General features: G+C 38.4%; 2 protein-coding genes across 2 annotated transcripts in view; one reads left to right on the top strand and one right to left on the bottom strand.

The window, feature by feature from the left end:
• Positions 1–14,979, top strand: part of slc25a26 (solute carrier family 25 member 26) — a 66,136-nt gene extending 51,157 nt beyond the window's left edge. The window contains exons 8-10 of the mRNA XM_065241546.1: positions 3,854–3,918; positions 7,246–7,319; positions 14,523–14,979. Coding sequence (XP_065097618.1) covers positions 3,854–3,918; positions 7,246–7,319; positions 14,523–14,634 — 251 coding nt within the window. The 3' untranslated portion in view covers positions 14,635–14,979. The remainder of the gene's footprint in view (positions 1–3,853; positions 3,919–7,245; positions 7,320–14,522) is intronic.
• Positions 14,980–20,606: 5,627 nt separating this feature from the next.
• lrig1 (leucine-rich repeats and immunoglobulin-like domains 1) lies at positions 20,607–57,977 on the bottom strand. The gene is made up of 18 exons (XM_065241538.2): positions 56,866–57,977; positions 44,825–44,896; positions 43,114–43,188; positions 38,540–38,677; positions 38,159–38,302; positions 36,619–36,762; positions 36,170–36,313; positions 33,805–33,948; positions 31,074–31,154; positions 28,969–29,040; positions 28,519–28,590; positions 28,224–28,387; positions 27,800–28,120; positions 25,850–26,131; positions 24,789–25,220; positions 24,572–24,703; positions 24,005–24,265; positions 20,607–23,540 (listed from the first exon to the last, which is right to left on the bottom strand). The coding sequence occupies exons 1-18, from the start codon at positions 57,063–57,065 to the stop codon at positions 23,350–23,352; spliced, it is 3,069 nt and encodes a 1,022-aa protein (XP_065097610.1). The 5' UTR covers positions 57,066–57,977; the 3' UTR covers positions 20,607–23,349.
• Positions 57,978–72,089: the final 14,112 nt, after the last annotated feature.

Genomic DNA, 72,089 nt, shown 5'->3' with positions numbered 1-72,089 from the left:
AAGCGTACCACAGGTCATGTGACAAGAACCTACGCGCCTAGCGTTTTAGGCGCAACATGAAATCGGCCCATAAGTTCACACAACCTGCATGTACAGTAATTCACTTACATTGGAAGTTTTTGGATGAAATTATTAAAATGATATAAAAAATAGCCACAAGACTTCATCAAAGCTGCAATCCTTAACATTCCCTCTATGTCCCCATCTCTGTTTGAACCATAAAATTACATAGCTATCTTTAAAGGCTGAAATATGGTCCATTTTAAAGCGAACGTGAGGGTTCGCGTACAGTGCACGTGATGCAAAGGGTATGGGCACCGTCGGATTTAAAATATATCCACGTACATTGTACGCATAGGTTGCACATGCCCGTACAGACGATTGTAGACTGTAGCCCAAGAAATGCATTGCATTTTGTCGCAATGCACATGCGGCGAACGTCTGCGTACACGTACGAGTCAGAAAACTATGCTTTGCAAGGCTATTCATTCGACTGTGCGGGTACGTTTGCATAAACACAAAAAAATGTAATAATAAAATATATTCAAAAACATCTGAAAGCTCTACTTAAAATCGTTATTATAAGCCTACAGTTGTAAGCGGACTAAGATTTTGAACACTGGTTGTTTATGTTCTTGCTCAAAAATTTTTTTTTTTTTTTACGAAGAAAAAACTTACAAATTACATCTTTAAAGGAATATTCCATTTTCTTAAAAGAAAAATCCAGATAATTTACTCACCACCATGTGATCCAAAACGTTGATGTCTTTCTTTGTTCAGTCGAGAAGAAATTATGTTTTTTGAGGAAAACATTGCAGGATTTTTCTCATTTTAATGGACTTTAATAGAGCCCAACATTTAATACTTAACTCAACACGTAACAGTTTTTTTTCAACGGAGTTTCAAAGGACTCTAATAGGGATGGGCATAATTAATCGACGATCGATAATTGATTGTTAAGAATTTCGTCGATAACGTTAATTTGTTATCAATTAATTGAATGCATTTTTTTTATCTAACTCCTGTTTCACAAATACTCCGTATGCAGTGCGTTTGCGTACGTGTGCGGCGAATCCGTCAAGCACCCTGCAATGCTTTATTTATCTCCACATATATCATAAATAAAAATAAGCAGAGTAACTTTGCAAGTCTACCCTTCCACATTATATATTTCCTACTATGTATGTATATGATTTCCAAATAATAAACGAGAGTATTCAACGACAAAAAAGCGTCTCATATGGAAATAAATCCTCACAATATTATTATTTCTCAAAACTTTATGACAAAAGTAAGCAACTGTATTCATACAGTTATTCAAAGAAGCACACATTATTCCGCATATATTTAAATATTATACAAAAGTATTCATATAACGGCACGTCTCATATGGCAAATAAATATCCTCACATTAACATAACAGCATAATGAAATGAATAAACAGACAATGAAACAGGATTGAAATATAAATTGTATTATTATTACCGGAAAAAAGCAATATTGCTAAAATAACCTCTGAGGTAAATGCGTCAAAAACGCTGTTACCCGCACAATAAGTCTAAATGAGCAATAAAAGTGAAACAAACATTATTAGGCCATGTCTCAAAACTTTATATGACAAAATATATTTAAAAGAAATGTATACTTACAGTTATTCAAAGATGCACACATTATTCCATATTACTCCCGTTTATGAGCACGTTTGTCTCTGGCCTCGCTCTGTTATGTAATAGATTGACAGGTGCGCATCTCCGTCTTTCAAACATATATAATTTTGTAATTACTACCTTAGGCAAATTAGCCATGATTTTATCATTGTGAAAATGTTTTTTTTTTGCAGATTAAAAACGATTTGTATTTCCGCAATTTTACTACAAATACCATGGTTATGGTATATTGTGGAGTTGGAGACCATAGTAAATTTGTGTCTACTGTTGTTTTACAACAAATAAAAACTAAAAGATATGTTAGTATAATTAAACAATGGTGAATGGAGCTCACAAAACGCACGCTGTTTCACACATACTCTGTATGCGGAATAAGCCAAGTTAGCGCTGAGGTACCTGTGCATCCCGGTCAGTCTCCTCTGAGCAGCTGTTTTCGGCGGCGGCTGGACTGACGGTCACCATGGGTTGCGGTCGCGTCTGACCCCAAAACATGCTTTTATTTCTCAAAAAAAAAATCAGTAGACTGGTGCAGAAGTTTTATGCCAGTTACTTAAGTTAGTTATTTTTCACGAGGCTTTAATGCCTAATTTGTTATAGCCTAATGTTAAGAAGGCTAATATCTTGCACTTTCTTCTGGCTTGAATAATTTTGAGTTACATTTTGACAAAACCTTTCAGATCTAAGTATTATGTTTTTTGTTTAATTTAATGTTAAACATGAATCTGTTTTATTTATTTATTTTGGAAATAATGAGGTCTCTGTTTAAGAACGCTGGCTCGCAGCTGCAGGTTCCGCTGCTTTAGAGCACCGCACATGTACGCACATAATATGTATGCACATATATATTATATGTTTGAAACATAGTTTAACTGTCTGCCACAAGTTGATCTTGTAATAAAGGTCTCATCGAGGAAAAGCACGCTGTATATTTGTATTCATTGCATTTTTTAAGTATAAAAGTTAAATAACAAATTTTATTATAAAAATATTAATGATTAATCGATAGTCGATCGTTAATTCTCCCGACGATCGACAAAGAAAACTTAATCGAATGCCCATCCCTAGACTCTAAATGATCCCAAACGAGGCATTATCTAGCGAAACGATTGTCATTTTTGATAAGAAAAATAAAAAATATCCACTTTTAAACCACAACTTCTCGTCTAGATCAGGTCGTGATGCGTGATGTGACCCCACATCCGCAAATTAGCGTTTTATATATGTAACGCGTGACCTCCCTACGTCACTACGCATTTACGTTAGGTTGCGCTGGATCAGACCTAGACGAAAAGTTGTGGTTTAAAAGAGCATATTTTTTATTTTTCTTGTCAAAAATGACAATCGTTTCGCTAGATAAGACCCTTATGCCTCGTTTGGGATCGTTTATAGACCTTTGAAACTCCGTTGAAAAAAACTGTTAAGTGTTGATTTAAGTATTAAATGTTGGGCTCTATTAAAGTCCATTAAAATGAGAAAAATCCTGGAATGTTTTCCTCAAAAAACATAATTTCTTCTCGACTGAACAAAGAAAGACATCAACATTTTGGATGACATGGTGGTGAGTTATTATCTGGATTTTTCTTTTAAGAAAATGGAATATTCCTTTAAATATGTCTTTATTTGATCTAGTGTAGTAGAAGATCTTAGTAACCCTGCCAGTGCAAAATTGTTAACTCTTGTCGTGATCATGTAAAGCTGGAAAACCCAGTAGCTTTTGCATAATTTTCTTAACAATACCATGCCGCAGATGTTGTCGACAGACCTTCAACCCAGAACATTCCTCCAAGGACACATCATTTGTGTTTGGAGGTTTAATTGGCTGTTAGTCCAGTGAAATTGGGCATTTTGGGGGAGTGAGCAGTTTATTCAATCTTAGCATGTTTACCACTTGGTGTTTTAAACTTTAGACTTGTTTGTCCGATCTTTTCTACTGAAGCGAGAGAGAAATTCTCATTATCCTCATTTACTCGTGCCATTGAAAGTGTATAATTTGTTTTAGTGTTTACGAGCGGTTGACATTGCCAGGCTAGTTGGAAAAATTGTCTTTTTTTCACAGTTAGGTTCATGGGGTTTATTAGTGATGCTGCACATATTTATACTCGCTCTGAATTGTAATACTGTGCAGTAGGCAGAGCTTGTTTGTATTTGTGCCTTAATCCAAATGCATAATATGTTTTTCTCTCCAGGTGGAGTAGCAGCATTCGTCACGACTCCGCTGGATGTGGCCAAGACTTGGATAATGTTGGCTAAGGTAAGATGCTGAGACTGTTGTTTAATTCCTCTGTCTACTGATGCCTCCCAGATGGAGAGCAAGGTGAACAAACAAACGGCCCTAATGTAGACAAAACCAGCAGAGGAGAGAGAGAGAGAAAGAGAACACAGAGAAAGAAAATCCTCAAGCAGACACACGACTTGGGTCAGCCAGGGACATTACAGACACATCTCTGTGTCCAGTCAAGATTCAAAAAAGCAGTCCTGTGTATGCGCGTGTTAGATGTCAAAAGACATTTGTATATTTTAAAGTAATTTCCAGTTGTCTGTGGATGAGAATGAACTGCACGATAGAGAGCCAGGTTACAATCTGTAAAGTAATTTAAGCCTTTACATCCTTAAAGGGATAGTTCACCCAAAAATTTTTTGGTATCAAACATAATTCAATTTTAGGGTGAACAATCCCTTCAATAGGGGAAATCTTAAAATGGCAAAAAACATGCATTGTGAAGAAAATAATCGCCCTGGTTTATATTAAAAACAAAACATGATCCTACTGAAAAGGTCCAAGTTTGTTTTGTTTTAAAGGGGGTCTGAGTTGATGCGTAGCGTTCACATATGGGCCGAAATTCGTGCGAGCTGCTCCGGGACCCCTGAAACTACAGTAACCAAGTATCCCGTTTCTTGACATGCAGCAGGTTTTTAGCAAGAAACACAAGCACATCAATATGCTGTAATGTTTTGCGCAACATACGGCCTGGGCAGTAACACGTTTTAATAATGCAGACCTTGTGATGTTTATTATTTTGTAAATGCAGACATGCTTTGACTCAAAGGAAAGTTTTGGCTGAGCAAATAACAGCTACCTTACATACAACAGTAGTTACTGTACTACAGTATGTACAGCCAACCTGATCTCATAAGAGTTTGTAGGTGTTTAATGGCTAATTTGTTTAATTTTGTATGATGTGATTTAGAAAATATAAAATTAATAGAAGAATGGTAATAATAAAGCCCTATCCCTAAACCCAGCAGATCGTACAAAATGTACAAAGGAGTCGTATGAATTTATACGAATTAGCCATCTGGTAAAAAAAGACGATTTTGTCATGGGATTGTTGTAGTACAGTTCTTATTTTAAAGAGTCGGTGAAAAATAAATAATAATGCACATAAAACTGGAGTGATGTACTGCAAACAGTTAACAGTTTAACCAGACCATTTATTAAAATTAAGGGGGTGTACACACCAAAGGCGAAGCATGTATTTGCATTGTGCTCCTCGCTCAATATTACTCTCTGGATTAAACTTTTTTATTTGTTCAACCTGCGCGAACACGCGCTACTCATTCAAACACGTCTTTACGCAAGTAAAAACAAATTCAGAAAACTTGAGTGAAAAATTTGCCTGGGATAGTTCAGCCAAAAATGCTATTACAGGGCTCAAAATTAACTTTTTTATTTGGTAGCACTGGTGCTCCCAACTTTAAAGAGTTAGGAGCACCAGCAAAAATGTAGGCGCACTCATCCAAAAATTATGAAGCACCACAACTACAATGTATAAGTTAATAGATTTATTTTATTAAAAATTAAACACCACAACTGGGCTTTACACATCCTATTGCCAGGATTTGAAAGATCCGACCTCTTCTTAAAAATGATAAATTTATTTCATAATCTAATCTAATATTTTTTTTACAAAGATGACGGTGTTGACATGTTATGGTTGTCACAGTAGCAGTGTCCAAAGATATGAAGAAGTTTAAGAGAAAATAGCAAACATACAGGAGCTTGAGTGATCTTGAAGGATGCAGTAGAGCTGAAGGTTTGAAAATGGGGTCCTCAGGAATGCAGTTGACCCTGTAGTTGTCTGATTTTATTGCTTTTTATAAATATCTGACGGTGGTGACGAATATGTGGGACACATTTTGAGCAATCAGAAAATAATAGTGAATATTGTTCAAAACTCACTGTTTGTAGTTTTTAATACATATTACAATGAACTCTTTCATGTGGTAAATATATTATTCAATTCAATTATTACTTTTGGCTTTTTTAATCAAGTTGAAATGATTATCTCTTAACTGAGGACAGGTTTTGTAGGCAATGGGCCAGCATATAATCATTAAATTAATAAAAAATAAAAATAAGCCTATAAAAGAACCTTACATATGTGCAAATGACCCCCTGATTATAACATTGATTCTTTTTCTTCATGAAAATGTTATTAATTTCCAACAGAATCAGCACTTTTCTTAGTGGGACATGTTTTTGCCAAAGTTTCAAGAATCAGTGACATGTAAGCTGGTCATAACAGATGCTATTCACATGCGAAAGTTTTAAAAAGTTTTACTTACTTTGTGGAGTAAGACAAATTTAGCTGAAAGGTGTGAATGGTCATTTAAAACAGAAAATGCTACAGACGTGTAGAATAAGGCCTTTTAAAGACATACATTGACTTAGTGAGAAAGTAAGAAGCTATGCGTGTGTTGAAATGAGTGAAGGATGTTTTTCTGCACCTGTCTCCTCTCAATATTGGCTGAGAGAGTGATGTGTTTTGGCATTGGAGGTGTCACGCTTTAGATTCGAACTTGTGTTTGCCCAAAAATTTGACCAATTAAAGAAATAGAGACCTTGTTTTTAGGCAGATCTGCCGTGTGTATGTTTATGTATTTTGGCAAACAGGCACTCCAGGCTGTTATCCAAACCCTGTGGGGAACTGCAATGTACTGCTCGGCGTACAGTCAACCGGTCAGCTCCGAAACTGTAAAATACGATAAACGAATCCAGTCTAAATTTAGAGTCATGAAAATGTCTTGTGTCTTTAACTCGGAGAAATTATCTTTTAGGGAGCTAGACAGGATTCTGACACGTTCTGGAAAAAATTTGCGGCGCCTGTGCAAAACAAAAAAAGGTTTTCCTGGATGGTTGCCTGAGCGTTGCTATAAGGTTGCTTAGGGTTTCTGTACGGTATGTGCATGTTCTGGGCTCTTTGTCCATAGCACAACGCTGCAGGATAAGGTTCTCGCTGACGTTAAAATCCCTAACCGCAACATTATGTGCACTCATTTCTAAGCAGCGCTAATGTAGTCACAGCTTTCAGATGGTTGTTTATAGTCGTGTATGTGGTTTACTAATAGGCAGTTATTACATTAACTCCACTTGACAGTTGCCTCATTTAAAGACGTTGTTGCTGGTTTATAGAGGAGAAATTGTAAATATGAATTGTGGAGAAATCGCAGCCGTTGAACAGGTGGAGACAGGCTGGGCTGGGGTAGAATCACAAGAAAGACAAAACACGCAGTTTGTTTGACAGGAAACATAAAGACAGATCATCCATCATTACTGTGTTTTGTCTCTCTTTGTCAGGCCGGGACGAGCATAGCCAATGGAAACATCCCTCTGGTTTTGTATGAAGTGTGGAAAAGCAGAGGAATACCTGGGTAAGTGTAAATTACCTTGTATTGGTTCTGACACTGCTATGGTAAAACAATGCATTCTTCCTTTAAAGCGAATAAGCTTTTGTCCTCTATCTTTTCATTCCTGAGATTCGTTTTTTTAAGTTTAAAAGTGACCATACATGAACATCTGTTTCTTTATAACCACTGCTGCTTTCCTACTAAATTGCTTTATTGCTAGAAATGCAACCCAAAGGTAATTCAGGTTCAAAATAATTTTGTCTGAAGTTGCAAACATCTTAAAATGCAAAAGGATGTGTGATGTCGTTTTGTTAGACTTTTCTAATGTTTCCCAAACATTCACTCTGTCTTTCATTCGTCAGATAAACTAATTGTTCCCACCTCATAACTCTTTCACAGCCAGCGGTCTTAAAAAAAAATTTGCCAGCCAGCGCCAGCTTTTTTCCTGATTTTCACCAAAGTTTAATGCCTTCCAGAAAATTTTCTTCTTTAAATATATTACAAACATACAATATACCAAATGAAAGGACAAACCCTCTCCTTTCAAACAAAAAAAAAAAAAAACGTTTCATCCTATCTTCAATGGTTCTTTTGTAATCAGCTTTTGAATATGGGTAGGTTTCTGCAAAAACACCACATTTTGAGCAAAAAGCAGAGATAATTCCATTTTTGTGACGGACTTTTCATAGAGATCCCATTCAGAGCGATCTTTAAAACAGACACGGACATGCAGCCGCTTGCCATAGGGCAATACTTCCGGGTTTAAAAAGTTAACCTGGTGGATAATAGCGGTATTACGGAAAGACAGAAAATCTCGTCATTGGCAGGGAAGCGTTTTCTCTTGATTGACGAGATATCTCGTCAATGGCGGCGAAATAGTTAATTGTGTAATTGGTTAATCCAGTGTTACATTTACATTTATGCATTTGGCAGATGCTTTTACCCAAAGCGACTTGCAGTGCATTACAACTTGCAATGCGTTCACACCAGATGTGGAAGAGGCGGCAAAAACATGCAAGTCGCGCGTAGTTGGACACTTGAACATTTTGAGTTTATGCGCTTTATTCGCGTGTGAAAGCCTTGCGTGACATTCTAGTCATTCGAGACATCACGCAGAAATATGTGTCATGGGCGGGGCTTATAAAGCTCAAATTGAATAAACTTACCAAACTGTTCAACCTCCTCACTCTTCAAAACAAGATCCTTTTAATTCCTGTGAAAGTACGAAGATGTCTCGTGTAGTGATGATGATTGTTCTCCATTGTTTTTTTTTTTGTTTTTCTGCCTCCGCTCACTTACTGTAATCACGTCACTGCTAGAGCAAGCTCCTGATTTGTTAATGCTGATTTGAAAATCCACAAAAGTTCAGATTTTTCAACTCACGGGGATCACGCGGCAACGCTCATTTTGCGTGGAACGTGCCAACCGCATAGTGTGCGCTGCGCATTCGCGCCGCAGGATCGCGATTGCCGCCTCTTCCACGTCTGGTGTGAATGCACCATTACAATGTATGCATTTTTATCAGTACGTGTATGTCTGATCCCTGGGTTCGAACCTATAACTGTATGCGCTGCTAATGCAATGCTGTACCACTAAGCTTTACATGGGCACAAGGCAATGTTGCCACACTCTTAAAAATCAAAAGGTTTTTTGTCAGGCTGTATGGTTTTATAAAGAACCTTTAACATCCACAGAAGATTTCTGTTGCAAAAATGGATCTTTGTGATTTTACAAAATATAAAAATGTAAAAAAGAAATTGCTCTTTAAAGAACCTTTGACTTAAACGTTATTCGGGGAACCAAAAAACGACTCTCCCTGCATTACTGCAAAGAACCCTTTTAGCACCTTTATTTTTTTTTTAAAGGGCATATTTTATGCAAATCCACTACCCTAACCCTAACCTAACTCCACTAACTCACACAAATGTTTGTTTAATCCCATTTAAACCAAAGCAGTCTCAATAAAAATGCTGTTTTGATTCTCTTGTTAATGTGATGTCACACTGATAAAGCCCCGCCCACGGCCACAGACTGACTTGTTAATTTTACCAAAAAACGCTGTTTATTAGCACATTGTAGCTCTAATGCGGCTAAATATACTATTATCCCAAACTGTATTCAAAGAAATCAGATCTATTTTTACCGAAAGCGCTCACTGTCTGATAGTAAAAGAGTGAGGACATCGTGGAGAAAAATATATTTACAAGGAAACGGATATATTGATATACACACAAATTAAATTTTTATGAAATAATGAAAAAATTCCCATATTGAACTAAGTGGAATTCTCCGTAAAAAAAGGAACCATAAAGGAAAACAAAGGGGCTTGGGCGTGCTTGCATAAGGGCAAGTGAAACTGCTGCATGCCTTGTACAAATTGCCCCGGCTTTAAAGCTGTAATTACTGTAATGGCTCCAATTGCAGACAAGAGAAGCCTGAAATTGCTTCCATGTGTGGTAGGGCTGTGTGGAGGACTTCTAACCACACCAACCAAAACAACGACAATCAACACAGCTATGTGCTCGTGAGCTAACCCTATACCAAACTTGAAAGAATCCCAGCCTGTGGCTCCATACGGCTTCCGTGTCTGCAAACAAGTCGCCTTTGCTAAGCATGACACGGTACGGTAAACAAAATGTTGGATGCAAGAACAATATTATTTATATTTATGCATTTGGCCGATGCTTTTATCCAAAGTCAAAGTATACATTTTAGTATTTGTGCTCACAGGTACAGAAGCAACTTTATTATGATGTCCTTATGCAGAATTTTAGTATTTTAGGTGAATCAAACAGTATCAAAACTGTTATTTCCTTTATAATATCCAATGCTACTTGACCTGTTTATGTTCAGTCCGTCACTGTAAGGAAAATCGGAAATGCACTTTAACAGGTGTCTGGGATGTGTGCATTATTTATCAAGCCATTATTAGGGGTGTTATAAGACCCAGCTGCTTATCATTTGACCAGGGTGATGATGTCATGGACAGGGCGATGATGTCATGATGAGTCAGTATCGGCTCTTATGTTTTATTTTCTGGTGTAGCCTACATTAAATTAAGTGGTTTTGCATGCAAGATAATAATTAAAAGGGATGAAATGATCATGTATGCCTAATTTATTAATCACAAGAATATCATGGAGGCTTACGGCCTTTGCAAACACTCACAACACCCAAATGGAAAATCACATGTTAATGTAGTTTTCCATCCACTGTAATGATGTGAAATTTGAACACTTAAGCATTATTCAAGTCAGGACAATTTAACAAATGATCAAAAATGAAAGCTGCACACATTTCTGGTTTCCATTGCAAAAGGTCAAAACTGACTCAAAGCATGCTTGCAAAGTTTCACATTTCCTACTTAGTACACCGTCTGTAACGCCAACCCCAGACGAACTGTCAGAAAGCATCTTTGACAATTTGTTCCAACTTGAGCGCATTAACACGCATACATGACATGGCATCTCTTTGTAAAACACAGAAGCATGCTGAAACGTCAAATACTGCACATGGCTGGAATACTCCAGAGATCCCTGGCATGCTTGCCACCTTGTACAGCTTGGCAGTTGACAAAACTGATGTATTAGTCGTCACACCACTTGTGACCTCATATCTAATTTTACATCCTCCCGACCACCGTTATGCCCACAGGTGTGAGACGCTACAGTCACAGACAGGCTGATCTTAAATCAGTTGCAAAAACAAAGAAAGAGTGGGAGTTGATGAGAAAGAAAACAAAACAGTTTTTGCCGGGGGTGGGAACGGGGGGGTACGTGGTTACTGGAAGCTTAAGGGACGTGTGTGGATGTCATCTGGCCATCAGTCATGCGGAGGGGCCCCCGGGGGGCCGGTACTTATACCAAAAGCAGCTGTGTGGAAAAGAGCCTTAGGAGACTACAGTACTTTCATGGCCTGTCGCATCCCTCTAACCCTCTCCAACATCAACAACCCCTGCGCTGCACATTCCTCTTCAAACGCTCCCTAATCTGTCAAACAACACTGTCAGCTCTGAAACACTGAATGCTTGTTTCATCGAGCATATAGTTTATGTTTCAGTTTATGTCGCTCTGTAAATTTCATTAAGGGAAGTCAAATCCAAGCTGGCATTGCAACAATATGCATCTAGTTTATACTGTGTGCATTTTTGCAATTTAATGCATTCAGTACTAGTATAAACATGATGAACATTGAATCAAAATCATAATTAGATTTAACCCTTTACCTGGCACAGCCTTTTTTCTTTTTGAGTGTGGGGGTAAAAAGTTGATGGACCCCTTCAAAGTAATACAACTTTGGGGTTCTAATTTTTTGGTCTAATTTTGGTCTTGTTTTAAAGAAGACACTTTAAAGTTTTTTACAGAAGGGTCTGGAGTATTACAAATATTAAATAAAATTTTTTTATAGCAGTTTACATTTATTAATAAATAAAAATAATGCAATATAGTATTATTTTATACATAAAATTATCAAAAATATTAGGTTTGTGTTGGTTTGCTGCATACTCTTGTCACAAATGAATAAATTACAGTCACTGCATTATTATATATGAAAACTACATTACCTTTCCGGGAATATATAGTTTGTCATGATAGACACTATAGGTAAACTCGGGTGTCCCGCACACCGGATAGTGCCAGTTAACTGGGTTAAAACGGTTTTACTCATCTGACAATATGCATATATTCACTTATGTGATTTGGTCTTAATTTTAATAAACTAATACGAATGTTACATGTTTAATTCATTTAAATCAATTAATTATTTTAGGACCATCAAAGGATTAATCGTGATTAATTGCATACAAAATAAAAGTTTGTGTTTGCATATTAAATTTGTGTGTGTATTGAGTGTTGTTATTATTATTATGTATATATAAATAAACACATATGCTGAGTCCCAATTCGCCTACTTATACTACGACCTAAAAGTATGTACTGTTTTTGTGAGGAAAATGTAAATACTTTTGAGTGTGTAGCAAAAGAGTATGCACGTTCTGGGACGTACTCCGATGACGTCATGCAACGTGAACGAAAACGTGGTTGCCTAGTTACGCACACCACGACTGTTAATAATATTTCATTCATTCTTGTAACTTATGTCAAATATAATTTTATTTACTATTCATCTTTATTTCTCATCGTTTTTTTCACAATACATTTTACAATGTGTTCTACCAAGTTGAGAAGTGAAGCAGAGCGTCATTAGAACCAAACGCATGCCGTTTGTGAGGCGGTTGGTTCTGACGTTCATGTGCAATGTGTGTAACAAAAGCTACTTATTTTAAAGTCCAAATATTAAAAAGTGTATAGTATAACTATTGTTTAACGTATTTTATACTTACATATAACTCAAAAATACCCAGATGAAAATGAACCATGCTTTTACTACAGTAAAAGTGTAGTAACCATGTTTCTTTCGCTGGACTAATAAAGTTAATATTTCTACAGCCACAGTATTACTACAAATAAGCAAGAGGGTCAGTGTGGTTAAGCTCCTCCCTCCCGCACGCAATGGGTTGTGGGCAATATTAGCGTTTAGAGTGTGCATTGATCTGCACTTCGAATTCTAACAGGAAATAGTAGACCATCCGGGTATCTTTGGGATACTCATTTCAACATACTACGATTTGGGACATACTAATTCTAGTTTCGAATACTATTTAGGACGGATAGTATGCGAATTGGGACTCAGCAATACACTCACCTAAAGGATTATTAGCGACACCTGTTACATTTCTCATTAATGCATTGGCGTAATGGTGTGGGGGATGTTTACTTGGCACACTTTAGGCCCCTTAGTGTGCCAATTGGGCATCATTTAAATACCACGGCCAACCTGAGCATTGTTTCTGACCATGTCCATCCCTTTATGACCACCATGTACCCATCCTCTGATGGCTACTTCTAGCAGGATAATGCATAAATGTCACAAAGCTCGAATAATTTCAAATTGGTTTCTTGAACATGACAATGAGTTCACTGTACTAAAATGGCCCCCACAGTCACCAGATCTCAACCCAATAGAGCATCTTTGGGATGTGGTGGAACGGGAGCTTCGTGCCCTGGATGTGCATCCCACAAATCTCCATCAACTGCAAGATGCTATCCTATCAATATGGGCCAACATTTCTAAAGAATGCTTTCAGCACCTTGTTGAATCAATGCCACGTAGATTTAAGGCAGTTCTGAAGGCGAAAGGGGGTCAAACACAGTATTAGTATGGTGTTCCTAATAATCCTTTAGGTGAGTGTATATGTATAAATTTAAGGAAAAGTTTATTTATGTTTATTTTTTTTAATGTACATATATTATAAAAAAAATCAAAATCTAAATAAATAAATATATTAATGTAAATGTTTCTTAAATGCATGCATGCATGTGTGTGTATTTGTATATACAAAATAATTACACAGAGTGCAAACACATATATATTATGCAAAAAACCTTTTATTTTGTATTAATCGTGATTAATCTTTGACAGCCCTACTTAATTTATTAATTAAATTAATTAATTTACAGCTTTATTGAAATAAACTATTTAATACATAGCCTAATAATATATCCTAATTAAACATCATAAATATCTTTCTCTTTTTCAAACATGTGTGAGAAAAAGTGGCGTCTGCGCCTAATGTCTATATTATATGCCCGGTGCGTAACTCCAAGGGAAATGAATAGAATGGTAAGAAAGAGACCGCACTCAGGGACTGAATCAAATACAAAAACTGTATTTAAATACCGAATCGTGTTCACAGGCCATAACAAACACAAAGACAAACGTTTCGGGCTTAGCCCATCATCAGTGTCACAACTTTTCAAAGTTGTGACACTGATGATGGGCTAAGCCCGAAACGTTTGTCTTTGTGTTTGTTATGGCCTGTGAACACGATTCGGTATTTTAATACAGTTTTTGTATTTGATTCAGTCCCTGAGTGCGGTCTCTTTCTTACCATTCTTTTTCAAACATACCTTAAAGTTTGTGTTAAGTCAGTTTTGTCATACCACAAAAAAAAAATGTGTTATTAACCACCCAGCTGAATTTGAAGAATTAAAAAGGCAAGTAAATAAAATAACATATCAAAATCGTGGAAATTCTCTGCTCTCACAAGCTGGGGTCCGCTGTCGACGCTGAAACCACGCCCACTCGCAGGAAAGCTCAAACAAACTTTATTGCTGTGAATACGCTATCATTTCTAACTCTCCCTTTTATCCGTTTTGTTCAAAGGCTGTTCGCTGGGAGCATTCCCAGAATGACGTTCATCAGCATGGGAGGTTTCATCTTTCTTGGAGCATACGAGAAAGTGCGACGTATGGTTTTAAAAGCACCATCTACATAGAACACAATGAGGTCCGGACCGTTTCATCAACATCAGAATCTGCAAAAACAGAAGTGAAATATAAACGTTACAGTCGAGCTCGAGGTCAAGCCGGTCCCAATTTGAACTGGTGGTCTTGAGGGGCACAGCTCTGACACCTGGGGCCTGGAGAAAAGATCATGTATCATGTCAGTTCGCATTCCTGCTCATCGGTGCACAACATATTGAGAACTCAAGTGTCATGTTTGCATTTGATTTATAAAAGCCTATTTTGAATTTCATGCAAAAGGGTTTTTACATAAATGAATGTTATTGTATTTCAATATGACTACTGATTATTAAATACAGTTTGTGTTTTAAGAATTACAGCGGTATGTCTTAGTTGTTTTCTTAAAAGTTTTATATGTATATATATATTATTTTATTTATTCATGCTATAGACAATTTCACCATAAACAACATAATGCAATATAAACAAACGGCTTTTGTAGACTAAATGCAACTTCTGGTAGACTTCCACATAGAGTCAATAACAACAGAGTCCTTTTACAGTAGTTGATTTCTGATAACATGGGAAATAAATGACAAGTAAATTATCTTCTTTCATATATCATATCTAACTTTTATCAACTATTAAACTGAGCTTACATTACTGTGTAAAATGAATGTATATAATGTTAGCTAGTAGATCATTGAATTCTTGCCTGGCTGCCAAACCTCTCCACACAGTTGTGATCCATGCTCATCATCTTCCCTCGTCTTTTGCAAACCAAACCAAAACATTTCACTTTCGACGAGGTATTTGTTTCAGAGATCAGTTTAGCCAGTAGCCAGACTGATGAATAAATCCAGAACGGAGGTTTAGTCCGGTTTAGGCCCGTAATCGCGACAATGTGCATGCTTCCGATGAAACCTTCTATAGTGTTAGCAATATTACTCAAGTCTTTACATGTTGAGTGTCAATTTATATGAATCTCCAGGTTAAGCTGCCGTACTTGATTCATCAATGCACACAGGTGTGAATGTTTCTCAGAGCTGTAATGAAGCTCAGAGCTGAAAGTCAATATACAGTGTTTGACTGTTTAACAGCTCTGTTATTGCCCTGTGGGCTCTGTCAACTACCTTATGCTTTCGTTTCAACACTGTGGAGAAAGATGAGTGACACTCAATAGATCTCTTTTAGTCTAGCCCAAGTCTAACTGAAAGCAGCTTGTACTGACACATCTTAACATATATCAGTGCCATTGGTTTGTCTCAAGGTGCACACCAGTAGTTTTTTTTTGGAAGATGTTTGTAAAAACTACGTAAATGTCCTAATATAGCTAAGGCCTAGTCCAAGCTTAATCTAAACCAGGGGTGTCAAACATGCGGCCCGCAAAGGTGTCCAATCCGGCCCGCGTGATGATTTATACAGTATTCAATACATATTTTAAAAACCCTTTTAGGCGGGTGTCTAGTTCGTTTTTAATATGAGAGACTTGCGGAAAGCAGCAAAACGCGGAACATAGACTAAACACGGTGCCCAAAAAACTTGCCGTTTTATTGTTACCGCTCCGCTAAAGATCCACTGATTCTGGTGTTTTCCCCCCGCTCCTCAGCATCTCTGTGTCCACTCTCTGCCTGGAGAGCGAAGACGACAGTTTCCGAAGTTCGTTGCATTAACAGGTAGATTCATTACATTATATCAGTTGTTAAACCGCAGAATTAGTAACTTGTAAGTATGTTTATGTATTTCTTCCGGTAATGATTTGCTGTCAGTGTTCTAAAAGTGCTAACAACTTAGCAAGCTAACAAAACCAAAATATCCACATTCTTATTTACGTTACAATGCTTGTCTAATCGATTTAATGTTCCCGATCAGATCTAAGTTAATATAAACACTAAATTTGCTGTTGTTGGCACACTTTGTAGACAAAAAATACAAAAAACACAAATGCCTTCACAAAATAACGACAGAGAACGGAAAGAGAGGCTTTTAGCAGCAGTTCAACATTGCAAACATGGATTCAAAGCTCCATCAAGCCAGCAGGTAAATCATATTGAATAGCAGATTGTCACACTTTAATTCTTATTATATTTCCCATTATAATCACTTGTCTAAGTTGATGCTAGTAATTTACCACCCCCCACAGTCCCATTTTTGTTTTGGGCCACTGCCCCATCTAGCATTTTCTAAATGACTGTTCTCATTACAAATATATTCCAAAGAAAAGTGAATGGTTTATAAATAATTTTGGCATCAAGGCAAAAGAAGTTAAATTAAAGCTTTTCAACCTATAAGGCCAGTGGGTTTTGTACAGATGTAAATTTGTGTGTATAATATACAGTATGAGTGTGACCTTATGAAATGTAGTTTTCACAGAGCTGTGTGTTTCTCTGGTTTTCTTGCTAAACAAACTAATTAATTGGTTTGTTAAGTTAATTTTAACACAATTATCAGCACACTAAGGTTTAAAAAAATTATCCGGCCCGCACTTCATGGCGTTATTTACCATCCGGCCCACAGCCTAAAATGAGTTTGACACCCCTGATCTAAACCCTGTCCGGGAAATCACCCCTGAGAGTTTACTTCAGTAGCTATAACAAATATGAAAACTAGTTTTAAAAATACATCAGAGCAACATCACAGATTTAGCCTGAAATAAGGGACTGTTTTATTATTAATAAGCACTTCCCATGAAGAAAATGTTTATTTTTCCTGAATTATAACTTGGGTAACAGGGCTCCTGAATGGTTGAGCTTGACAAATACGGACAACAGTACAATATGTGTATAAATAGAGAAAGATGGATGTGTTATAGAGACTTTTAATTTGGGCGTTGTGTGCGAAATATGGGATGACTTAATATTTAATTTGGTGACTTCTTAAAGAATGGTCTGCATTTCAGACAAAGGTTTATCAATCTTTTTAATTTTATAAAATGTATAACATTCAGGGTTCCAACACCTTAGTTCACTTCAAATTCAAGAACCTTTCAAGGACTTTCAAGGTCCAATTCCTCTTAAATTCAAGAACTAAATGTGGGGACACATTTCAAGTGAGAGCAAGGTTACATCGTGTTACCTTTAAAGATACATTGTTACAGTTCCCTTTTGAGGGAACTCGCGCTGCGTCACTGCGGTGACACTTTTGGGACGCCTCCAATGGAAAGTGCGTCTGAATGTGTAAATCAAATTCAACTAATGGTGAGGCTTAATGACAAAGACAGGGTGACGCGGGAGCCAGGAAGTACATCGCTATCTGAAATATTGCCAAAGATGGCAGGGACGCAGGAAGTATGGCAAGGGAGACAGAGCGTCTCGTTCCCTTCTCAGTGAACAACAGTTACATACGTAACCAGAGACGTTTTCATGTGTCAAACACAACTATGCAAACAAGCATTTTGGTACAGAAGATATTAGCATTTAAAGTGAACAGTTTAGCAAGTGTGCTTAAAAAGTCTAGAATTTTTATAATATTATCCTACACTATACAGGGAATATTATGGATTTTTTTTCCAGAAAACCTCTTGCATAAAATAGATTCAAGCACTTTCAATGACCTTATCGATGTACACTGTAAAAAACAACCTATAGAATTTACTCAAAAAAATTGTTGTAACAATTTGCACTCACTTTGTTTGAGTAAATTATATCCTATATATTTGATTAAAAAGTACCTAAATTTAATTACTATGATAAAGTAAAAAAAATTAGGTAAGGTCTACCTATTTTTTCATAACTAATTACTTATAAAAAAATGAATAACATTAACCCTATTGGTATTAAGGCACAGATCTATTAAATTATTATTAATAATGATAAGCCATTAAGAAACATTACATATTACTTATTCAGAGAGGGTTGAATAAGAAAATAGTCATGCACAAGATTGCATAAATTGCTTGCTTTATTGACCAAATAACATTCTGTAAACATTTAAAACTAATTATTGGACGTATAATAACCCCAATACATTTCAAGTGAAATACAACATATCATAGTTTTACATAAAGCTTCTTGAAAATATTATTTCATAAAACAAAATAAACCAAGGCTTCATGAGATGTTAAAAAACCATTAAAAGCAAGATTCCTAAATACTGTTCTTCACGTTATCATTAGAAAATTAAAGAAGACAATAATATGAGAGGAAAAACTGATCTCATTTACCTCAGTAGACTAGCATGCTATATCGATACAAACAAACATTTCAACTTCATTTAAAACTTATTAAGTGCAAAAATACAACTTCATATTATGCTATAACTCACAGTACACGTGCATAAAACATTGAACACTAACAAGAAGTACTTACATTCAATTTTAAGTGATTCAACTTCATATACAAGTCTCATATATAACATATGAACTCCGAAATACTTTTTTGAACAGACATTAAAAAGCGAAAGGCAACGTTAAGTATATATCCGTAAATGATAATAATAATAATAATAATAATAATAAAATGGCTTCATAAATGGATCCCTTCTAAAACAAAACTCAATATATTAACAGATAAATGCAAGAAAACTTTTACAGTAATTATCTAGCATCGACAGCTTTACCGTTGTTTGTTTGTCTGCTCGACGCCCTCCCGTCTGTATCGTACATCAACCGTCCGCTGCTCTCTCTCGTCACGTGGCTTGCTCAAGTTCAACCACTCATATTGAGCAGCTCCGCTGTTCACGAGATTCAGACATGTAAATAATAATAATGGAAGTTAAAATTTTAATCATAAATATGGATATTTATTCGTATTCGCAGGTGCAAGAACTGGGCGATGTTTCATTCAAAGCTAACCTGACTGACATATTCTAACCTATCAATCTGTCAACAACAGAGAAGCACGCAAATGACTAAACTTCTGGTAGATTTTACAGTTAACCAACTTAACATTTCCATTCATGATGATATCAACAAGTTAAATAAAAACTTACCTGTCAACAAACCGCAGTTCTCCCGCCGATATGATATGAAAAAATGGTGACTCGAGTCCCGCCTGGATGTTGATTCATGCGCACTTTGCGGTGCTAAGACCAATATTTTGGGGTATATGTTACTTATTTTTTTAGTATTGCAGTTATTACTGTTAAAAATTGGATAGTGAAGGTAGAATATACCCATTATTTTTTATTTTACTTGCTAGCTTATATACTTAATTAAATTATAACTAATTTTCATGGGTTAAATTTAACACCCTCCAGAGTAATTTTTTACAGTGTATGTATATTTTCAAAAACTTCCCAGGGCCTTGAATTTTATTCACAGATTCACAAACTTTCAAGGACCCGTGGGAACCCTGATTTACATAAGATGATATTAACTTTCATAACTTGCACTATTTCTAGTTGAACATATTGCTAGTTGCATAATGATTTTGCAACTGTTCACCATGTCCAAAAAAGGCATTTTTTAATGGATATTTTTGCCAAAAAAGCTTTCATGCACTTAGAGGGGTTTGCATTGAAAGACAGTCAAATTTGTTTAATAGCAATGGAATGACTAAAGTGACATTTGTGAAAATAAGACATTTCATTACTTTAATACTGACTAATAGCCTTTTCATTGCCATTAAACTGAAGTTACTGTACCCTTAAAGAGGCTGATAAAAAGTGCTCATTTACAAGAAAATATGTCAAACGCACTTAAAAGGGATAGTTTCCCAGACAGGGATTAGATTAGTCCTAGACTAAAATAAATTTAAGAGTTATTCAAACCAAAAAAACAATTTGCCCTGACATATCTTTAAAATACATCAGTGCCCTTCGTTTACTTCAAAATGCACACAAGTAATGTTTTTAGAAAGCATGTTTGTTAAAACTAGTTATATTTCCTAATTAAACTAAGGCCTAGTCCTGGTTTAAACAAATCCCTGTCTGGGAAACCACCCCAAAGGGTTTTGCATCTGAACTCTTCACGTGCCTTGTAGACACATTGCGCCACCGGCATCGTGTTTATTAACCATGCAAAGACCGACCACCGCATCAAAAAACAATCACAAACCAAAGGGTGTAAAGGAGAACATGTGACTTTAATAAACTTTTGGCATGTTTGACACTTCAACAGTTTTAGCAATGTGGATGTACAGCTGTGATTAGAGTTCATTTCAATAAATTAATTGGTCTTAAAGAGGACGAGCCACACATCTGTAGTTAACCTATGTGAGCTAGCAAAGTTTTTTTCACAGCAATGGTTTACACTGTTAGCCAGCAAACCAAAATCCTTTCAAGCTACCTTAGTACTGCAGTCAATATACCTAACATTTTCAACATTAAGATGTCATTTCAACCATTTTTGGTGGTTAAACTGTCAATAGCCGTAATCTTGACCAACTTTACCCTAGGTTAGTAGTAGTTTCACTATTTGGCCTAGAATTACAAACCTTGGCTGTCAACACAAATCTGTTATTTGGTTTAGGCTAACTAATAAGGACAGTATATAAAATTAGCTACTGAACTCTCAAACAAAAACTGAAAGATTAGCTGGTGAGGTGTTGAAGAAAATACAGCTTATTCCCTTTACATGAAAACATTCGGTGCTGTTAAAGGAAGGTGCCGAAAACAAGCTCCCTTTAAAACAGTTATCTAGAGATCTGTTCTTTCCCTTTAGTTTTGGCAGCTTCTGTTTTGTTACCGTTAGAACAAAACTCTCTAGATGTTACTTTTGGACATTCACATTGATTTGTTATTTTCCCATGTTAAAAGGCGGTCAAATACATTTAAAAAAATTCACTGAAACACCACAGGTGTCAGGGCGAGTGCAGAAGCTTTTTGCTGTCAGAAAGAGAGACTGATTTGAATTGTCTCTTACATTATTAATCTCAAAGTGCTTCTTTTATGCCAATATTTTTGTACCACACTAAAAAAAAATAAAGGCTGGATTTCCTTAAAAATATAGTGCATAATTTTTGCATCCATTTTTTTAAGCAAGTTTCATGTGTAATTTTAAGCAACTGTTTAATATTTCAAGTAAAAAAGTGGATGCAAAAATTATGCACTATATTTTTAAAGAAATCCAGCGAATTCTTTTTTTACAGTGCATAATGAATGCAAAATATTCAATGCAAAGTTGTTCTGTTATCACAAAAATACAATGCCTGACTAAAAAGAAAATATTTCAGGATATTGAAAGAAATGCAGTTTAGTGACAACAAATTCTAGACGATAATTTTGTACCTCAATTTGTAAAAATGAAAACTTGCACTGTAAAAAAGATTTGTTTGTTCAACTTAAAAAAGCAAGTTACCAGACTGCCTCAAAATTTTGAGTTATTCCAATTTAAAAAAAAATATTACGTTGATAAAAAAATATTTTTACGTTAAATTAATTTTTAAAAATTCAGGCAAACAGGTAACTTGCTTTTTTAAGTTGAACAAACTTTTTATTTTTTACAGTGTGCACTTAAAATGCAAGTTTACACAAAAAAAGAGAAATCTGTATTTTTGTCTTGGTTTCCAGTAAAAAAATTAAACATGAGAAATTAACTAGAAGAAAAATTGCTGAAGAGATAAAATTGTTTTCAGAGACTTGAGGATTCAAGTTCAAGATTCAAGTTCATTATTTTCCTCTTTACAGTTACACTGTAAACAAGGAAAAGTTGAATCAATTTAAAAAATACTTCAATTGGTAACACCTTAAAATTTTTGTTTCTCAACTTATATTTTCTTTGAAAGAAAAATACTTTAAAACCCATTAGCATTCCTAAAAAAGCCACAAAAAAAGGACACAAATTGTACCTGCGGTGTCACTGGATCTTAAAAACGGTTTACATCATTCGAATCACAAGATTTTCAGCTTTCCAAATATATGCAACATGTTTAGCTTTTTGTTTTTGAGTTGTATGGTACATTGGAATTTTAAGGGAAAATTTTAAGTTGAGAAACAAACATTATTATGTGTTACCAATTGAAGTATTTTTTTAACTTTTCATTTTTTTCAGTAGTGAAAAATATGTTTTTAACAAGAAAACATGATTTTCCCTATCAAACAAACTTTATCTCATAAAAAAATTCAGATGTTTTTACTGGAAAATACTAAAAAAATATTTTTTGCAGCAAACAAATCAAGCACATTGCCACGCATAGACATCAAATCGTTCTACCTGTATGTACCAACTGTACCATCTTAATTTTGTGTAGTAACTGACAGCATGCCACAGACACTGCCAGTATCTCTAAAGGCTACGTGTTATGAATATTCAGTTTCTCTAAACGTCAAGTGCATGTAAAAACAATCCATTTGTGGCAAAGAAAAGTGTTGAGAACTATGCTCTTCGGATCTTGTGGATTATTTGATCTTGCAATAAGGCACTGCTTATAAAAACTGACGAAACAGAAGAGATCCAGAAAGAAAATCAAAAATAACCACTCTGTTCTGACCATGCACCAAATAGAGTTCAACACTCCTTTGTAAAAGTTATAGAATACATACATTCATATATATATATTTTTATATATACCAAAACTCTTATGTACAGTTCAAAGCCCGACGTTATAGCACTCTATCATACATTTGCATGCGTCAAATGCAAGTCACATTTCTGAAGTGTGAAAGACGACCTCCCTGAGGAGGATTTATAAACCTATATACAACTTAAACGCTCGGATGGGACGTCGTCATCCCATTCAAGCTTTGCCTTCAAACTCCGGACGCCCCGTTCTGCATTCAGATAAATGGGGCCAGCGTTGCGTGTGCCCCTCAGTGTGAGGTAGCAGTTCTCAGTGCAAAAGATTAGAAGACGAGGGTTGGGTGCGGTGTCAGTCACAGGCCCGTTTTAAGGGTTCACTTTCGCTCAGGGCGGGATCGGGCACGTACGTGTGCCCGTTGGGCAACAGAGTCTGTGTAAGCTCGGACCCGAGGTCAAAGTCCCGTGCGGGCAGGAGCTTTACTGGCCGATGGTAGTTCTCTTCAAGTGAGGGAGGCGTGTCGGACCTATTCACAAACAATCCTGAGGAAATGAGAGAGGAAGAGAGGTATTAGAAATAACTCGGAGGATTTACGCATTTGGCAGATAGATCCACTTACAATACACTCAAAAATGACATTTCTGTCATCATTTGCTCAACCTCAACTTCTGCTATATGGGTTTTTATAATTATTTGGGGAATTGAGAGCTCTGGTCCCCATTCAATTTCATTATATGGAAAAGTGCCAGGTTTATGTTCCACAGCAGAAAGACAAATGGCACTGAAACAACCCAAATTTTATATTCATTGGGTAAAGAAGCTAAACTAAGATTTACCAACCCAATGTAAATCATTTAAAAGCATTAACATGTGCATGTCACAGCAAATATGCATGACTTCTCTTGATAAATTTGACAAGTGCCGATGCTTATTGAAAAGATGGCTACAATTTATATGTGGGAGTTATCCAAGAAATATTAATATCTGTTTTCTTCATCACTCTCACCTTTACAGTTGTTGTACTGGTGTGGTGAGGGTGCCATCATCACCCTGTCGTGATTGGTGGGAAAGATTGGTGTTTGGCTATCTTTCCTGACCCCGTTGGGTGTGCCATTGCAGTGTGTTTCACCGTTTTGACTTGTGAAGATTGATGGTTGCTGATACTCTGGACCTGAAGGAGGCGCTATTTCATGAGCGAGGTAGTTACAGTGTTTGGCGTAGCTGGTGCCATTTTCCAAGCAGTCTGTGCACACGGGTCCTCCAAAGCCTGGGTTAAAAAATGAGAGAGATACTTGTTAACCAACTATGTTTCACGGTGATCATACGTCTTTCAAAGTCACAATTAAATGGAAGTAGTAATTGTCTTATTTTTTCGTCATGACGTATATACGAGTAAAACGGCTTTTAAAATGATGATAAAGGTAGGGCGGGTCTTGAATTCGTACATTGAAAACTGATTGGATCGTTTAAGTTGAACGTACATACATTTAATACTTTTATACATTTTTTTATTTCATTGTTACTTTGATATCCAGACAAGATCTTTTAAGCGAGTATAGCGTGGATGCCATACCATTGTTTTCCAAGCGTCCATTTAATTGAGATCCACCATTTGACTCCACTCGTATACAAATGTCCTGTCTCTCTGATAAAGTGCCCTGTGAGGACAGGTAACTGGGGACATCAGGAGGTACAACGGTCTCATCTGTAAGAGTCAAAACCAAAGATTATAAATTAAAGTCTTGTGCATTTCAAAACACATCAATAACCCTGCAAACTAATTTACGCACCCGTGTTTACGCTGCACTCTTCACTCTTCTTCCTCGTCTGGTAGATAATGCACACCCACACCAGTGATGTCACCACAATGCTGGTCACCACGGCGATAACGATGATCCCTATGGTGACTGTGCTGGGACTAGAGAACGGCGTACACTCTTCAACGCGCTGGTAAATGTTTAGCTGGAGGTGAGCGCGCTCTGTCCCAAGTGTGTTGGACATGACGCACGTGTAACGTCCGGCGTCTTCCAAAGTGGTGCTGCCGATCACCAAGAGCTGGTTGCCTGGAGTGAAGTGATGACGGTCGCTGGGATGAAGAGGCTCCTCCCCTTTAAACCAGGTGATTCGAGGAGGTGGGCTGCCTAAGGCCTTGCACTGCAGTGCAACAGTCTCGCCCACCACCACGTTTCGGTCCTCCATTTCCTGAGCTAAGTGAGGGGTCTCTGCAGGAAGAGGTTGGAAATTAAATTCCGACAAGGACAGTGTAGCCAAATATTTGGATATGTTACCTGGGACATCAATCGATAATATGTTTTGAAATATCTAAAATGGCAGGATGATGTCCCTGACCAATCATAATCTTTTAGAGAGCTGTAAAATATTTTATTGCCGTCTAAAGACTAAAGTAACTGCATGAGCACCCATTTAAAACTATGGTAAATGACTTTGTCTGTTTTTATACCATACAAAGACTGTCAATGTCCACGCTTGAATAAAAAGCATACATGGAATAAAGGCTCAGTTTCTGCATTGCAATTACTTGGTTGAAAGCAGAGTTCAGAAATAGTCAAAAACATCACTGTTTGAGCCCCCCGCCCTCCCCCTAACCCTTATGACCTGCTTCCTGACCTTTCACCTTCAACTCAGAACAAAGGCCCAGCTGCATCAGATGAGCAGACTGAAAAAACTACTTTTTTACAGAAAATTAAGCAGGGGTTTGCAAAATTCCAACACCTTTATAATAAAGACCAAATCTGATTTCCATATTAGGAGTAGAAAATTTACGTAAATTATAATAAATCATAGAAATGTCCAAAAAGAATGACACTAAAAATGACATGAGTTGCCTTACCTAGAACAGTCAGTGTGACGTTAGCCGAGATCATACCGGCCGTGTTTTTGGCTGTGCAGCTGTACGTGCCCATATCCTCGGGCTTTACGTCCATTATAAAGAAGACATCATCGTCAGGCATCACACGCATGCGGCGCTCACGGGCGGCAGGAAAATCCGTACCGCCGTCTTTCTGCCAAGCCACCTGAGGAGTTGGGTGTCCCTCTGCCGCGCACTCCAATCGCGCCTTTGTGCCCGTGCGTATGGTGATGTCACGCGGCGTCTTCACGAAGGAAGGCAGCACTGTACAAAGAGCGAAACAATCGAATTAAGGTACATTAGTACAAGCCGGGTTTATTCCCATGATGTTACATCAGCACCAAACAAGCCCGGCATTCACAGCTGTGACTAACTCAATTGGCAATGGGAAATGACTTGATTTGGCCAGGCATGAAACCAAAAATGTCTCTGGATGATCAATTTGCATCTGTTGCTCCAACTGACAGGGCATGTAATCTGTGTGTACTGCTAACACAGCATAACACGGCAACAGAGCTTACAAATGTTCCACATTTCAGAAGAAACATGGTTCGGTCGAGGATGACAAGAGGATTTAAAATTTTCACAGTCATTGAATTATGTTCCATAGCTTGTACAATGTACGCAATGCGGGAAATGCGCCACACAAATATTTATAATGTTGCATGAACACTGGATGAAACTTGTGCGATTTATGCATTTTCATCTGCAAAGATGACTGGTCAGTCTGTTTTTTGACCCCTTAAGCAGATGAGGTAGAGAAACCATCTTAAACCAGCAAAGACCTCCTAATTCAGCTAAGACCAGCCTAAAACAGCTAGAACTATCAAAAGTCAGCTAGGATGCTTAACGATTAATCGGGATTAATTGTTAGCAAAATAAAAGTTTTTGTTTACATCATATATGTGTGTGAACTGTGTATAATAACTTTGTATAAATAAATGTACACACATGCATGTATATGTTTTAGAAATGTTTACATGTGTATATACATTTGTATATTTATGTATAATTTATATTATATATAAATATAAATACTTAATATATAAAAAAAATTCTTACAATTATACATGAATGTGTTCATATTTATATATAAATACATATTTATTGTACACAGTTTACACACATATGTGATGTAAACAAAAACTTTTATTCTGCTAACGATTAATCACGATTAATTGTTTAGCATCCCTAGAACCAGCCAAGATCATCTAAGATCTGCCTAAACTAGCTATAAACCATCTTATATTAACAAAGACCTGCCTAAACCAGCAAAGACCATTTTAAATTAGCTAAAATCTGCCTAAACCAGCTAAGATCATCTTATATCAACTAAAAACTTCCTAAACCAGCTAAGATCATCCTAAAACATCTAATATAAGCCTCAACCAGCTAGAACCATCATAATTCAGCTAAGATCTGTCTAAACCAGCTAAGACCATCTTAAATTAGCTATGATCAGCCTCAACCAGCTAGAACCATCATACTTCGGCTAAGACCAGACCAGCTTACACCCGTCCAAGCCAGCTAAATCTATTTCAAGTCAGCTCAGACCATCTCAAACCAGCTAAGACCATCTTAAATCATCTACGATCAGCCTCAACCAGCTAGAACCATCATAAGTCAGTTAAGGCCTGCTATGATCTGCCTTAATCAGCAAAGACCATCTTAAATCAGCTATGATCAGCCTCAACCAGCTAGAACCATCGTACGTCGGCTTAGACCAGTCTTACCAGCTAACAAGCCAGCTAAATCCATTTCAAGTCAGCTGAGACCATCTCAAACCAGCTAAGACCATCTTAAATTGGCTATGATCAGCCTCAACCAGCTAAAATCACCATAAGTCATCTAAGACCAGCTAAGATCTGCCTAAACCAGCTAAGACCACCTTAATCATCAGGTATAATCATAAGGTGTAAAAGACATACGTACCGTTTACAGTGACACGGGCCTTGCTAGAGTAGGAGGAGCCAAAGTGGTTGCTAATGATGCACTGGTAGCGGCCCTCATGATTGAAGGTGATGTGACGGAGGTGAAGGATGGTGGTGTACTCCATTACCCCTCCATCACTGGCCCGCATATTGGCGAAGTTCTCCACCTCAGGTTGCCGCAGAGTCTCCTGGTCCTTGCGCCAGGTGAAGGTCATGGGTGAGCTACTGCTGCTGGCTGCAGTGCAGGTGAGACGAACATCTTTCCCCAATACTGCTGCCGTTGAAACGGGGTTGACTATGATCTGAGGTTTTGGAAGGTCGTCTGCATAGAAGCGCATGCATAATAGTTTTTATTCACATTAGTTGGGGAGTAAAAACAAAATCATTTTTTATAGACTCGAAGTATGATATATAACAGTCCTCACCACAAACAAAGCTCTGTGGTGGAGCCCGGTAGATGCTGGTGCCCTTTAAGTTCTCTGGATGAGCACATGTGGCCTGAACGTCAGCCTGCAGTCCTCGCCCCACCAGCCACTCCGGAAACCAGTGCAGCTGGCAGTCGCACAGAAAACTATCACTCTGAATGTGACTGGAAAAGATGGATGAGGAAAGAGAGAGATCAGCAAAACCAAATGATAGTTGTAATGCATCTGAATCACAGGCCATGACCGCATGAGTGGTTGCGCATGCAAGAAGGAACGAGCGTTTAATGCGACTCACAGGTATCGCAGATTCTTCATCTTGCTGAATGCCTCAGGTTGGATGGAGCGGATGGCGTTTTCTCCCAGGTTCCTGTTGAGAGATTAAACAGAGCCATCAGCCGTGACGGAAAGAGGACATGGGAATGTTCACGCACAGCTGTTCCACTTGCATGCAAATCTGGCCTTCGTAAAACTTAGTTTTTTACAGGAAAAGCCTAAGTATTGTACATGGAGCTACGGATGCAGCAGTGCTTAGAATTTTAATTTCTTCTACGAAACTGACCATATGGTCCATAACTCTGTTCCTGTACAAGTAAAGCTGACTCTTAACTAGACAAGAGCAGCTGGCCCTGCAAACCAACTCTGTCCTCTCCTTTTACAAAGACACTATTAAATTGCTAGCAGCCCTCTTAAGGCATCTACTTTTGGCAGCCGCTGTAGGGGCCGAATTGGATTTTGGGATACTCACAGGTGCTCCAGAGCCTCCAGGCCAGAGAAGGCTTTCTTGGCCACCGACTTGATCTTGTTTCCAAACAGAGTTCTGCCAGTTCCAGACATACGGGGAGGATGAGAGAGGGTGAGAAAAAAGAAAAGAGTGTACAATTAGTTGGGTTGAAACTGATAAGGAGGGGGATTGTGGAATTGGTAATCCGAACTGTGTAGAGATTAAGATGAGGGTGAGGAATCGGGGTCCGGCGCAGCTCTTCAAAGCTGACTTTTATCTTTATTAGAATTTAATAGCGATGACAGGGTGGAGCCCCGAACTCGAGGTCACATGAAAAGGAGTTTCAGTGGCTGGAGGACACGCAGCTTGTAAAGTAATAAAAGTGGCCTTGTCAAAGATGAAGTTCAACCCCCGGAATGAGCTGCTTTCCCCTTGTAGGGGCTAATCCTGCTCACCCTTCACAAGCCACCATACAAAACACACATACGCAAAGCTTAACAGGCCTTCAGGGATATAAATCTTCCACCAGGATGACATGATTTCCACCCTTAAGCATGTTGGAGCAAAACAAGCTCTTGATCATTGCGTTACCTGTCTAGAAGTCCCAAACAGGACTGCAAATACTGGCACAATGTATTATAAACCTGAGTTAGGAATCATGGCACTTATACAGTGCTGTTATTTCAATTTGGTATAATCCTTCGGGCTTTGGATCAGCAGAAATTGTCCTTCAGTCTTAAGATTCCACATGTGAGGGGCATCTGCATGCTTTTATAAACAAATTATACTTCCTGACAGCATCTAGCCTTATCACTAAAGTTCCTATTCTGTATTGCAGAAAATACTGATCTGATCAAATATGAGACTTTAGCTGAGTGGGTTATTTTTGCAAAATAAAGGATTTCATTTGGCTGCACTCACTGTGATATTAGGGGAAATCCATTATGACTAAGCAAAACATACTGTATATCATCTCACAGAACCATTTCAAATTGATATCATTGTTTTTTATGCTAAAATCTTTCCTGATATTTTGCCAACTTTGTTATAAGAATCCAGTTTTTTTAATATCTCCCACCCGCAACCACACAGTGTGAATCATCACCAATCAATCCCTAACATACAAAGCCCAGTCCCTGCCATATCTGTCAGCGGCCTGAAGGTCTAGGGGTGCGCGACAGCATCTGTCATCTCCTGGATGACTAAGACAACACTTCCACTCATCTCCTTCTGCCCACACATAATTTTTGAGACAACCACACATCCACAGGTCACCCTCGGAAATGTCTTGAAATCTGAGCGTCAACGAAAACTCATAATTTAAACAATGAATCACTCAGACCCCCAAATAGAAAGCATTAAAAGAGATGTTAACTGGAACACTAATGCTTACAGAAACCTGAACGACAAGCAAGCGAATCATTACGAAACAAAAAGAGGCAGCGTTGCTCTTTTCCATCCTGAACTATAGAAACGGCCATCCCATGGTAATAAAACTGCGGAAAACACTTTGATGTCCTACACGTCAGTCTTTTAATTCTCTCTCACATATTCCCAGGATGGGTGAATAGGCTTTCTGGCAGGGTAACTGGCAGGATTTGGCAGGGTTGTGCATCAACAGGCGGCTTCCGCAGATTTACGAACCTCTGCTCCCGTAACAAAAGGCACAAGGGGAACGTTTGATGTGTGTGAACGCACCCCCTCCTCCGGCCCCCTCACATGTTACACCCTCACTGATTCCATCACAACAACCAAGCCAAAACCTCATCTCTTATCAGCCGAGGATGAAAAAGTGTTCGCCCCAGCACTCAAATCCAATTCACCCATGCCTTTATCTCCAAGCACTACTTTCTTTAATCTGCAGTGGGTGAAAACTGAGCTTTGTGTATCACATGCTGAGATTTCCTATGGTTTCACATCTAGAAATTGCCTGATGCTACACTGTGGAGGCCAATCAGTGCTTAATATACAACTATGTGGGACAGGAATGTAAGAATCCAGCAGGAGCATAAACGTCTCATTGAAAATGTTGTCATTGTTGTACAGGGTTAAGACAGTGTTTGATGCCCAAAATATAGATGATGGAGGAAAGATGATGATGATAGATACAGGAAAGGACTGATACTCACAGCTTGTTGAGGTTTTCAAGCCCAGCGAAGGCTCCGTTGGTGTCTTCTATAGTACCAGAGATGTCATTGTGATCAAGCTCCCTAAAGAGAACAAAGAAACAAAGTAGGGATTAAGATTGCTTGTCCATACACCGTTGGTAGACATTAGGCTTGCCCAAGACACCTGGTTAAAAACAACACTCTTTCTTTCTTGCTGGACATCTCTCTTGCTTACCCTGCCAGCCGAGCACATTCTTTCCTTTGTGAAACGTGTTAAGGAGTGCAGGCTAACGCATGAATAATGCATGAATAACGCATGACAGTTGAAAGCGACTGGCACAAACACAACTCTTTCACACAGAAGCGCACACACTCGCTTTGACAGCCGTTTGAATCAATCACCGCACCAAACAAGTTGGAAGGTAAGGGCATATCCCATAATACAACTCCAGACAAGCCATGGACATGTCTAGACGGTGCAAGCGGACTGTGCGGTTTTGAGTATTTAACTTTTGACAGGGATCTCTAAAGAAGATGGATAAGGCCAGCAGAACTAATGTTTACATTTTTCAACCCATGAATGGATTATTTATAGTATCTTTTCACATAACTGGAGTAGAAGAAAGTAAAAATTGCTGTCACCTTTAAGACACTTGTCGCATACAATGGTTAACTTTACTAGCTACTGTAAAACCTAAGATAGTAATCAATCCAATTACACATATCAAAGTACCGAAGTATAACAATAAGATACAGTACTGGCACATTGACAACTTTTTCTAAGGAGTCGCATTGTTTCAAAAGCATTAAAAAGGCAGCCGCAAAGAATAAACGTCTTTTTGAGGTGAGAGGGTGGAGGAAATTTGCCTATTCCCTCTGGGTCCACAATCGGCCCTTGGCTCTTTCTGTAACTTTCTCTCCGTGCCTGGCCTCGCCTGCCAATTTCCTATTCATTCTGGCTGGCTGCTTCTGAATGGACCCTGGCTTGTTAATAACAGTGGGGCCGGAGGGCCCCAGGCCTGACCCCCACCTTCCTGACACAAAGATGGTGCGGATCTGGTCTTTCAGACCAGACCAGGGCTCCTCTCGCCCGGCCAGGAGTGCGCACCAATTAAATCCTCCCCGGCTCCTTTTCAACAGAAGCCCCAGCAAAGCACTAAGGCCATAATTAGATTATAACTGGCACAGAGGAGAGTGAGTGAGCAAAGTAGAGAAAGAGAGAGAGAGATAGAAAATCAAGCAAGTAAGATATAAAGGAAGGCTGGAACAAAAGAGAAAAGGAGAAAGAAGCTCTCAGAATCACACTTGACGGGCCCCTTCACCCCCTCACGCTCTGCCCACTGCCAGGGCCATGTTGTGCCTTGGCTTGTCATTCTACTGTGAAAAAGCCTTCATCTGAGAAAGTAAAGACAGAATTTTCTCCTTTAGGGAGGCTGAAAGAAAGGGGCAAGAAGTGGCGCTTTAGACTTTGTGTGTGTCTGTGTGTGTGTGTGTGTCTTTTGAAGTCAGACTGGAGAGTTGGTCTCCCATAATGCATTTTACTATGCACATTTAGGGAAAAAGAGGCTGCCTCTTCAAGGAGGCCTTGAGCAGGGAGCATATGTGCATCTAACTTTGGTGGGAACCAACAAGGAAACAATGAGGAAAGGTCTGGAAAGAGGGTTCTCACTAAATCTAACAGCTAGTTAGATTTAGCAAGGCCACTAAATCAAGTCCAACAGATTTGTCCTAAGTTTTAATTGTTTGAGAAAAACCAGTAAGAGTTTATTTCAGTTTCAAATATGGATTTAAAAGGGAACAAGGCGTACCTACTACTACAAATACTAAACCAATAAGTTTGACTTATAAGAAAAAGTTGCATTATTTCCCTGATTTTAAACAGAGCCCAAAATGTATTTAACCCACATGGGATTCGGAAAACTTGGAATGTACTATGACTGTATCACAGCCCCAGTACCAAATGAGGAGATCAGATGCAAAAGCCTCTCAACGCCACCTCTGTCAAAAATGAGATTATGATATTAACAAAATGATCTCGGCACAAATTTAACGTTAATCAAAATCCTCTTAATCCCGGCCATTCAGAAATACCTCATTGTTGTTAGAATCCTTTTAGATTGCAAGAAATCATGTCAGGTGCACTTTAAATGCTTTTAAAGGGGCCACAGCACAAGACTTTTTTTAAGATGTCAAATAAATCTTTGATGTCCCCAGAGCACATATGTCAAGTTTTAGCTCAAAATACCATATAAATAACTTATTATAGCATGATACAATTGACACTTTGTAGGTGTGTGCAAACATGTGCCGTTTTGGGTGTGTCCTTTAAAATGCAAATGAGCTAATGAAGTGCAAACACTGATCACAATGATGTTGGTTTGCTGCAATTGAAACTCAATTGTGCTGTGAATTATTTTCTCTCTCTCTAATTTTCTCTGCACTAAATGGCAGTGCTGTGATTGGATAGTGTAGATTAAGGGGTGGTATTATTATAATTAGAGCTCCTTATGACATCATAAGGAGAGCCAAATTTCAACGACCTATTTTTTCATGTGCTTGTAAAGAATGGTTTACCAAAACTAAGTTACTGGGTTGATCTTTTTCACATTTTCTAGGTTGATAGAAGCACCAAGGACCCAACCATAAGACTTAAACGTGGAAAAAGTCAGATTTTCATGTCATGGCCCCTTTAATATGCAACTGTATATACAATCCAAGACTTCAAGTTTTTCTCTTAAGTAAAGACACTTACAGTGTGCGCAGTGAGCCGAGGCCTCTGAATGCTCCCTCTGTGATTTGACTGATGGAGTTGTGTCCCAAACGCAGAGAGATCAGTTTCACCAACTTGGCAAAACTATTTTCAGACAGTTTTGTCAAGTTATTATAGGACAGGTTCCTAATAAAACAAACAGACAAACAAACAAGAATGAAAAAAAAAAATCTAATTTCCATATTTCATCTATCTTCTGTCTGTCTTTATAATCTTTCGCAATTGGTCATTCTAAAGTCAATATAAAAAGGTAGGTATTTGCGCTCCATTACTACCAGAATCAGATGTGTCAGACCCATTCTGAAATATTACTTCTACAGCAGTGCCCCCACAACTTAGATAGCAGTACTATTAATAAGAGATTAAATTACAGAAGCAAACACAGAGTTTTACGTAAGTGTACATCAGGTAGGTGGCCCACTAACACATCCATCTCATCCTGAATGCTTAAACAGTCATGTCATAAACATACAGTACGTGCAAACCTCGGCAGACCACTCAGCTGATAGTCAACACAGTCAACAAGCCCTACCAATAAAGCTTGTTACCCCCACGACAGACAAGAGTGTTAGCTGCAGGAAGACAGACCACAGACAGGAAGGATATGGCATGCTTGAGGGGTCTGCCCTGTGTATACACACATTCACCCAGATAAGGTCATTTTTCAGGTGGTCACATAATGCCAAGTAGTTCTAAACACAGAGTATTACACTGTTTTTCTTTCTAGCATCAGAAGCGAGTCAAAATGAAGTTGAGCGTTTAAGCGTGGGGCAATCCAGTGCATCACTAGGTGATTAAACAGTGCTTATCTATTTTAGGCGAATAATGTAGTGTGTTTAGTTCAATGGATGATAGCAGACCATTGCAAATGGACACTTGCGTGTAATGTAAAGACTGGGTGAGACTAGTGTTTACCAGGTGTCAAATCTGAGAAGCTATACTGTATCGGAGAAACACACACAAGTGTCCATAAAAACATCAAAAACTTAAAGCTTACATATCATTAACATGCATTCTTCAAGTTTTTGCTAGCAGTTAAATTTGACCTATTTTTTATAACTGACCAGCACAAATATAAATTATAACACAGGGCTCCAGACTAACTTTTTTCACTAGGAGCACAGTGGCCCCCAACTGAAAATGTTAGGGGCGCAACCAGGAAATTTAGGGGCACACACGGTAAAACAACATGCTAACCAAATATTTACATTTCTACTAATTTCCATTTTTTACTAATTTAATAAATACTTTAATGATAGATGCAGAAAGTACAATGTGCTGTTTCAAATTCAGTGTCACATCACAAAAAAAAAGGTCAAATTTACTGGTCGCACATGTGCTACTGGATGTAAAATTCAGTGGCACACTCTCAAATTTTGGTGGCAAAAGACAGAGATTTGAGAGCCCTGCGAATTTCCTGTTGTTCCTCCGCGATTAACTTGTCCTTTGAAAACATTGCAAATTGCAATATTCACATCCTGTGCACTGATTTCGATATAGCACCACACAAAAGACATGTTCGGGAATGATTATAAATTTAGTCTGTGCACGCTCGCGCGCTATTTCGGAAAAATCAGCCGAAAAAATACAACAAATCGGTTGCCCATTGCGCATTATAAGCAAAAACCGTCCGCTTCTGATTTACGGCTGGTCAACCACTGCATCCCTAATCTAAATATCCAAGACCTTTAACATAAAATGTTATACGACCGGTTTGTGAGCACCAAATTATTATAAGTATTAGTTGTCGACCGATATATTTTTAATTATCGGCTTTCCGTTTAACGCATTAGCATTGTGTTCCAAGATAAACACTCGAGCTCACGCAGCGACCCACAGACTGGTTGGCGCACGATACCAAACGACCGTAGGGCAATCTGCTTCATATGCTTTTTAATCACTTCTGCAACATAGTAATCACTGTGCTACACGCCGACCGGCTCATGTGGTCAAACACACAGCCAGTGTCTAACAGATGTAAGATAACTATTCACACTTGCCGACTTGTGTTGTGTATAACACGTGCATTTTAAACTTCGGCCTTATATTGGCCACATTGCTTTTCTCATATCGGCATCGGCCTTAAAAAAAAAAAAAAACCGCATATCGGTCGACCTCTAAGAAGTATTATCATTTTAACAAAGTTATATCAACTATCAGTTCCAATGGACTATATCACTTGGCAAAATAATTTATTATTCTAATTACTGTTATTATTAAATCACACTTTATACTTCAACGCTGCCTGTAATGCATGACCTCTGTGTGGCTGTTTGCTTTATTTAAAAGATTATTTATGATTAAAAGAGGGAAAATGAGACCAAAAAGAGATGCGGTGATGACTCACAGTTCTTTGAGCTTCTCGCAGAAGCCCCAGCCCTCAGGGGTGAAGTTAGTGATGGAGTTGTTGGAGAGGTAGAGTTTAACGAGTGACTCCAGACCGTAGAGAGATCCACTGTTCACCTCATGCAGACTGTTGAAGTCCAAGTGTCTTCACATGACAAAACAAGCAAAGATGGATGACACTCAATGATGATTTATTAAAAGAAGAGTGCATCCAAAAATTCTGTCTTCCTCTATGCATGTTGTTTTCAAACCATGTGTTCCAAACTGTCTGTGTGCCGATTGGCCACATTATGGCAAATGTCTATATCATTGCATTTTATATTTATGTTAAAATCTGTATGTAATTATAAATAAAATTATGATTAAATAATACAAATAATGGCTTTTCTAACAGTACATTCCTTTATTCATGTCAGAATGTGGTCGTAATTCACAAAGGTTTGAACTCACAGAACCCTCATTCCTGCCAGACCCCAGAACGCCCCATCTGTCAGCTTGCTGATGTTGTTCCTCTGAAGCTTGAGAACCTCTAAACTGCTCAAACCTTGAAAGGTGAGTCCCTCGATTGAGCGTAACCGGTTCCTGCTCAGGTCCCTACAAGTGGACACAAGCAAAAAAAGCATTAGTACCAAAAGATCTACAGTCAAAATAATTTAAAGGTCACGTTCTTTCTGATTCCATTTTTTAAACCCTAGTTAGTGTGAAATGTTTTAATAGCATAAATAATACCTGTAAAAAAGTTCACTGCCAGGCGATATATTTTCTTTAACAGAATTCGCCTTTCAAAGCCTACAGAGCGAATGACCGGTTTGGACTACGACCTCTACTTCCTGCTTTAATGACATCAGTAGAACAGTTTTTTTGACTAAACTCCGCCCATAAGGAATACGTCAGTTTAACGGCAAGCTGAAAAGCTAAGATGCTATTACAATCAGTTCTCGATACGCATTTCTGAGGTAGGGACTTCATAGAACAAGGAAGACATCAGCCCATTTTTAGGACAGTGAAAACAGCGCTATACAGATAAGTAAATTGTGCGATAAATACCGCTTTTATACACGTGAAACATGAACGCATGATATATTGCTCACTGTAAACATAATAAAAGCTTTAAAAACACAGAAAGAACGGGACCTTTAAGAAATGTAGCCTGTCGACGCTGATAGCCCCATGGTTAGTGCGCCAAGATACAGGATCAGTGTGCAATCGGCGACCCAAGTTCGATTCTGCCTCTGAGGTCATTTGATCCCACTCCCCTATCTTTCCCAACACTTCCTTGTCTACTCTTTAGACTATACCATCTAAATCAGAGGTGCACAGGCTCGGTCCTGGAGGGCTGCTGTCCTAACGCTAATCAAACACCTGAAGCAGCTTATTAAAGTCTTACTAGTAAAAGTTGGAGCTATACTCTGAAGAACAGAGTTTGGGCACCCCTGATCTAAATATGAAAATATATCTTAGAAATTTAGCCTTAAAAAAAAATCTACTGGCCTATAAACATACAGCCTGTTACCGGTAAACATCAACAGTCCAATTAGATCAAATAAAATGGCTCTGATCACTCTGTGCTATCTAACCAATCCCTCTTTCTCCGACATAGCTGTGGCTTTATGGTTGTTGAAATGCACTGCAGCTGTGTGTGTGTGAGGTTTATTATGAGCTCATTTGCACAGATATTCAGTATCTAATACTCTGTCCACCTAAAGAACAAAGCATTGTCTTTTGAAGTAAGTCTGAGCAGAATCAAATGCAGATGGGTGTGCCTAGATCTATAAGAAGTCTGGATCTGATCTTGATCAATGAGGGTCTTCTGAATGTGAATGCTGGCATGACTGATACAAACCCACGTGTAACACACACACAAAAATACTGAATTTATGAAGATATATGCTTATTCAGTTATTACCTATATCAACTAACTCCTATTGATACTTAACTTTTTACAGAAAATCACATATAGTGCACACTATACTGTATGTAGTGCACTTACAGCTCCGTAAGCTTGGGCAGCTCCAGCCCTTTAACAGGGAGGTGGGTCAGCCGGTTTCGACTCAGTCTGAGGACCTGCAAGCTCCCGGCTAGGTTCCTAAATGCCCCGAATTCCAGCTGAACAATCTTATTACTGCTCAGGTACCTGCCGAGATAAGTTACCACACTTTAGATTATAAAAGGTACACTATTAAACATTCAACCTACTTTTTAAGTTTTGACTTTTGATAAATTGACATAACTTAGAAAAACAAGTTCAAATTGTTTAACTTTGTTAAGTTAAAGTAACATAAAAATATAAGTTGATTTTATTACAGTATATAAAATGCAGGGCAGATCTGATAATGTCTTTCATTTTTACAGAGAAAATGAGATTTCTTACAGGTCTTTGATTTGTAACCCTGGCGGGAAACAGTAGTCTTTTAGCTCCGTGATGTCATTGTTACTCAGATCTAGAGTCTCCAGTACAGAAAGGTTCTGCAACAGGCTCCCCTCCAGTCTATTGATTTTATTATGGTGCCTAGAACAAAAAACGAGCACATCTATTATATCTACATCTATACACAGCTGTACAAACCTCTACTGATAGTTTAATACGTTTCATGGGACAAATTACATAGAGAATGCATTAATCTATCGTCTACACAGATCAAGTTAAACAAATCCAACATTCGGTCCGGGTGTAATACTAGATTTACCCGTGATTACCGTAGACTTGTAACACTTAAGTCATGTTATCCCAGCGTTTTTGGTTTATTAGCGTACAGTCAGTGTAACTATGTGAAACCATATGTTGACCCACATATCTGTGCTGATAGGCGGCGGGCTGCTCTAACCACATGAGTCTCTTTTGGAGAGAATGTGTCAATAGGCCTTTGAAGCCAATGAAAGCTTGTTTCCACACACACACACAAAATCAGAAGTGCCAAGTGACTGTGGCTTTATGCAGTAACTTGATTTGTCATCACACATGTGCGTGGATACAAACTCACAGGGCCAGGAATCCCAAACAAAAGCCTAGAGATGGTGACAAATATCAAGATTCAACTAAACCGGTGTATGTCTGGTAATGCACATATGGCTTTTGGTTCTATAGGGGAGATTACCTATGGATTAAATATTCAGTATTATTCTTACCAACCATGCCTCAAAAGCAGTGCTTGATATACCAGAGTTAACAGATTCAATATCTTCCATAACATTTAATAGAAAAAGTATGCAAATTATGCATTGACTTTGCTGGAATAATTAAATAGACAGCAAAAAAGTTGCATATGCAAACGTATTCTGCTGACAATTCAGAAACGGCTTCTTCTCATGGGGGCTCTAGATTTCTGATCTTGCGTAGTTTTTCTCTTCAGAATAGAGGCATGAGAAAGCGACTGACTTAAGTATCACACTTGTTTTTGCCGGTTATGGAATGAATGGCAAGGTCATGGCTCTCCACATCTGGAATTTGCTTTGGGGTCGTTTCACAATAAACCATCTTCTTGATTCGAGGACAGCTTTAAAAAAAGAAACTTGCAACTAAATAAGAAGTACTTTTTGGCCATATGGAATTGCCTTTGTGTAGAATAAAAGCTTGCCGCTCATTATAATGTGTGCGGTATGTTCTCCAGATTACTGCCAGACCTACGGTAACATAGCAAACTTGACATTTTCAGTCCTAACTGAGAACTTTCCAGCACCTGCGCTTGGATCAACGCAAGCATGGCCCAAACAGACTGGCCCATACAGTAAAGACAAGTCGGCTCTGGAACAACAAAGCTTTCTTATTCCGATTTCCAATTCAGCGTAAATCTCACAGTAAACACGCGGTCCTTTGAGACCAAGTGGGGATTTCTGCTCTGCTTGTCTGCTGGCAGGTGTTCTGTGGGAGCCAGGGAAAGCGTCACGGCCTTTCCCAGTGAAAATGGGACCCGGCTGACACGCAGATGATCTCGGGGTTGACCGTTTAACTGGAATTCTGGGTGGGAATTTTGTGAAGGGGTGAAAGAGGAACGGAAGACAGAAGAAAGGATGAGCGTGCGAGGAAGAAAGACGGAAGGAACGAGGGAACGAATAGGAGGGGGTGCCCCCACAGTCCCACCTGAATAAACAGACGGAGGGTATGGATGAGGACGAGCGCTGTGCTCACGAAACTACAGGATGTTCCTGTGACTAGCAGAGCACTGAGATTCCACTGAATAGCAGGTCAGCAGCTGGTGACCTTCACCAGGCAAAAAAAACATGCTGACGTTAACAAGAAAAGCGGCCCACTCATATGCTGGCCGTCCTGGGCCTGAATCCATGAAATGTCTTAAAGTGGTTCTGCAGGGATCTGTTCAGATAGGGGAGCAGACCTACTCAACTTTATCTAACATTGATCATGAAACAACACCACATCATTATCTTTCGGTTTGATTGTTTTCCTTATACTAGTTTAGAGGTATTGGGTTTGAACTTGAGGTGCTAAGGGTGGGTTCCGGAACTACACCGGGATTAGAAACTAAAGGGGGGGGGGGGGGGGTCGCATACCGGCCGCGCAGCTCAGAGTCGCGTCTAGGACAACTCTGAGGTATCGTAAACTGGAAGTGCACATTAAAAAAATGCAAGCTTCGTCAGATAGCATCTACTTGCCAAATCTCACTTCACAAAGCGGTGATCCATGATTGCCGTCTCCCCTTGTCTTTAGGTAACCAAAACGTTACATTCGACAAGGTATTTGTTCCAGACTTTAGCTTAGCCACTAGTCAGACCATTAAACAGAGACCGGAAGTTAAGTTCCACCCAGACGCGTAACCGCAATAATGCACTTGCGTCCGATGAAACCGTCTATAAGGTACATTTATATTGCCTTTGCAGTAAAGAGTGAGATCACGTCTCACAGTACACTGTAAATCCAAGATAGATCAAACTAAAGAAAAGATCAAAATCAGCAAAACGGCTACACTACTGTTAAAACACTTAACTAGAGAGAGAAAGAGAGAGAGCGCTACTGTTTAACCGCTGTAGTGAATTCTCTGTGGCTCTCTCAGATGAAATGGAGCATTGAGGAGTTTGGTGACAGACGCTGCAGTATTTTAGTGCTGGCTCTGTGGCTGTATCACAGGGGTCTGCTGTCCGACAGCATTCCAGCTGGTGAACTCACATGAGAGGAATTTTAGAGAGCACGGAGGCTTTCCGAACAAGAGCCACGAGCGCGAGAGGGGTCAGGTGTTCCTCACAGGTGGAAAACTGAGAACTCTCCTCCTTTTTGTGACAACCCATTCTGGCCAGCCGTATCTGTAACCGCTGATTTTGTCCTTACCATAGACTGTAAAAATATGGACGTAGTGTCCGTGACGTTACCCATAGGTTTGTGAGGAGCTTTGTTGAAGCCAATAGTAGGCGGTGTGCCTGCCGTCGCCATCTTGGCTCGCACCACTCGCGGATAACCGAAAATGGTAAAAAGGCGGACGTGGGTGAAGCTGAGGTGGCTGGTTGCTGAAACCACGCCCGCCTAGCTCGACTCTAGTGACAGCAGTGGCAGTTCACCCATCACTCAAGTAGCCACGCACTTAATTATGCAGAACTTTAAGGCTTAATATTATTAAAAGGAAGAGTTACAAAAAAAATTCAACCCCCTCACAGTTGTCATGAAGGGCAAAATTAGCTATATAGGCCAAAAACAAGGTTGTACCATGCTGTAAACATTATTTTCTACTGTAGAGTTGGGCATTTTTACATGGGGTTCAATGGGAATTGACTCCCTTTGGAGCCAGCCAATGAATTGCAGTTTTAGTCAATTCCGCATTGGCTTCATAACAGAGATCGGAAGGTTGCCCCCCGGTTCTGACCCTTTCCGATTAACCCCTCCCAAATTTTTACAGTCAATCGTTTGATTGACAGCTACAGCTGGGCGTTCTACCACATTCAGCTGCGTGGCTCAAAAAAGATGCGCCCTTCCCAGTATAAGTCGGCCTTTCATAGCAACAGGCCTCAAACCAAGGCCAAAAAAAGAAGCACCCTCCCCTTTGGGCCTGCATTCCCTGATCATCACCCCAACCTTTCCCAATATTCTCAAAGAACAGTTCACCCGCAGTTCCCTCTTTAGGGTAAATGTCAAATGCGTTCTCATTTGTAAATATTTTAAAAAGAGGGTTTTTTTTCCCCTTAAGATCTTGATAAACTGTAAATCAATGAGGTCACACCATGACACCAGAACAGCCCACAATACAGACACTGATCGCTTTATCAGCTCAAACCAATGACACATTTGGTAGTGGAGATATATTACAGATGGGAACATGATCCATGCGGAAGGCAGATTATTGCTGGGATATCAGTCAGTGTGAAGGAGATAAAAGCAAAGCGGTGCTCCGAAACAGTGTACTGAGAGATCCACAGAACTGCTCAGATTGAACATGACTTGTAAAATTTAAAACCACAAGTCTGTCTAAGGCTTTATTTAATATTAATGTATAAATCTGATATGTTGTCATTTAGCTGTGAAAGTCAATTACTGTGAAGATACTAAACCTGTGCACCTGGATGCACAGAAAGGTTTTGGCATCCCCACCAAGAAACAAACACACAAACACGTGTGATCGCACCAAATAAGGCAGTAATACACCAGGGTAATGCTAGTGAAGGCAATCCCACAAGTTTGAGTTTCATAACTATAGCCAGAAACACAAAACATTGTGTGGGAATTTACAGGCATCGTGTGATAATGTATCATGAAACTTTACCATAATCCAACACACAGTACAAGTGCATTTACACCCTTAAGACACCATAATAAACAACAGTTCTTTAAACATTCAGAGTAAAAATAAATAGACTATCTGATAAATGCATCCACATTAAACATGGATTAAAAGAAAAAGCATGATTTTTTTGTTGAAATTAAATAGTTTCTTAAAGAAACATGATTGTCTCGTGAAGAGAAAGTGCCGATCGTAATAAAACAAAACACATTGATGTGTCACTTACAAGAAGAGTATTACGATTGTTGGTGCAGCATCTCCAAATGAAGGAATAGATGTCAGCTCATTGTGGTCAAGCCTCCTGTCAATCAAACAACAGGACAAACTTCAGGTTACATGTGGCTTTGTGTCATTTATCTTTTAAAATATTAGATAGAAATTAGTATATAGTCAATATTTCTTATAGCAAGGCTTCCCAAACTGAGGTTTAGGTAGTTTTAGGGTTTTTGGGAGATGACGCAAAAACATTTATTAATTACAATTAAATCATAAAATGTAAATTATTTTATTAAAAAGTAAAACCACAGATATATAAAATATTTATTTTATTTGTTTAATCTGCATGTCATGTGGCCATTACATAACACTACACTATATGAGAAAACTGCAAAATGGACATAAACGTTTTTACCAGATTAAGGTCCAATAACAGTTAATAAAACAATAAATACCACAAAATATTTAAAACAGTTTTAAAGGGATAGTTCGCTTTAAAATGAAAATTCTGTCATCATTTACTCATCCTCATGTTGTTCTAAACCTGTATGCATTTCTTTTTTCTGATGAACACAAAAGAAGATATTTTGAGAAATGATGGTAAACACACAGCAGATAGTGACCATAGACTTCCATAGTAGGAATAAAAACATATGAAGGAATTTAATGGGTACCGTCAAATGTGTGCTTACCGTCATTTATCAAAATATTTTCTTCATCATTTCTCACAATATTTCCAAAATATTTCTTTCCTACTATGGAAGTCAATGGGCACTATCTGCTGTTTACCATCATTTCTCAAAACAACATGAGGATGAGTAAATGATGACAATTTTCATTTTAAAGTGAACAATTTCTTTAAAGTTAAACACACATTTACATAAAAATCTCAAGGGGTACTTCAAGTAAATAATTTAGGTCAAGGGGGTTCGGCTCACAAAAGTTTGAAAACCTTGCTTTATATCAACTAATGCAAAGATTTGTACATAAATGGTAACAGTAAACTACCAAAGACATGAAAATGATCCAACAAATACATTGAACTTAAATATACATAACAAATTAAATTAACACATATATAAAACATATATTATTTATTAACATATATATATAACCAGATGGCCAGTGAGAGAGAGAGGGAGAGATAGTCCTTCTGGCTAAGGGCCAGACACAGTCCCTCGATGTATTAAATATTTACAGCGCAGGTTAGTGGCTGGTGTCGGGTGATGATGAAAGGCGCTTATAATAGCAAACCTCTTTATTCCCAATCTCCGCCACTTTCAGGACAATACCCACTAACAAAACGACTTAAGTGTCCAATAGAAACGCTTTAAAATGATTTATGACCAATTTGTGGGTAATGGCTGAAATTAACATTACGATTTAATTTACTTCGTTCAATTGTCTCTTTACTTAGGGCTTTAGCTGTGAGAATACTTTCTATTTGAGAATTTTACAACACTTCTACAAATAAACTTGTTTTTGTGCTTATATCAGACCCGATGTATACACACGCAGCTTTGGATCGACGTGAGCCCAAAAGTTTTCAAAAAAACAAACACTATAAAGTCTGAGAAGGCCAGAGACGTCCTGGAACTTTCTGTTACAGTCTAAGAGAAGTTGCTAGCCTGCTAATGGACTTCATTAAACATGGACAGATTAACAGCTGATGTTGGACAGATCTACAGGAGCTTTTGGGAACACTGTGCTGTTCTACTCACACTTCTCGGAGGTTGGCCAGATTGGAGAGGATGTCCATATCGACTGCCGCCAGCTTGTTGTGGCTCAGATTTCTGAGAGAAAGACAGAAGGAGGGGGGATGATGGAGGAAAAAAGAGAGAGAGATTTATTAAAACACTTTAGTCAGGTGTTCATAACAGTCAGTTTAAAAGCATTGACGTGAAAACTATCATATTTCTTTCTAGCGCCCCCATTTTCTCCCCTTTCTCTATATATCTAATGTACCAGCACCAGGTTTCACCGGCACACAGTCTATCAGTCAGGTCCATTGCCAAAACATGCCGTATCGACACTTACGATCCATAAATCACTGACATCAACAGTTCTCCTATCTTCGTTTCACAGCGGTTAAAGCAAGCACTTGTACAAAGGCTTCAGATAGGACTTGAGTGTTGGCTACCCCTGATGAAATGTCAAAAATTGTTGGCACTGTGATCTGTACGCTCATGTCACCTATGCATTTTTTTTTTTTACTTTGACATGCACAGATTTTCTCTTGGTTCACTACTAGACAGAATTACGGTTTGTATTTAGTATCTACTGTACGTGTACCGTGTCCCTGATCTTTCAGTTCATCCTTATTTATACTAAATGAACACGTACAAATAAATAGTCATCTTTATAGAGTAAACTTTTCTGCAGTACATTAAACACTAAAATGCTTGACTGGTGCATTTATAAACAAATGTAGGATATTTATAATAACCAAAATTAAATCTGTCGTGCACTCTTCAGGCTTCATACTTGCACAAATTGTGTTACAGAGACACACCCAAATAATTCATAGTGTTAACCGCCCTAATCAGTCGCTCACCTGCACTTGTAAAGAAACAATTGGATCATTGTCTTTTTTCGGAGCGGATCTTGACAGTTTTGTGGGGCTACAGCCGGTTGTAAAAAGGCTAAATTGCCTAACACATTATATAACGTGTCTGTTTCACACCCAGAGCTGTCAGCCGCAAACACTGAAGTCGTAGGTATGCAACCTTGAGACAGAGCAGACCCGGTCTACAGTCAACATTTAGTTATATAACTTCTCTGTCCGGGTCTGGAACAAATGTACCAAATGTGTACCATAAAAGCAACCATTTAACACAAAAACAAATGTGTCAAACGACTCATTATGCAGATATAATAGTTCACACACATATAAGCAATATGGTTTAATGTCTTACTAAGGCAAACCATTAAAACATTTATTGTATTACCTTGTGGTTTAAACAGGGTAAAATGTCGCAATGCTTCTGAGGCTTTTGTATGTGTGTGTGTGTGTGTGTGTGTGTGTGTGTGTGTGTGTGTGTGTGCATAGATAATGACACAGGGTGAGATACCCTGAAGGAAATCGTCTGACGGGGTGAACACTACAAAATTGCAGTCCTGTAACACTAGCAAATTACCTAATTATACCAAAGCAAAGTGAAAAATTGCAGGCTTTCTCAAATCGAGACTCGCCAGGAGGCATGAATACTGCGAGGAAACCGTGTACAACACCAGTCGCTAATCTCCTTTAGCCGTTTCTAACAACCTACAAATTGCAGAAAGTGATCGTAATGAAACCGGCACAGCAGCTTTATCTTCCCACACGAGTCAAGACACAAGAGTGTCTTCGCACGTTGATGACTGACTGATGTTCATATCAGTTTTCACTAAAGAAAGCACAAAATGACACTGACAAAAAACTATACTATTATTAATCAGAATGTCACACATGCTGAGAATACGCTCGTGAAATGATCCAAAACCTCAAACTTGATTGAAGTTGAGTGTTAAACTACTGTGACACAAAGAATATTATTCAAATATATTTACTAGGGCAGCAAGATATACAGGAATGGGGGGAGGGGGTCGTAAATGTGCATATCGCAATACACGCATATAAACGGTTTGCAATAACAATGATTTGAACATTTAAAAAGAGTTATGATGACAAACTTTTAGGTCAATGGCGCAGATAGCAGAGAGACTGGTGAGACATGAGTCAGAGACGTTTATAACGTGCATTTAAAAAGCAACACTCATTAAACAAAATCAATCAAAATATTCTTCATTATCATGAAAATACTTGAAACAATTTGAAGAACAGCAATATAAATATTCCTGCAGACATTTCCTGGAATAGCGTATGTAATGCTACTTCTTCTGTGGCACAAAGGGCGTTTCCGCACGAGAGCACCCCCTGGCTTTGGGATGTGCCGGGATTTCACCGTAATTCATTAAAATTCATTCATTGAGAAAACGCGCATTTGCACGATTAATCGTTACAGCCCTATAGACCATCCCAATGATGGCTCACAAACGCGCGAGATAGTCTATGTATGTGTGCTTGTTGTCAATGAGATTTCTTCTCACAAACAGGCTCAAGTGCGGAATATGTGTGCTTGTCAATGAAGGGCATTATATCCGCGGAGTTTTCTGCGGGCGCGGATTTTGTTTTGGCTTGGCTATATGCCTTACTCCTGCTGCTGTTTAAGTTGTCACCTGTTCTGAGTCGTTGTTATTCATAAGTTGATAACCTGCTGTTTCAAACATTAAGTAAAAAAAGGTAATGCAGACAGCCCCGTTTATGACTGTCACTGTTAATAAATTGAATCTCCATTTTTTTATTATTTTTTTTTTTTAAAGAGCGCAGGGGGGCACCTAGATATTCGAATATATTCGGATACATTGCATGATATTCGATATCCGTTCGAATTTGATTTTTCTCAAAAGTGACAGCCCTAGTGAGAATGTGTTTCTCTTATCCACTTCGACCAAAACAAATCTTAATACCAGGGCCAGAGAATGCTGCATTCGTTTTCCAGAAAGAACGCAAAAATATATATGTTGTTATTTTTTTTACGTTTATTTTATTATTATACAATTCGATTATACAAACGAAGCATTATTGCACTGCAAATCATATATCGCACAATTTAATAAATTATCGCATTTCTATTCAATACCGCACAGCCCTAATATTTATGTATTCAGTTGCACATCAAAATTACAAAGCAAAGAAGAGAGTGAAATTAATTGGCAACTACTGTGAACACATTTAAGGTAACTATTTAACGGTTTAAGTATTTACTGAAAAGCAATTCCACAATTGACTGGATTTACATAATAGGTGTTTGCTGCTAATAGCGCTGTCAAATTCTAATGATAGAAGCCAATTGAGAGGCGGGGTTTTACTGCTATATGACCATTCAGACACAACACCCAAAGTCAGTTGTTTATTTATTTTTTTAACACCATTTGAGCACCTACGGCTATATTCACAACAAGAACCGGTTAATCTATACACAAATTAATCTTCACACAAGTTGAGGAAGGAAAATTTGGCATCTTCAGTTCACCTAACCTCCATATCTTTGGACTGTGGGAGTAAACGGAGTATCCAGAGAAAACCCCACGCTGACATAGGGAGAGCATGCAAACTTCAGTCAGTGTCAGAAGACCAAGCTTGCCTCATGGGGATTTCATAATGTTTAGATTCAAAACTGAGCTTTTCTTAACCAGGCAAAAAGGAAATGGGCGTTAATGTAATCTCAGCGTTTTACCCCGAGCAACTCCACTCCTCTTTATCTTATCAGATAAAGACCAACTTTCACGCCTGAGGGCTGACCTCTGGGGTATAAATCACATGGTCGTTGGTACTGTACGGCATGTTTAACCAGCGATACAGTTTTCAAGTTAAACTTGTTCTTTGTAGGTTTGAATGAAGGGGACCTATATTTTAGCCTAGTGCACACGTTTTTGCAAATTACAGAAAAGTTTTTTTTGTCAAAATTATTATGGGTTAAAATATTTTAGTGCAAGTAAGAAAGTGTCAATGAAGATTTCTTTACCACTCCCAGCATTTTGTGGTAGGAGATATGGCAATGTTTAGATGAGATAAAAAAGTGCCTCAACACAGCTACCTGACCTTCATCTCTTTGGTCTAATGCCGGCTATGATTTAAATCAACAACGCACTGGTCTGTTGAACTAAAAAACATTCTTCAGCACAGCTTACTGCTGGCCGACTGGACCCTTAAAGAAAACCAGAAACACATACTTGGATCGCTGTAAGACATCTAGGTGGTGCAGTTAAAATTCCCTTTAAGGAAAAGTGAGGGAAATGTTCTACATTTATGCATTTTGCAGACGCTTTTATCTAAAGCGACTTACATTGCATTCAAGCTTAACATTGATTTATCAGTATGTGTGTTCCCTGGGATTGAACCTTGACCTTTCCGTTGCCAACCAAGTGAGCTACAGGAACATTCAACGCAACAGTAAAACAAGGCTTCAGATCTGCAGAACAATATATATTTTTTTATTTTTAAAGTACCTAAAATGGTATATCATGCATAACTTTTTAACCGTAACAGAGTGCCGCAGGCAAAACTTAAAAGCGAGTTAGCATTTTGGCAATTCGGTTCCATTGTCCCAAAGTCAATGTTTTTTTCAATGGGGTTATAGTTAAACTCCTCAAAAAAAATCTGGGATAACATAAACCCAAGATGTTTTATTCTATGATATACAAATTACTAGTAATACCACCGCTCAACAAACATTTTGAAGCTTTCATGTGTTGCTAATATGGCCCTACAGACTTTGTCGGGACTTTAAACGTCATCATAAATGAATATCTCAAAAACAATGCAACATGGGCACAATTCCCAACAAAGATTTATACACAGAGTATTTCCTTAACAGGAAACGTTTTAAAAAGTTTTTAATAAAGTTTGAAATAGCTGTCCGAAGCGCGGTGGTGGTGACGTTGATATCGAGAGACCATTGTATAGTTCGCTTAAAGCCTAAGGTTAGCTTTAATTTTCTAGTAAACGCTTTTATTCTTCAAAATTCGTAAAAGTAATATTCATCTTTGAAGATTATCTTGTTGGACAAAACACACAAGTGTCAAACTTTTGTTAAACAAAGACCTTCAACCATTGTGTATAGCCATGTAGACAATTATTCCTTCAAACCTAACAGCGCTCATGCAGTGAGTCCATCTTTTCCATTAAACCCCAAGGCAAATGACCAACAGCTTCCTATGTCAGGAAACCAACGTGGAAGAACATTCACACCTAACAGAGGTCAAAGTCATTTAGGAAACGACCAATCAGAGAGGTGGGAAAAGGATTTAGTAATATAAATACAACAGCCGGCACTGAACTGAGAAGGTATTGAGTATAACTCGGAGTGAAATTATTTTCCATGTATTAAATTTAATTTGTTCATTTAATTTAATCTACTATGAAGACATTTCGTCATTGAAAAAAATGTAAACAACACAGACTATTTAATTTGTTTACATCAAACAGACCTCAAATATGATGGTCAAAGTAATGGTGTACAAAACACTAAAATTATCATTATCATCTTTAAAAAATAGCAACAAAAAATGTAATATAGATGTTCTCTTTATTCCCTCATGGACTGGCAGAGAGGCGACCTTTATCTAACTTTATCTTTATCGCTGCTAAGCGTAGTGTGAACTTCGGTCTTTGAAAGTGTGAAATGATGTCAATGATAGCACTTTATGATGCAGCTGGAAGACAGAAGCGTCTTTTAATGCACACCATTTCAAAGGGCCATAAACTAGTCAAAGAGTAACTCCTCTACCACAGCAAAAAAAGAGCAAGAGACCAGACAGAAAGACACTTGCTTCGCTAAAGGTGAACAGCTTGTGCCTCTTTCTCTCTCAGTTTCCTGCAATAAAGACCATTTACAGCCCGGCAACACCGCTGATAGCAAAGCCAGGAGCTTTTTGGAGACAGTCTAAACAAAGCAAAGAAAGCGAGCAAGACTATCGAATCTAGAATTAAAGATTGCAGAGAGATAAAGATCACTTGGAAATGAATGCTAAGTGACCGAAAAGAAAATACACAAAAGTGCAGTGCCCTCCATAAGTATTGGAACAGTAATGACAAAAAATTGCTGTGTTTCCTCAGAAATCGATAAGCAAAAGGTCGCCATGAGCCACAACTAAAGTAATGCAGACACGACAGCAGCCAAGAGTGTAACAAACAGAGAACACTTGATTACATGCACATTGGTTTCAGTGCATTGACAAAATTTTTAATCGTACAATAAAACCCGGCCTCAAGACCCAGGTGTTGACTAAGACCATTCCAGAAAACTTCAAAGCGAACATAACTAGAGATCATTAGATTGCCCCGCCATACCGTTTATTATCTTAGCAGAAAGGAAACTGGAATAATTGCGCCACTAGTTTAGCCGGAAATGTCAAGAGTGGTCAGTAGCACATTCATCATATACAGTATAAAGTATGTCAGAAATGTACATTTGTGAGACTGCATAACCAGCACGGTCAAACTGCGCACACGCAGGCAAACTTCATAGACATGGTTATGGGATTCATACATGACTGCATTCAGCTATTTATATATTCATATAAAGGTTATAGAGTAAACTACATTATGTGTTTGTGTGTGCGTGTATAAACCGGTGTAAGCATACACATACCGTCATGTATGTATGTGCAGGGGTTACAGGGGTAGCTCTATAGTAATTGTAAGAATGCTGTGCTTTTGGTCTCCACACCAAATGTGCTTGGGGTGCGCTATAAGGCCCAATTCTCTCACCCCTCCCCTTTTCCTTCACTCTTATGTCTTTTCCAGATCTTCAAACTCTTACCAGATGTACAGAATTCACAGATGAGTCATCCATCACTCTGTAGACACTTAAACAAGGGAGGGGAGAGGAGGAGGTGCTCGAATGTGTCTGATCCTGTTGGAATTTCAATTCTGGTCATATCGTGGCTGCCTGTCCCCCCACTAAGATAACGTTAACGGTACATTCACATGGGGCGAAAACGGTAACGCTTGACGGAATTTTTGTCTGAATGTCACAGACAACAGCCAGTCACAGTGGCCGCAACACATGCTCCAGTGTTGCATAAACATAATTGGCTGGCTCGCACTAGGTTATTTGCATAAAGTGATCTGATTGAATGATGCACGTGTTGGCGCTTGAAAAGTTGAGATATGTTCAACTTCTGCTGCGAGCAACGGCGGTGACGCGACGTTGACGGATCCACAATTCAGTTTGGCAACGCATGACGTCACCCTTTAAAACTAAATGAGATGCGTTAACGCTTACGCACCATGTGAATGTACTGTAAGAGTCAAAATTTTAATTGTTGTAGTATTGTAGACATTTGTTACCCTGCCTGTGAAAACCCAGCTGTTTTTGTGATTTACAGTTTTCACATAAAATCATTTGACATAATCGTAAGAATATTCTGTGAAAATATGATTTTGATATATTTACAGTTCATGCCAATGAATGAAATCAAACTTTAATGTTCAAAATTTCAAACTTGTAGATTAAAGCAGGGTTCACACCAGATTCCGTAGAGGCGGCAAGCGTGAGTGATTTACATGTTAAGTCAATGCAAAGACACGATTAGGCATCCTGCGGCACGGTACATGCGGCAATCGCGGCGCGAATGGGGTGGAACGCGTGTTCCGCGCGAATTGAGTGTTGCCGCGGGAAACGCATGAGTTGAAAAATCTGAACTTCGGCGGATTTCCGCGCCGCGTTAACCAATCAGGACCTTGCTGTAGTAGTGACGTGATTACAGGAAGCGAGCGGAGTGGCGGAGTCGCAGAAACCCCTCCCATGACGCGAATTTCCGCGTGAATGTCTCGAAAGATTAGAATTTCACACGCGAATGAAGCGAGTGAACTCAAATGTTCAAACGAACAACTACGCGCGAATAGCGGAAAATGCACCATAAGAGTTCAGCCTGAGTTTCACGGGCAGGGTCACATTTGTTTTTGTTTTTTTCGGCTCTGTTAAAACACTAGATTTGTGTTTTATGCAAATAGTCATATCAAATTAACAGACAGGCACTCCGCTCATTCAGGTTTTTATGACTTACCAAAAAATTTACATTCTGTCGTTGTTTACGTGCCCGCATGTTCCTGCAAACCTGTATGCCCTTCTTTCATGCAGGAAAAAGTAAGTCATGCAGGTTTAAAACAACATGAGGGTGAGTAAACTGTGGCAGATTTTTCATTTTTGGCTTACGTATTTCTTTAATAAACTCAGGGTGCAATTACAGACATAAACAAATGCTAAAACAACCCTCAATATTAGCCAGATAATAAATCATCACATATGCATTCACATGACTATACTAAAATGAAAACTTCATTCGCTACAAAATTAAAGCTAAAGAAAAGGTGCCATTAACCTCTGTGCCATTCAGGCCAAGCCAAAAACGTCAGGGCACTCCTTTAACTCACAAAACGATAACGCAAGCAAACTCTGCACCAGGCTACTGCGCACACCTGCAGCAAAACAGCGCAGGTTTTACATATCTCATGCGTTTTCAGCCAAATCTCAAATGCGATTTGGTTTTTTGCAGTTGCCTTTTTGTAACGCAACCCGGATCTATAACAAAAGGATTAATGAAGCACTGTTCAGATAACGAAATTAACAACCATCCAACCAGTTTGACATACAGCTGAATGTTTCCACACACTGAAAGAATAAACAATGGAAAGCTGTGGACCGTGACATTGAACTAACTCTTTTGGCCAGGCTACAGATGTACCACAGCCTTAACATTCAGGTTTATTTAGCAAGTCCACAACAGGGATAAATGCATAAAAAAACACAACAGAACCCACTTCATGGTGGTGAGAAAAATCTGGTGGGCTGTTTACAAACCCTAAAGCCAGGAGGAAACCACACTCGCACATGTGGCAAGCCAGGTTGCACATACAAACCAACCACTACCCCCTTTAGCTTTCAAAACAATCAAGAGGGCCATCAAAGGGTCAGGGGCCTGGAGTTTACTTTGAGAAATAAGACTTGCTTCGTTCCAAACTATTTCCATCATTTAGTTTTTTTTGTAAGTGTCCTTTCAAAAATACACTTCAGAGTACACTACATAAATAGACAAAATCAAAGAGTCATTTAATCTGAAACGTATCAAATTAATCCAGACTACTAAAAGGCCAGCACTGAATGTGAAGAGCCAAGTATACGATTATTAGTCTCTGACAAATGGCTATAATCAAAACCAAAATTATTGTATTTTGGTTCTTCTCATCTTCTCAGGCAATAACATATATTTTATGTTCTTTACATTTCAGCTGATTTCAGTTTTGAAGACTCATATTGGAGAATTCAGACGACTTTGTCACGCAACAGCATAGCCAAACTAATTATTCAAAAGTTCACCAATAATTCAAGCATCTCCCCCGTTCCCAGGTTAACCCAACATCCTATCTATCCTTGAATCATCCAAAAAACGCTATCAACCGCAATCTACAACCTTCCCCGTTCCTTTATCTTAATGGAGTCTCAAGGCCCATATCTAAATTTAAAACCACAAAAGATTATATGCTGGCTGGCGATGCCAACACCTTACTGCTCGCTTCCACCACCATCAAGGTCTCATCGAGCCACAGGGGAGCCATTAAAAAAAATTGGCAGAGCGGAAAACCTATTTGGACAACTGGAAGGTATTACAGCTTGATTTTATACTCGGGCCATGTCCATAGGGTTTTTCTTTTTCTCCTTTTGATTGATATATTACAGATGGGCACCCCAAGATAAACCCCTGTCCTCTAACCTCAGCATTTATCTTCTGTTAGATCTGTCAGGAAAAGCGTACAGTGAACGGACATCAATATGTCTGAAGATCGGTGATGTCTACGGCTTTCATTTTAAGTGAGTCCTTTGGTGATTGCTGTCCGTGTTGTTATTACACAAGCAAGAAGTCTGGTTGTTATGAATTCCTTATACAGTCACTGTGGGAGAAGTGTACAAAAGACACTGAACGTGAATAGGGACATAGTCAATAGGGAAAGTTGTAAGGGGATTAATAGTATAATAAGTATACTTAACACACAAATGTGACAGTCCACTGTGCCTTACGCTCAAACAAAGAAGGCCTACCTTTACTTGTGGTCTAATAACAAAAGCACCGTTGTACCAAACCGTTTCACTTTTTGTGCAAGCTTGCAACATGCAAAGAGCTTTTACATACAGGTTTACCAATTTACTAGTTGTTAAGCTGTGAGTTTAAATGAATAATCCTCTGCCACTTATAAATACATTTTGAACTTATTCAGTGTTAAAAGCTCAATGATAACATGAAAACTTGTTTTTGATGTGCATCTTATTGCAAACTGTTTTTGTAATTTATTTAAAGGTAAAACCGTGGTTACTGTGGTTACTAACCTTCTGTCATAAAATAGTTTATTGTATATTATGTCATATAGTAGCCAAGTTTTATGATCCAGTTATATCCTACTGAATAAAATCAAGGCCCTTTCAACATTTTCCTGTTGAATATCCCTTTTCATTTTGTAATTTCATACTACAGAAGTAAAACTCGCTGTGTACCACCATAAAAATCCATTATTTGTCTCTAGTTCATGGAGCGACTTTAAAAATCTTTGGAAAAAAACACTTTTATGCAAAAACTTTAAGCTTTATACATGTTAGGAATATACAGGGCCAAAAGTAAAGCACTATGGCAGACCAGGTCGAATTACTCAGCAGTAGGTTAGAAAGTCCTTGAGGCACAACATTAACAAAGCTACCTACACAATCACCCCCGTCTAATGCCTGATATCATGTGTAATGAATGTTTTACAGCCTTATCAAACAAAGGACGATCATTCACCAGCAAAACAATATTCCAACTACCCTTTGTTACAACTAATAACCTTATCATCTTCAAAAAAAAGTTATCCGCGGTATCATCTGTCATCTTTACACAATATTTAAATTAAGTCCCAGCAAACTCACCACCACGACTAAAATTTGACAAATTGCAAAACAGATAACTCCTGACTTTAGCCAATGCTTCCGTGTTGAAACTTGTTTTTGATAACAATCTTTTATACCTTGCTATGACAAGAATAGCAAGTGAGCTGCATTTGTGAAATATACAGACGGGTATCTTCAGTAGTGATGAAACATGCTATAAGGGTGTTAAAGATAATGCGCAGTAAAACCATTCCCTTTGAAAATATGATTGTGATCTCGGCAGCTAAAAAGCATACGAGCAGATAACACCGTAGTGACTTTGCCTTGGCTGTAGATACATTACAGCAACACTTAACTTTCAACAAGGAGAAACAGTGTTATAAAGGAAAATAATGGCACTGAAGTAACTATTTTAAAGTACTACACTACTTTTTCTACAAAGTTCTTACCAGTTTATAAAAAACATCTTTTAAGATTTATCAGTGTAAGATAAGGAGTAAAACAACCACTGCCACTGTTTGATCACGTTTTATATGATCTCGGTGGATCTATCACTGTGATTCAAGCATGAGGCACTGATAAAGAAAAAAAAAACACATTTAATAACCCCAATCTATGAAATCTCTTTTTAAAACAAAATACACAACTACGGATATGTATGTCTTAGTTATAACTACTAAATAACAACCCTAGTATTAAAAGTTATTATAAGTCTATTAAGTTATTATAACAGAAAATATTACTGAATGGGATACCCGTCTAAGATATTAACAACTGGTAACAACTGTAACTTGTAAGAACTGATACAGATATCGAAAACTTATTAACTTTATAAACTGTGTTTTGTTGGAATAATTAGGGAAAACAAATATATAACCTAATAACAAGTGATGTGATTTAAGGGCCAAATTGCTTTGCAAAACTGATTGATGACTGTTTCTCATACAATATCAGCAGGCCTCCTACATTTTTTTTTTTTTTGGCAAGAGTTTCCAAATTAATGAAAGTAACAGGCCACAACTAATCTGAATTATATATGTCTATTCATTAACAATGCTTAGTCATTTCGTTATTTTTAATAATAATAATTAATATCCGTGTCAGTATTTAAAAGTAAAGTGAGGGAAACATAACCAGACATGAAACTGGACACTTGTCATCTGTCATCCAGTGACACACTTTCTTTCCAGAACGACATGTATTATAGGTGTTATAATGAACTTAAGAGCGTTGTTAGTAGTTTACCGAGGATTTGTTTGATTTTACTTTGGATATTTCATTCGGGACAGTTTACTTACAATTTCACAGTCCTCGAAGGCAAGTCTTGGGGGACATCGGTCATGTCCAAGTAACTGCAGTCGGTCGTGTCTATCGTACACGTACAGTTTTGAGGACACGGTGCGTCCGAGCCCAAGCCATAATTTAACAACTCCAGCGTCAAAACCCAATAAAACACGTAATAAGAAAGTGATCCCATTCGTCCCAGCCACGCCGCCATTTTGTATCCAGTTGTCTCAGCGTTTAACGACCGATTTCTCTCAACCGCAAACGGGCAGATTGAGGTTAGAGAGTTTCTCAAAGTTTGAATATTTCGCGTTCATTAAGTTGTTTGTTTACCCGACGGTAATACCAAGTTAGGCTGCGTTGTTTTCGGGCAATGCATGAGTCCTGGATTTCCTAAAAGAGTTCACAGTAAAATGTTTATCTCCGCTGCTGCCACACGTATGTAATTCAAAGGTGAATCACGACAAGAAAGTTGTCCAGAAGCCAAAACTAAAGGCAAGTTGCGAGCAGTTGTCCTTAAAAGGTTGAAAAGCGTGTCTGGATGGGAGATTTGGGCTTTGTTTTGGCAAGAGAGATCCAGTGGATCAAATGTAGTTTAAATCCTCAACAGTATGAAGTTCTTGTAATGCTTTGCGCACGAGTGTTTCGTGGTTATAAAAAGTAAAAACATGGCAAATCGTGTCTATTAACTCCATAGGTAGGCGCTGAAAGAAAGTCTGATATCATCGGCGCTAAAAACAAACTTTTCCTCAGGAAAACAAACAAACCAACAAAGTTTGAGGCTCCGCTTCTTTACAGGATTTGAGGTTCAGGTTTCCAAAGTGCGAATCGATTCTTCTGGATCACGTAAGTATACGATTAATTACTTTGGAACCGAAACAGTTCCCGTAAATCCGTCCGAGTGAATTGCGAACTTCAGTCCTTCAGTCTGCCGAGCGCGGTTCAAGTGATTTGAAGCTTATCTCGATCTCAGTCCACGGTCTGAAAACTCCCGCGATCCGATAATTCACAGATTCACCTCGCACGTCTAATCGTCTCCACCGCTTGTTTTCCCCCTCCCGGACTTTACTTTCTTTTTATCCGAACGTTCTTTCGCCCCACGTTGGATCTATCAGATGCGATAGAGATTCTCCCCTGTTGCTTTCCGATTGGTTCTCTGAGAATGATGGACGGCCAAACTCTGCATTTCACTGGCTGCTCTGGAGCGCTCAGGCGCCACGACTTTGGATGTGCCAGGAGCCAGCTGTCAGTCATTTTGCGTTGGCTCCGCCTACATTTCCCACCCTGAGTGCGAAACGACACGCCTCCTTTCGCTCTCTGCGAGTCTTAAAGCGGTAATGTTCCGCAATAAGTTTTGCATATGATAATGAAAGGAAAATGTATAACAGACAGATATATAACAGACAAAATACTTTTTTCAGTTTTATTTTATTTTTGGCCTACTAGTGTTTAAACAAAAACACAATATTATAAGAAATTATTATACATTTTAATATATATCATTTATTATTTATTTTTGTAAGTTATAACTTAAAGCTTTGTAACATACAGTTTACAAGTAAAATAATTATGCTTTTGTGTGTTTTTTAAGAGCGTTTATTCAATATGTAAACAAATAAGTTACCTCATCTATATTGGCATTAATAATGTCGTGTGACTATGTGAAACTGCTGACAAAGATCCATACAATGCGTCCTCTTTAACACAAATGGCTGGGATAGTTTGGTCTTCTATTCTGAGAGAACCGTAGACATGTTTTCTCTATGATTTATCTGTCAGTGTGCAGACTGTAAATCATTTGCTTTACAAATAACTTGTAAGTGACAAGCAGAGAGACAAAGAGACCATAAAGAGCAATAAAAGTCATAGAGTACTGGCCTGAAGGGTAGTATATACAGCATAAGTAAACTTAAACACCACCAAACCTGCTTAGATATAGTTCAAAAATAACTTTAAATAAATAACCAAAACCTACCTAACATTTAATTCAGCATGACATACCTGAGCGTATACCAGCAAACTCTCACTCGGGAATGTATCTGGATCTGTTACAGTAATCAGTCAGTGTGTGCCAGTAAACTAATGTGTATATCTTCCTTTGTTGTTCTCACTTTCTGACACACTCTCTATCCAGTTCTCATCCACAGCTGGAATAAGGTATAAAAGACACCCGTGTATGGTTTTGTACAGATGGGCGCAACAGATAGACATTAGATTTGGTGCTTTTCTGACTTAGAGTGAAGTCAAGCAGGCCTGAAGCAAAGTTTTCAAACAGTAGATGATTCAGTATTGGAAAAGGTGTCGTTCCATCTGTGTCTGTTGTGTTTTGTGCGATATAGTCAGGACCGTGTCGATTTATCACGCTGACCGTGCAGGAATCTTCAAAGATAAAGAGCCCATCTGCTCAAGCTATTCGTCAACAATAAAAAAGAGAGGCGTGAAACGAGGCCAGCACGTTGCGCTATCTCTGGATGGTTAACGGGTGTGCACTGGCGAGGAAATGCCTGGGTTAATAGGAAGCAGAGATACTTGCACATCTCGTCCAATCCAAGAATCCTGGCTAAAAAGTGAGAATCCCTACAGCCAAATGAAAGTCTTGAGACCTCTCTGAATTTCAGATGGGGCGTGAAGAAAGGATTCATACGCAACACCTGGAAAATATAATGCATTTGGAGATTTTTACACAAACATTTAGGCCCATTTTATAGCTGAAAGCTTATGTTTTGACTTCTTGACTTCTTGATAAAAATTGCAGTCTTGAAATATAATTGAAATGTAATTTGTTTATATAAAAACCAATTTCACAAGACTTTTTTAAGATCTCAAATAAATCTTTGGTGTCCCCACATGTGAAGTTTTAGCTCATAATACCATATATAATTTATTATAACATGTTAAAATTGACACTTTGTAGGTGTGAGCAAAAATGTGCCATTTTGGGTGTGTCCTTTAAAATGCAAATGAGTTGATCACTGCACTAAATGGCAGTGGAGTGGTTGGATAGTGCAGATTAAGGGGCCGTATTATCCCCTTCTGATATCACAAGGGGGGGGCAAATTTCAACAGTCTATTTTTTCCACATGCTTGCAGAGAATAGTTTACAAAGTTACTGGGTAGTTTTTATTTTTATTTTCTAGTTTGATAGAAGCACTGGGGACCCAATTATAGCACTTGCATGGAAAAAGTCAGATTTTCATGATATGTCCTCTTTAAAGGAATAGTTCACCCAAAGATGGAAATTGCCAATATTTTACTCACCCTCAAGCCATCCTACATGTATATGACTTTTTTCTTTCAGCCAAACAAAGTCAGAATTATATTAAATAATATCCTGGTTCTTTTCAGCTTTATAATTGCATTGGATATAGTGGCCCATTTTTAAATCGACAAAAAGTGCATCCATCTATCAAAAACCAATCCATATAATTATATAAATGTCTTCTGAGGTGAAGTGCTGGGTTTTTGTAAGGAATCATTTATGTTAAACACTTTACAAACTATGGCCATACACGTGTTCATGAAAAGGTTAAGTCAGGTTTAAAGGGATAGTTCGGCCAAAAACGATATTAAACCCATGATTTACTCACCCCCAAGCTGTCCGAGTTGCATATGTCCATCGTTTTTCAGACAAACACATTTTCGGATATTTTAGAAAATATTTTATATCTTTCAGTTGATTAAATGTAATGTTACGGGGTCCAGCAATAGTCCACGACCTTCAAGTCCAAAAAAAGTGCGTCCATCCTTCACAAATTAAATCCAAACGGCTCCAGGATGATAAACAAAGGTCTTCTGTGGGTAATCCGTGCGGTGTTGTTGTAGAAATATCCATATTTAAAATGTTATTAACGTTATAAACTACCTTCCGGTAGCGCCGCCATCTTAGACTCAGGAGAGCGTATTAGCGTAGTGTACGCACTTTTCTTAGTGACGTATGACAAATTCGGAGGGCGGGGGCACAGAGCAGCAGCAGAGAAACTCTGTACGCTGCGTAAGCTCTCATCCTGAATGCGCATCACTCTAAGATGGCGGCGCTACCGGAAGGTAGTTTATAACTTTATTTTAAATATGGATATTTCTACAACAACACCGCACAGATTACCCACAGAAGACCTTTGTTTATCATCCTGGAGCCGTTTGGATTTAATTTGTGAAGGATGGACGCACTTTTTTTGGACTTGAAGGTCGTGGACTATTGCTGGACCCCGTAACATTACATTTAATCAACTGAAAGATATAAAATATTTTCTAAAATATCCGAAAATGTGTTTGTCTGAAAAACGATGGACATATGCAACTCGGACAGCTTGGGGGTGAGTAAATCATGGGTTTAATATCGTTTTTGGCCGAACTATCCCTTTAAGGCTGAACTCTGATCCAACATATAAAAATCTCTTTACCTTAGAAGATATTTAATAACTGTATCAATTAGTATTTTATGCATGGATGCAGTTTTGGGAGCTTTAAAAAAGCTTTAAAAAATGGGGCACTATCCAGTGTCATTATAAATCTGAAAAGAGCCAGGATATTATTTAACTCTGATTGGGTTCGGTTAAAAGACAAAAGTCATATAGACCTAGGATCATTTGAGGATGAGTAAATAATTTAGCAATAATTACTACATATTAAATACTAATTGTGTGCCTCTCATTGTGTGTGCAACATGAATCTTTCTTAAATAACAGGTGAGCAGTTCAGTCTGCTAATAAACACAATTTGAATGCTCTGACCTATTAATACAGGGCCAAAATAAATATGCAGCGCAAGACAAGCACAATGGTTGCATTGCCACTGCACAATGACAGCAATTTTTCAGCATTACAATCTAAGAAATAAGTTGTCTTAGCTCTGTCTTTAACTCAGTCCCAGTGCCTTGAGTCAAACGGAACTCTGCAGGTGTCCAAACAAGAAGTCAGAGTTTTTTATTGTGTGTGTACTCTCACATTTACATTTCTCACCAATGTTTGTTTAATAAAGTGAGTGGATCTCGCCCACTTCTGCCAAGTTCCTTTCAATTCGCACAGATCGACGCGTACCGAACAAAACTAAGCGTGTTGAAAGATGTCTCCTCCATGACCTGTTCTTGAGCTTTGCACGTTGCCCTTCGCTTGATGTCATCCTCGCAGAAGGCATGTACTGTTGCAACAGGCTTGCATGTATTTTGTTTCTTGGTAAGTGTTTACCTGGGTAACGTCTGCGTGTAGTTCATATGTCCTCAGTCAGCACACAAATTCAGTTGTGATGTCTAGATACTGTTTCCCATATGGTAGCAGGGTATAAAACACAAGCCTCACACAAATGCGGCAAAACTCTGTTTATTTGGATAGGAGTGTTTTATTATGGACAACTATAGAATATGTGATAAAAGAAGTGATGGTCTGGAACGGGTTTTTTTTTTGTGTTTTGCAGGGCAGGAATGCAGTGTGTGAATGTTGACTTCTGTATGGCCGAGCTTAACAGGTGATGCATCTTTTGTTTAGCAGCATTCTTTTCTTGTTCGTGACATATGTGCTTGTCACTTTCTTTTTGAATATGGGCAGGGTGCAGCATAGGTTAACAACCCAGAGTGTTGAAGGATTTTTAGGATTACCACACTAATCTAAGATTAGAAATGATCTTAAGTCATTTTTGGCAGTAATCTAATGAAGAAATGTAATTAATCTGTGACATTATAACATTAATTTAATGCAAAACAAACTTAATGGCTTTACACATCAGATGGCCCTCTTGTCTGAATATCAATAGTTTAATATGAACAAAGTATTGCTGCAGTTAAAAAGCACCTATTATCCGATTCACATTTTTTTATTTTCTTTGGTGTGTAAGTGTGTATTATGTTAACAATATGCAAAAGGTAAATACCCCAAAGTATAAATGATGATGCGAGTTATCGTCTCCAACGTAAATCTCTTTTCTTGGACTACAACAAACAGACGGATTGTAGGCAACAGTTTACTTCCTGGGATTGGTGATGTAGAGAAAACCGACATTATCATAATTCCTCCCGCTTTAGACTCACACCCTGTAAGTTAACTCCTGTTAGCATTGCATTGTGACCGAATCTTTCATTGGTAAGGAGCGTCACCCCGGATTTTCACCGACTGCGGAGCGGCTGCAGATCAGCTCCGCTGCGTTACGTCTCTGCAAACTGCCGTCCACCAATACCCACCAGTTCCGTTTTTGTTGCAGAGCGGCTGCGTGCTGAAGTGACGAGGACCCATGAGGTCTCGCAAATTCACGTGATGATCGCGCGATACCTAGTTCTTATGCCCATTATGCCGTTGAATTATGACGTTTTTACAAACCAGCCTAGATCACAACACGAGATCTCGCGTAGACAGAGCAGTACATCATCAAATCCATCCAAAATTCAAAAAATAAGAAGGCTGCCAAAAAATTTATATATGCTCTATCTTTAATGTATTTATTTGAAACTCCCCCTGGCTCTGTTCCTGTCTATTATCTGTTGTTTCTGTATTAATGACTTTATTTGTGTGTGTTTGTAATGTTTGTATTGCAAAGATTTAATAAAAAAACACGAGTTCTCGTGAATTCAGGTATGATCACGCGATAAAGTCATGGCTCCGCCCTGCGGAGCTGTCCGGCATCCGTCAAAAATAGAAACTCTGCATATTTGTGCCGGAGGGCTGCGGATGGCCGGAGCTGCGACGGATTCGGAGCGCAGTCAGTGGAAATACACACATTGACTTGAATGGAAACCGATTGACTCCGCCGCGGATCCGCAGCCGTTCCGCAGTCGGTGGAAATCCGGGGTCACATTTCCAGCTGACGTCAGAGGTATTCAGACCAATCACAACGTACAGATTAGCTGGCCAATTAGGGACACATAGTTTTTCAAATCTGTGCGTTTCAGGAAGAGAGTAAAATCTGGAGCTACAAACATGTACGGTATGTGGAAAATAATGTGTTTTAACCATAAACCACGCAAACACATTGAATTATACCAAAAACACAAAATATTTTTTTTTAGCAATGAATAGGTGCTCTCTAAAGGTCTGGTTACGCAGGACTACACACCCTAAAATAAATATATACCATATGTGCCTTATATATCATATAAAATGTCAAGACATGGCATCAAGAAGTCTTTAAGGTTCAGACTTAGAGAGTCAGACTTGTTTGTAACCCAGATGTTGTTGGTTCGATTTCCACAGCTGGCAGGAAGTGACTGAAGTGTTTCAGCTTTGCAATGATAGTTGCCCAGTATTTCTGTCTCTGTGTGTTCGTATTTATAGTGGATGGGTAAAATGCAGACATAATCACGTCTTTTTCACTTTTTCTTTTATTGGTCAATTTATTGAAATCCGTAAATTAACAGTATTTGGCTGCAGAACTTTTAAAGAAAAAAATCTTTAAAAACTTTAATTAAGAATACTTTATTTTACGTTTTTTTTTTTTTTTTTGCAGCCATGCTGCCATGCAGTCATTTGACCGTTTTTTATGATTTTTTTGAGGGGGGGAACTGGGAATAAAATCAGATTATGCAGCATATGGGATAAAGATTGTTGAGCAATCCTAACGTGACACATGGGTCGACGAGGACCCAGTTTTACAAAACTTTTCAATGTATAACTTTTCACAATGTATATATAGTTTTATCAAAGCTTTGAATTGTATATTAAATTACTTCTTCAGTGGATACCATTGAACATGGAAGCCCAGCCAGAGAATTCAATGTATTTTAGGTTATGCAATCCTTTTCCTATCTACCCCAAATAAAAACATGGTACACGTTGGGGGGCACAGATTTATGGGTATTTTATCAATGTCATTCCTTTCTCTTATGAGGCTGATGATCTCTGGGAAGCTGGTCATTACGTGTTTGCAGGGGTGGTGCGGGTGTTATGGAGAATAAATACAGGCTGATTTACTATACTCTAAAAACAAATGGTGCTAAATAGTATCAAAAGTGGTTCTTGGTTCATCATAGAGGAACCATTTTTAGTGCTATAATGAAGAACTATATGGGGGTCATATAGCACCACTGTAGCACCACATATGGTTCTATATACCACAATATGGTTCTACACCGGCGCTTCACAGGTACTTCATCTGTGCTATATGGCACTTAAACTGGTTCCTCTATGATTACGAGCCAAGAACCACTTTTAGCACCGTTTGTTTTTAGAGTGTAACTAAAAGTCTCTTTAGTGTTAAAACCAAGAGGTAACCTTCCGGTATCATTTGTGAAGCCGACACGGAAGTAACTTAAACTGTAATTCATCTGTACTAGAGACTGGCCCCATAGCCCCCCCCCCCATGTTAAAGTTCCCAACTCTATAGCAGGAATAAATATTTTTACAGCCTGGTACAAAATGTTTTTGGTCTCTATAGCTAATTTTTCTTCATGACAACTCTGAGGGGGTGAATTTTTTGTAACTCATCCATTTAAATTATATTAAACCATAAAGTTCTGCATAATTAAAAGGCTTTGCCACTTAAGTGACAATTGAATTGCCACTGCTGTCACTAGTGCCAAGCTAGGCGGGTGGGCGTGGTTTCAGAAATCAGGTAGCTTAGCTCCACCCATGTTATTTGGGAGTGACACCTGGGGCACGTTCAATCTCACACCGGTGCGCAACGTTTTGCTACGGTTTCCGGGTTGAACGACATGTTTCCTGGAAACGGTGTGCAACGGAATGCAACAGGTTTTAGAAGCGTTTTCTCTTGTTTGGTGGGTGTGTCAGAAATGTCGGGCCAATCAGCGGCAAGATGTATAAAACCACGCGATAGTAAAGAGACAGCTCGCTCAATGGGTTCAAGTTGGAATGTTGTCTTTCATTCTGGACGGCAAGGTCAGTGACTGTAACATCGAGGGTATTTTACAGTATTAAACACACATTTATAACGATTTCATCAGGCTTTAGAAACATTTTTAAAAAAAAGAACACAAAGAATGGCCTCTCAGCTACCGTAGTTGCAACTCTTGCGTCATCACAACAGGGTGTTCAATGCATCACCGTTTCAGTTTAATAAACGTTATGCAACGTTTTGTCGGGGCTGAACGCAGCCCTGGCCAAGATGGCAATGGCTGGCTCCACCATTTTATGGGCTTCAATAATGCTCTTCAAAAAACCTACACTGGAAAAAATGGTTCTTTCAATTGACTTTTTTTAAGGAAAGTGTTTGCAATCAATTTATTTAAGGTACATTTAAACAAAAATTAGAAAATCAAATCAAAAAACTTTTGTTTAAATGTAGCTTAAATAAATTGATTGCAACCACTTACCTAAAATTTTTTATTGAATGAATATTTTTTTTCTGTGTATGGTTGACGTCACGGACACTACATAGATATTATTATAATACAGTCTATGGTTAAAACTGATAAACTTGACTGGGTATATACATTGTAAAAAGTCAAAAGTTGGATTAACTTGGATTTTTACTTTAGTTTTACTAGATGAAAATATTTAATTGGAAAAACATAATTTTTTTAGGTGTTACCAATTGAAGTAATTTATTAAGCTGATTCAACTTTTCACTTTTTATAGTATAGATGTAGAAAGATGTTTTATAGTATAGATGTAGATGTAGAGATGACTCTTTTTTTCCCCGAAATGAATGAATTTACATTTTTATATGTAACGTAAAGTACATGGGTATGAATAGTTAGGTCAAGCTAAGTAAACCCCACCAGGAATATAACCCTATTCAAATGCTCCAGAATGCAGTGTTTCTTAGTTTCTTCCTCCTCCTTTATTAAGCACAATAAAAGAGGGAAGGTGAATGAAAGAAAGAAAATGAGAAAGAAGGCCAAAGCCCTTTAGAGCTCTGAAGATCACGAATGCTCAGCAATCCCAAACCCTGCGTTTAGCCATCTGCAGCTGTGAAACCTTTCTCTCGCGTCTTCTCTCTTTCCCTCGCGCTCTCTGGCTCCCTTTCTTTCCCAGACGTGAATAGAGGAGCACTGAATAGACCGGGCCAGGTCGGCTGAATAGTCGCTTCGGAGGGTGGGGTGGGAGCAGAGCCCAAATGACCTGGAACCCCTGCAGAGTTCTCTGCTCCCGGCCACGGCTATGATATGGAGGAGGGGTGAGCAGCGTTTAATCGTTCATAATAGAAATTAGCATGGTTTAATGAACCCGTTTCAAAAGTCCATTATTTGCGCAGTTCAAAGAGAGAGGTGACTTTGTAGTCGGAATCTACGAGCCCACGCCACATATCAAAAGAAATGCATTTGTCAAAACTTCGTACAACTTTGTCAAACAAACAGATATTTCTCGTTCTCTTTGGATGGCAGAGGAAGAGAGCATAATTTTTGTTCCGTTTTGGGAAAGAAATTTAGTTTTTCTTGATTTCTTTTAGCTCTAAGCAGTTGCACCATGTTATATTGACAAAGGTGAACATCGCTAAAGAATGAGTGTAGCTCTGACATGTAAGTTCAACATGATTCTACATATTTATTTAGCAATCAATCAAGTTGCACAAAGCATATTTTAAGATTTACGCTCTTAGTTTTTGTCTCTCATCCAAGCAGAACTGTCAAGACGCCACTTGTGTGCAAAGAAATTCATTTTGTTGTACATTATTTTTTTGACCTTTTCTTGCACTTTTACGGAAAAGTTCATCCAAGAACGGCACATTCGAATCTATATGACTTTCTATCTTCTGATAAACACAAAAGAAATACATAACACATTGTCCAGAATGCTTTTTTTATTATGGAGTAACAGAGATGACTGTGGTCACATTCACTTTTATTGAAATTTCATTGTATGAAGCTTGGACATTACACTACACTAATTACTCATTTAGTTTTTTATTGAAATTAAAGTCATAACAGTTCCAAAAGACATGAGGGCGAGTATTTCTGGGTGCCTGATGAAGACCTGAGGGTCGAAACGTTGCCTTTTAATTAAATAAACTTTTTGTATGGAGCAGTATTTTTCAGTGTGCGGACTTCATTTTGTATTCCTTTATTTCTCATTCCATATGATTCTCATATCCCCATCTCCAAGATGAAAGATATTTCCCAGAATGCATTGCTTCTCCGATTGCTTGACCCCTTCCACCTCATAATCACCCACGTCTGACAAGACAACAAGCTTCATCAAGCTGATCTCAGACCTGTTCCGTTGGTTAAACACTTTCAATAGTGGTGATTTTGCCATTGATTGCTGCAGCTGCACAACTTATGGCTGTGTACCCTGAGGCCCCTGTTATAGATAATAGGATAATGGTTGCCACCTTCCGAACATTTGTGACCCACAGTGTGTGTGTGATACTGCTGAAAACTGTGAGTAATATACAGAGGCATCACCTACATTTTTGGGGGAGGTAAGATATGCCCCAACAACTGTTTTCTGTTTTAGACCAACACTTAAACGTATTATTATAATTTATTTAATTTTTTTAATTAATTATAATTAATACAAATAATTTATTTTGGATTAAAACATGCCCTGCATCCAAAACCACCTACTTCGATACTATATAGTAGGTGAGAAGAAGTAGGCGAGGGAAGTAGTCCGAATTCCTAGTATTCGAAAAAAGTAGGCGAAAAGTTCCCGGATGACCTACTACTTGCGGCAAATTCCCGAAGTGTTCATTCGATGGACACTTTTCTATCCCATGAACCCGGGAGATGAATTATCCAATGAAGAAGAAGCGGGGTTGTTTTATAAAAATAATGTCCTAAAGTGATAATGTGGCTCTATTCAAATGCAAATACATATATTAAACAGCAGTCCTTTGTTGTTAAATTGCACTCGTTTAAAATCATTCCAGTTCACTACTAACTTGTTGCGTATAGTACGTCCGAATTTTTCACACTATCCATATTCATACTGCAGTACCTACTGTTTTAAAAGGACACTCCAGTATTCTTGAAAATATGCTAATTTTCCAGCTCCCCTAGAGTTAAACATTTGATTTTTATCATTTTGTAATCCATTCAGCTGATCTCCGGGTCTAGCAGTGTAAACCGCATCGTGGCACCGTCGTGTACTTAGACCGACAGAAAATTAAAAGTCCCGATTTTCTAGGCTGCTGTAACATGGCAGATATTACGCACTGCCCGAAAATAGTCCCCTACTATTGATAGTTACCAAGGGGACTATTTTTGGGCAGTGCGTAATATCACTACACCTGCTGCAGCCATGTTACAGCAGCAAAGACCTCGATTATTACGCCAGAATGAGAGTATAGTCCTAGCCATAAAATTCGCCATTTTAATTTTTCACCAGTCTTAGTACATGATGTAACTACAGAAGAGTCAAGTTTTAAATAGGGAAAATATCGAAACTCTTCGGTTATTTTTTTTAGTGTGATGCTAATGGTCTAATCAGATTCAATGGATTATGCTAAACTATGCTAAAAGTGGTACCGCCAGACCCGGAGATCAGCTGAATGGATTCCAAACTGGTAAAAATCAAATGTTTAACTCTAGTGGAGCTGGAAAATGAGCAAATTTTAAAACAAGTGTCCCTTTAATGGTGGATGAGTAAATACAGTGATGTTTTTGGTCCTTTGTAGCTAACACTTGTGAATCTGCAGTGTGCGATCTTAAACATAATGTTATCGTCTGCTGGAGTGAAAGGTAGTTATCAGTATAGTTATCTACTGAAAGTGTGAATAGAAATTACTCAGCCGTATTTTAGTTAAATAAATGAGATGCAAACTGTGAGAAAACAATCACAGCTAATTAGTATATAACAATGTCAAAAAATGACAAAGGGGCCAGCAAATAATCAATTTCCAAGAACTAGATGAATGGCTTTAGTTTTTCTTCATCCAGCCGTGCTCAGGTATGCATCTCAATTTGAGCTGGAACACAAGGGGTTCCAACTCGCCGAGTAAATAAGGACAGAGGCCCATACAGCAAGACCCTATTGAGTCCCCTGACACGGCTTCAGTTCTCTAGTCTTCTGGAGCATCCAGCTGTGAGCACTTGAGTCAGCCAGGGCCTCACACTGAATACTCAATGCGGGAAACTGCCGGAGGACTTCATAGAAACCTTCATTCCTTTGGCTGACAATCACTCCAAAAGAGCCATTATCTCCAACCCCCCAATTAGGCCTAACCATTCAAGGCCGAATCCATGTGAATAACCAAAATAGAAATAATTATTTGGGCCGAGAAAAGCTTTGAATGTGTATTGATATTCCAAAGCGTACCTTTTCAAAACAATGGAGCCATGTGCTTTACAAAAATGCTACACTGCTCAATTTAATTTGTTTTGCTTACAATACAAAATGCATGAAAGAAAATAAGTTTTCCCTCAGAAATGGCACCAGGCCTGAATGCTTGCCAGCGGAGTGAAGTGAGTCAGTGTTGGGTTCTCTCATTTTTTAATTTACTGTCACATGAGCCGGTGTGTCTGTATATAAACAACAGACTGCCAAACCGTGCATTATGCGAAGCATCCGATTTACTGGAGCCAATAAAGGCTTCTGTGCAGCAGAATATGCTAAAAGTACCTCGACAAAACCACAAGGCAAATTGCCCCCATTTAGTTAGGAGAAAACTGAGCCATGTTCATTCATTCATGACAGAGAGTAAAGCAGACTCAATTAAACCGAAAGAGAAGGAGAGAGAGAAAGAGAAAAAAAATAATATTGCGTATTACTCTAATATTCCTTATAATTTAAATATGTGTTTCTAATATTTGACACATACAATGACGCAAACAATTGTGTAATAATTTACCCTCATGTGGTCGTTGACATTTACTATAAAACAAATGATTGTGTTTGCCTTGACATATAGTTTATATCATTATATATATGTTTTATATGCATTTTACATGAAGACCAAGTTCTGCTCTTTACTGAGAATAATACTGACAAGATGCATAAACTGAAGTCAGACATGTGCTAAAACTGTTGATTTACAATAGCATGCTGTCAAACCTGAATTATGGTGAATAATGGCCCTTGTACTGATATCCAAGAGAGCGGAAACCAATAATTCATCCAAGGGGTGTGAAGCACAAGTGTGATGTGTTAGCCGAAGTCTGCATTGTGTTTTCAGGGTGGGACGTTGAATTCGTTCATGATGTTCAGAGAGGGCTGAGTGACAGGACCGTGACAGGGCAGATGCACCACAGATCTGCATGTCTAATGCCCAACAGCTGTTTTTACCTCCATCGCCGTCATCTTCATCTGTACTGTTTTGGAACATGGTACCTGGTTTGTTGCAAAACCATGCTGGTCAACCAGTTACCATGATAGAAAAGCTGAGCCATCTTGGGCATTTACGCTGGTTTGTTGCTGGACTAAGATTGTGTACCAGCTTTCCAACCAGCTATCATGCTCCAAAACAGCTACTAGTTATGGGGACGAGACCACCTATGTCTAGTCCGAGTCAAGACAGAGTCTTTGAGGAAGCAAGTCTGAGTCGAGTCCTTTAGGAGTCTAGACCGATTCGAGACCAAGACCATAAAAACATGTCAGTTTTCATATTCAGGATTTAATATCACCCCAGTTAATAACCAACAGTTAGGCCTACAGACTAAGCTAGATTGGGAATTGTTCAGAGGAGCAGTCTTAACGTCATAATATGGACTATGTCTATTGTATCATTAAAAAAATCTCTCTTCTTTTTCTAGAGATAAATAGACGGCTCTGATGGCAGTATCTTTGCATTGCACCATGAGAGGTCATTTTCAAATAATGCCCGTCAACATTGTATTTTATTATTATTGTTGTGTGGTTTTTTTATATGAACATAAAAAAATGCGTTGGTCTCGAGGACTCTGAAATTACGAGTCCTCCTCCCACTGTGGTCCGAGTCAAGACCGAGTCTTTGAAGGAACAAGTCCGAGATGAGTCGGAGAAAGCAGAAATCGGTCTTGAGACAGGACTCGAATATCACTAACAGCTATAGCAAAAGTTGGCTTTTCCAGCACAAAAATGAGAAGGCCATCATCAGCACTATAAAGAGCTTACAGTGCCACATTATTATATTTCAATGAGCATATGAGGGTATCAAGATCATACATTAGCACTGTTTTCCCATAAATCTGATGACAAACGACAACATCACCCACCTTTCCAGAATAACCATCATCATTTTGTTCATTCCTCTTTCTCATCGGAGCAAGTCGGAGTGAGTCATTGAAACATTGGCTGTTTTTCATCTCTCAGGATATTTCCAGATTATCAGATGTTTCCAGGCATGGTACAGTTTGATATTGGAACAATTTTAGAAGTAAAAGAAATAACGTAAGCAATAAGGTACAAAAGGCTGTGCAGTGAATAAGTAATGACTGGAG

Source organism: Paramisgurnus dabryanus, chromosome 14 (genome assembly GCF_030506205.2).
Source record: "Paramisgurnus dabryanus chromosome 14, PD_genome_1.1, whole genome shotgun sequence".
Taxonomy (NCBI): Eukaryota; Metazoa; Chordata; class Actinopteri; order Cypriniformes; family Cobitidae; genus Paramisgurnus; species Paramisgurnus dabryanus.
The sequence above is the reverse complement of the archived record's forward strand: the minus strand, read 5'-3'. Positions and strand labels throughout refer to the sequence as shown.

Excerpts from the sequence above, each read along its gene's own strand:
- lrig1 (XM_065241538.2), bottom strand. The coding sequence starts at position 57,065 with ATGGCGGCGTGGCTGGGACGAATGGGATCACTTTCTTATTACGTGTTT. Across the intron at positions 43,189-44,824 it reads CTGGCCAACCTCCGAGAAGT|GAGGCTTGACCACAATGAGC; the intron begins GTGAGTAGAACA and ends TTTGATTGACAG. Across the intron at positions 24,704-24,788 it reads AGAGTGCAGCGTAAACACGG|ATGAGACCGTTGTACCTCCT; the intron begins GTGCGTAAATTA and ends TGACTCTTACAG.